Raw genomic sequence first — 72,089 nt, 5'->3', positions numbered from 1 at the left:
CTGTAACTCTTGTGCTTCTTAAGAGTAAAGTGTGTGGTAAGCCCCTCTCTCCTTACCTTACTAACATGTCTGAAACCAGAGCTCACATAGGTGGTCTCTGAGGGGAATGTGTCTCAGCAACTACGGGACTTGGGAGGACTGAGGCACTGGTTCCAGGGGTTAGGTGGACAGTCTGCAGGGACCTTCTGCAAGAGGGCTGTCGGACACATATTCTACGCCTGAGGAGTGTGCCTGACCCAGAGAAAAGAACAGTGTCACTCCCCAGACTAGGTTGCTTAGCAGCAGGTGGGATGCAATGATGGAATCTCATCCCAACAGAGTGGTGTCTGTTCAGAAAGTGGGTCTGGACCAGGTTGTGATAATAGCCAAGAAAGCAAGACTAATTATCTTTCAAACTTTACCCAAACCTCTACAAATGTATCCTTCAGACCCTGATGGTAGCAAAAATGTCAAAGGAATTCTTGATCCTTAAGTTTCCCCCTCAATCTTTCCTCAATTGATGCTACCAGAGAGAGTGAACAAGCATTCATTATGTGGAGTATCCCATTCTATGGGAAATGCTCACAGACATCTATCTAAATTAATGGAATAAATCTGTCAGCCTCTATAGGCTAAACTCAGAGGATTTTGACATACACAAAAGCATTGATATACGGTAGCAACAGCTGCCTTCTTTAATAAATATCTAAATTTAGTTTTCTAAAAAAAAGCTGTTTTGCACGAAACATTTTTCTATTCTGCACAGAAAGAATCCCCATTACTTTTACTTCAAAGTAGGATTGACAAGGCAATTAATTGCCCCCTCCCTATTAAATAACAGTATGTGCTATTCAAGTGCTCTTACTGTCATTTAATTACAAAAAAAGTAAAAGGGAACAAAAACCTTAACTTAAAAGATTAGGGGACTGGAACACATGAGTTATGAGGAGAGGCTGAGGGAACTGGCGATGTTTAGTCTACGGAAGAGAAGAATGAGGGGGGATTTGATAGCTGCTTTCAACTACCTGAAAGGGGGTTCCAAAGAAGATGGCTCTAGACTGTTCTCAGTGGTAGCAAATGACAGAACAAGGAGTAATGGTCTCAAGTTGCAGTGGGGGAGATTTAGGTTGGATATTAGGAAAAACTTTTTCACTAGGAGGGTGGTGAAACACTGGAATGCGTTACCTAGGGAGGTGGTAAAATCTCCTTCCTTAGAAGTTTTTAAGGTCAGGCTTGACAAAGCCCTGGCTGGGATGATTTAGTTGGGGATTGGTCCTGCTTTGAGCAGGGGTTGGACTAGATGACCTTCTGAGGTCCCTTCCAACCCTGATATTCTATGATTCTATGATACTTACAGTTCTATCCTATTTGTATTTGCAAGAATGTCACTAATATTCTCATTTAGCAGCATCCTGTCCATGATTCAGAAAAACAAAGAAAAGTCACTTTTTGTGTTTACACTACTGTCCAGAACCAACAGTATAAAATTTCTTCTTCATCACTGTTTTTTTCTCCGTTACCCTTAAGTGTTACTCTCTTCCTCAGATCACATGAGCAGTGTAATGTTGGGTTTCCATTGACAGTAGACTTTCCAGTTTAGTTACAGATGGACTAAGGAGGCAGAATTTAGATCCAAATATGGTTTCACCTAATTCTAGGTTTCAAGCTGAATCGAGGTCACCATCTGGGCTGAGATTTGATGCTGCTGAAATCTTGCAACCAGCTCTCATGAGATTTAAATGGAAAATTAAAATCATGTAAGATCCGTTCCTAAGAGTTTTCATGATCACCCCGAAAGACTTTGGGTACATCTAAGCAATTGAAATTGTCCCCTAATGATATTGGCTCTCACCTGGTACCAAACTAGCTTCAGATCTGAGGATTTGGATCCAATCCCTGTGAAATTCAAAAGGATTCAGCTTTGAGGTTCTGGTTTTTACATACCTTTAGGCTTAGCTTAGTGATTTTTTTAAGTTAAGGTTTTTGTTCACTTTTACTTTTTTTTGTAATTAAATGATAGTAAGAGCACTTGAATAGCACATACTATTATTTAATAGGGACGGGGCAATTAATTGCCTTGTCAACCCTACTTTGAAGTATATCTAAATGAACAAAATGTTTAGCTTTTCAGTACTTTGTGAATTACTTGACGGACAGTGATCATGTCAAAACTATGCAAGGGAATCAAAACCTCTTACAGATGAATTAAATTGAAGGAAAAGTTTAGTAGCTATTTAATAAACCAATGTTATGCACTCAGTTGCTTTTATCCCACAAATTATCATCCATATGGGGGACAAGGCATTACTGAAAGAACATTTGAGGTCATAAAATAGTTCACTAACCTGGGAAGAAAAATGAACATGGGGTTGACACAGGTGATCTTATCAGAGACGTTACTGATGCCAAACACAACTGAAGGAAGGAAAAGACTGGTCAGAGAAGCCATCTGATACACGCATGAGTAGTCAGCTCATGGGGCTAGATAATGGTTTCTCTCAGGAGAACCTGTTTGTAGTAGTTGGTTCTCACTTGAGTGGAAGAGGTACCAAACAATGTTCAGAACTGGAAGTGCTTTTAGGTGGTCTTTAAATGAGGCTGGAAAGGAAGAGAAGGGATAATTTCCTTTTTACTCAGGTAATCTGGCTGGCAACTCCAGTGTACAAAACAAGGCAGGAGATTGGTAAAGCTGTTCCGAGACAAGGGATGAGGAAAAAGATTAATATATTAAAATGTCTTCTACAAAGGGCAGGAGCATGTCTAATTGATATGTTAGTGAAAACCTGTGTGTGTCCTTTTGCATCCCTTTCCAGTTAAATCATAGTCTTAAATGTCTGATACATTAAATGAAACAATAAGAGTATGGAAGATTCTAAGAGTGACTTTGAAATACTAGCATCTTCTAATGCTTTCATACCACAAGTGATAGGTACCTTAGATATAAACTAGAATGCACTGATCGTTGAAATATATCTAGAAATTTGAAACTCTTTTAAACCTTGAGAGGCAGGTACATTTCTCCCACAGGCAACCTTACTTCAGGCATTTTCTAACTTCGAGTACTTGAGATGCAACTTGAATGATGCTTAACGTATTTTTTTTGTGTGTGTAGAATTCCACATTGGTTATAAAAATCTAACAAGCAGATTTCGCCCATAACTTGGATATTTCTTCACTCAGTGATATCTGGTTACATTTAAACTTTTCTCTGAAAAGAAAACTTCTCAGTGATTAGTGAGCCAGTTCTAGCTTTGAGCTTCATCTTCATTTCTTTAATGGTCATCACAGGCATTTAGTCTGTCACAGTCTGTACATCTTCTGATGCTCATTCATTATAGGGTAGATTCTCTTATTCAGGCTGAGTAATATCTTACTCAGGCCCATTGATTTCAGTGGAACTACTCAGTAAGTATGCCCCAGTGTAGTAACAGTATCAAAATCTGGCTCTGTAGAATACATTTTGATCCTAACAAACCACAACTAAATCAAATTTAGTTTCCGTCTTAGCAGTACAATTTTTTTTATGCCTGAAAAAGCATTTCATATCAAAAAGGGAAACATCTTTTCTCAGAAGCAACCATATTGGTTCTGCTAATTTGGGATGATGGGGAACACTGAGTTTAAGAATAGCTGATGTTTCAGACACATCTACCTTTTCCCCAGAACCACTCAAATCAGACCTCAGGTAATCATAGCAGCGTAGTAGGTCTGTGACAGTTGATGTTGAAAGTAATTTACAGTTTAATTTTGTAAAGCACATCACCATTGTCTCCTTTCTGATGAATTCCTCCAGCTTGGCCCTGTGCATAAAATATTTTAACCATAGTTTGCTCACTACTCCTGAAGGAAGAGGAAGGGCAGCACAGAAATATAAGTTCACTGATAAGCTACAGAATGTAGTGAGAATGTATATGGAAGTCACCATCATTTTGTTCTTTCCCTTAGAAAAGAAATTCAAATATAACTTTACAACAGAAGTCAGTTCCAATGTGATTCAATGAATTTCAGTGCCAAATTAATCTGAAAGTATATGAATGTAGCCTGTAGCAAAAAGTTTCTCCCAAGGTCCCTTTTGGGTTCATAGAATCATAGAATCTCAGGGTTGGAAGGGACCTCAGGAGGTCATCTAGCCCTGCTCAAAGCAGGACCAATCCCCAACTAAATCATCCCAGCCAGGGCTTTGTCAAGCCTGACCTTAAAAATATCTAAGGAAGGAGATTCCACCACCTCCCTAGGTAACACATTCCAGTGTTTCACCACCTTCCTAGCGAAAAAGTTTTTCCTAATATCCAACCTAAACCTCCCCCACTGCAACTTGAGACCATTACTCCTTGTTCTGTCATCCACTACCACTGAGAACAGTCTAGATCCATCCTCTTTGGAACCCCCTTTCAGGTAGTTGAAAGCAGCTATCAAATCCCCCCTCATTCTTCTTTTCCGCAGACTAAACAATCCCAGTTCCCTCAGCCTCTCCTCATAAGTCATGTGTTCCAGTCCCCTAATCATTTTTGTTGCCCTTCGCTGGACTCTTTCCAATTTTTCCACATCGTTCTTGTAGTGTGGCGCCCAAAACTGGACACAGTACTCCAGATGAGGCCTCACCAATGTCAAATAGAGGGGAACGATCACATCCCTTGATCTGCTGGCAATGCCCCAACGTATACATCCCAAAATGCCATTGGCCTTCTTGGCAACAAGGGCACACTCTTGACTCATATCCAGCTTCTCGTCCACTGTAACCCCTAGATCCTCTTCTGCAAAACTGCTGCTGAGCCATTTGGTCCCTAGTCTGTAGCAGTGCATGGGATTCTTCTGTCCTAAGTGCAGGACTCTGCACTTGTCCTTGTTGAACCTCATCAGATTTCTTTTGGCCCAATCCTTCTAATTTGTCTAGGGCCCTCTATATCCTATCCCTACCCTCCAGCGTATCTACCTCTCCTCCCAGTTTAGTGTCATCTGCAAACTTGCTGAGGGTGCAATCCACACCATCCTCCAGATCATTTATGAAGATATTGAACAAAACCGGCCCGAGGACCGACCCTTGGGGCACTCCACTTGAGTTGGGTTGATGCTTTCCACACAGACACAGTAAACTCACAGGTCCACACAGACTTTACACAGGCCTCACACACGACTTTATTAATTCAGTTCACAGAAAACTCTTCTCTAAGGGTATGTCTACACTACAATTAAACGCTCACGGCTAGCCCAAGTCAGCTCACTTGGGCTAAGGGACTGATTAATTGCTGTGTAGACTTCTGGGCTCAGGCTGGAGCCCCAGCTCTGGGACCCTCCCTCCTTGTGGGGAAGTGACTTTAAGTACAGTCCATTGATAAGAAACATTGGTAATGCATCAGTATTAGAATTTTAGAAACAATAATTTAAGCCACAAATTTCAACAGGGATTCTCAAATCTGCAATAAGTAAAGATTCAGTCCTCCATTAGGCCCTCAAAATGTACCCTTAATAGAAAAACTATACTATGAAAGATTTATATATTTAATATAAAATATAGCAGAACCTAATTCAGTTGCAAATTTTAGGAGGAAGCTGACTATGTCTGCTTACTCTGCCTCACCTGCCCTAGGTGCCACTGCTATTCTCTTAATAAGCTATCAACTCCACTAGAGCCTTCCCACGCTACATTGGCCTCTTAGCCACGTAAAAGAAGGTGACCTCCCGCAAACTATTGCATCCTATTTGCCACAGCATTGGCAACAGCCAAGGGGCTGAAAACCCACTCATGACATTGTACAGCCCAATCACTGTGCCAGGGACTCCGGTGTGTCAGCATCACACTAACGAGCTGTGCATAAAACTTACCTAGACAGAATTGTCTGTTTTCATCTTTATAGTCTGTCTCACAGTGTTGTGTGCCATGTTACAGTCTCAGAAGAAAGATGCCAATCACAGAGAAATTAAGATTTATTAGAAACTAAACCCAAACAAATATCAAACTCCTTAGGTGTTTTCTTTAACTCAATATTTCTTCTCTTTGGGATTTTTATTATATATCAACATTTGGTAAGCATTGTATAAGTAATACCTTTTCCCAATAGGTAAGCAAGCTTTGTTCCATCAAACAAAAATAAATATTTTAACGCTCTGGTCTTGTTAGTTGTCCTGCATTATTATTTCATTGGATTGTCTATTTCAATAAGAAAAACATCTCTGCATACTTATCTTAGGAGCAGCTTAAGATCTTAATGTGATGCTATAATGGAAAATGGCATCAATAATGAAGTGTAGTATTTGCTATTCTTTCAGCTGTACAGAAAAACAGTGTGTCACAGGATGGATTTGCAAAGAGAACCCTGAGTGACAAGTTTCCTGCAACTCTTCAATCTATATGTAGAAGCCCATTAAAACGAAGATGTTGTCACTCTGTTTGAATAACTCTCTAACATGACTCTCTAAGTCTAATGACTACTTGTATCTGTTGTATTTTTTTCCTCTGAGTTATTTTGAATGTCAAAAGGAATTAAAGAAAACACCATTTATGTTCAGAAGACAGTCAATAAAACTAAGGCAACCTATTTCTTCTTTACTTCTTATATATGGTAAGGAAGTAAAAGGCCAGACTGTGCACAGGTAAATAAGGCAGAGAGATGGCATAAAGTTTCTTGTCTCCCCTTGCATCTCCTACACGAATTATGGGCACAACAGGGTGTTAGTACTCAGGACATGCAAGGACTCCATGGGGGTAGTGGTAATGTTAGCCACTGGAAAGGGAGCCAAGAGTTGGAGGTGGCAGTAGCTATGGCAACCTCTGCACCTGCCATTGTTGTTGCCAACTCGTGTGATTGGTATCATGGGTTTTGTGACATTCCATATTTTTCTAAAAGTTTCAGCTCTTGGAATCATATAATGTGAGAATCGCAGCTTTCATATTAAAATAGGGCTCTAACCCTCATGGTAGCAGAGAGCTGGAAAATGTTCACACTATTTGCCTTCTGGGTTTTTGAGCCTCTAAAAAGAATCTTTTAAAAAGTTCATTTTTTTTAAGCTAATCCCATGATTTTTGGAGCCCGACGTATTTTTGAATGTTTGGTGTTAGCAGTACTCCATTAGACACATGTCCTTCTCCTCCTCCAATAGCAGCACAGCAATTGTACTCTCCCTGCATGTCCCAGAGCTCCATGAGCCAGTCTGGCTACCACAGGCACAATGCCTCTCAGAGCTCCCCTGAGGGGAGCATACTGCACACGTCACTCAATTCTGAGTTGTGGAGTAATGCCACAGTCCAGTCACAATGGTGCAGGAGGGGGCTGGGTTGAAGACCCTGCACTGTTGGATTCCAATGATGTTAAATAATGGGTGCCTTGCTGTTATTGCCACCGTACTCAATAGAAAGCATGGCAATCTGGTCCTTTAGAGGCATGAAAAAGGAAACAGTACAATAAGAACTGTGTTGGGCGGAAGCAGAATATGATCCTTCCATCAGGTCTGACCCATATGTCACAACTTCCCTCATTTGTGCATTTAAAAATATTTGTGCTGATTTCAGTGATGTTTATGGGCAGTTGGGTTCAGTGTTACAGATAATAGTCCACAATAGCTACATGACGTTTAGTTGGAAGTAGACTCAAATTTGTATGGAAACTCATTCTTTTCAAACCTCATGCAAAATGCCCATTAAACATCAAAAATACGTCTCAACCCAGCAACATTTTACAAGTATAATTAAAATGCAGAAATTTACAGCAATAATATCCGTGTGCTGCCAGCAAGGACCTGCAATATTTAAAGATACAAGCAATCTCATACATTTTATGGTTCTTCAGCATACAGCAGATGACCATATAAATGAAACAGACTTCAGAATAAATACTGTGAGGAGTTACTTGGTGTTTATTGCCATTATTTCTGCTTTTACTATCTATCTATGTGGGCTAGTGATATAAAATTCAGTACATGGCCTTGACCTCTTCTCCTAAGCTTTTGCTAGCAGAGAAATGACACCTTTACTCAACACAGATTTTTGAAATGACCTACATCTCCAGAGGACTTTGAATAGAAGACCTCCAGCTTGAGTGCACAAGTTGGAAACAATAATAAGCTCCCTACAAGGCTGATGGCAGAAATGTATCTGTCAATCTGACATGCTGGAAGAAATCTACTGGAAATGTTGGTGGCAAAAACAAGAAATGGACTTGTTGAAACTTAAGCTATCCAAAAGCAGATAAACAAAAAGATTGATTAATGGGCTATCTGACAACAGGGAAATCCAAACAGAGGGAAAAGACAGATGTCTAGCTAGACCATGGCTCATTAGTATTTTTTTTTCCATACACATTCTGCTGCTCGAGTGTTTCCTGAGTGTGAATGCAGCCAATTTCCCATAACTATTTTAAGGACTGGCTGTTATATTATGGTAGCTTATTTTTACAATGTAAATATTTCTTCTAGTGAATCTTACCCTCAGAGCTTCATGTCATCTTTGGTGCAGGGCTACACACAGCAAGACATGGGATTCAAGTAATGGGAAAGAAGAGGGCTTTTACATACAGAACAAGGTTACTCACCTCATTCCACTTAATCAGACAGAGCCAGCTGTTGGGGGGGCTTATTCCTTCACCCACTTCCTTCCCTGGTCCTTCTTGCATGAAGAAGGAGCAACAATACCCGAAGTCCAAAGGTGCAAACAATTCGATGTTTATTGGGGTGGACTTCCAGCAAGCATGATTCCAGTTTCCTTCCTTAGTGTCCCCCTTCCCAGCTCTGACACCACAGAGCCTTACACCCGTGTCCCTGTTCCCATTCCTGCCCTTAGCAAAACATGATTCCAATTTCCTTACCTCCATTCCCTGTTCCCATTTCCCCCTTTAGCAAAACATGATTCCAATTTCTCCACCCCCATTCCCTGTTCCCATCTCTCCCACCCACACACCCACCCCCTCACTTCCTGATTGACTGCAGACTATATAGTAAAACTTGAGTTCGCCTTAGCTATACCTTAACCAATCATTTTCCTGAAATTTAACTAACCAATCCTAACATATTGTAACATGATTATGTAACCAATTATATCCCACCACCTTAATAGTTTACACCCAGCAAAATTAATTATACAGAAGACAGGAACAGTCACAGAACCGGACAGAGATTATACAGACAAACAATAGCAAAGTGAAAAGGAATACTTGTGGCACCTTAGAGACTAACCAATTTATTTGAGCATAAGCTTTCGTGAGCTACAGCTCACTTCATCGGATGCATACTGTGGAAACTGCAGAAGGCATTATATACACAGAGACCATGAAACAATACCTCCTCCCACCCCACTCTCCTGCTGGTAATAGCTTATCTAAAGTGATCACTCTCCTTACAATGTGTATGATAATCAAGTTGGGCCATTTCCAGCACAAATCCAGGTTTTCTCACCCTCCGCCCCCCCCCCCCCAAACTCACTCTCCTGCTGGTAATAGCCCATCCAAAGTGACCACTCTCTTTACAATGTGTATGATAATCAACGTGGGCCATTTCCAGCACAAATCCAGGTTTTCTCACCCCCCCCCCTTTTTTTCCCCAAAAACCACACATACAAACTCACTCTCCTGCTGGTAATAGAAAGAAGGGGGGGGGTGAGAAAACCTGGATTTGTGGTGGAAATGGCCCACCTTGATTATCATGCACATTGTAGGGAGAGTGGTCACTTTGGATGAACTATTACCAGCAGGAGAGTGAGTTTGTGTGTGTGTGGTTTTTTGTGTTTTTTTTTTGGGGGGGGGGGGTGAGAAAACCTGGATTTGTGCTGGAAATGGCCCACCTTGATTTTCATACACATTGTAAGGAGAGTGGTCACTTTGGATAAGCTATTACCAGCAGGAGAGTAAGTTTGTGTGTGTGGTTTTTGGAAGGGGGGGGTGAGAAAACCTGGATTTGTGCTGGAAATGGCCCACCTTGCTTATCATACACATTGTAAGGAGAGTGATCATTTTAGATAAGCTAGTACCAGCAGGAGAGTGGGGTGGGAGGAGGTATTGTTTCATGGTCTCTGTGTATATAATGTCTTCTGCAGTTTCCACAGTATGCATCCGATGAAGTGAGCTGTAGCTCACGAAAGCTTATGCTCAAATAAATTGGTTAGTCTCTAAGGTGCCACAAGTACTCCTTTTCTTTTTGCGAATACAGAGTAACACGACTGTTACTCTGAAACCTGTCAATAGCAAAGTGGGAACTATAATGGCAAAACAATACAGAAGTGAGGCTTTCACATCCCAGTATTGATAAGTGAATTCTTGCCAGACAGGATGCTATCAAACTAAGTTTCCTTTTACATTTTCTAGGCACTTCCCTTTCTCTGGAGGTGATAGGCACTATCAGGACAGGACTGTACTCCTAACAGCCCAATAGCACCTTATTTCAATGGGACTAGTTTGGGATGTGAGGAGGTGACCGGTCGCTTCCTAGCTTATGCGTGCCTCTGCTGCTTAGCCAAAGGCCTTAGCCTAAGAACAGGGCCTCAAACTGTCACAGTAAGAGAAGGCCCTTACGCCAGCAGACAGTGGTTTTGATTCTTTCTTTTATACCTCTATAACTAGCCAAGTGATAAGAATACACCTAAATTCTTAAAGTACAGGCCTTTGCAGACAAGCCTGAATATCTATATCCTAACACCAGCTATTGAGTGCTCATTGTCCCAAGATCCCAGATTTAGCACAAAAGCCACACAGTGATGTATTGGTAATTGACAGTTTCTTTGGACTGGTAGATGAAAGGTCTTGGACAGATAGCTGGTTGATCTTCCACCGTACCTTTGTCATGTTCACCAAACCCTACTACATCTCCTGTTTTTAGTACATCTCCTCACAATACTATGGCTCACTTTCCAGCTGATCTATGGCACCTGGCATGTCCCTAGGCAAACCATCTGTGTGGAGTCTGAACTCTGGAGCTATCTCCTGTGTCAGTGTGCTGTTTCACTCCCCAGTGTTAATTGCTCATGCCTTCCATTACCCACAATCCACCAGCAACTGCTCATTCCAATACTCATCAGAACATCTATTGCTCTATAAATTTCAACCAGGACCCTGTGTCCAATAACATAGTCCTGACTGGTCTGATTCTCCTTTGTCCCATGTTAAATGATTATGAATATATTAGAACATGCTTCATCCTGAAGGCTGGCATTAATCTAATCATTTTCTTGTGAGCATCTTCCCAATTCTTTCTCCAAGACTAGTAGGGGAGCAGACACAACAGGATGGTGCCAGGCATCACATGCTTTGGATTTTCCATGTCTGTTCCCATGGCCTTGATGATTTCCAAGCTGAGGCCATTCCTTTTAAATTGAATGAGGCACTGTACTGTTCTGGGTGACCCCTGTGTTCACCTGCTGTGCCATCACATTCCACTTTTGATGAATCAGGAGAGCATGATTAACGCCTCTCAGAGCCCCAGCTGTTGCCCTCATAGGTTGGCTGTCACTTGTTGGCTTACTCACTTTGTGGTGGTGGTTTTGCAGATTCACATTGTGTACTCTCTTCCACTTAATAATGAACCACAATAAAGGGTCACAAATTTGTATGTATAAACTTTATAAATTCATGGATTCCAAGTCCAGAAGGGACTCCCTCCAGAATACCACAGGCCATAGAACTTCCCCAAAATAATTCCTAGAGTTTTGTCTTTTTGAAAAACATCCACTCTTGATTTAAAAATTGTCTGTGACGGAGAATCTACCACAATCCTTGTAAATCGTTCCAGTGATAAATTGCTCTCATTGTTCAAAATGTTTGCCTTATTTCTAGCCTGAATTTGTCTAGCTCAACTTCTAGCCATTGAGATTGTTATACCTGTCTCTTCCAGATTGAAGAGCCTATTATTAAGTATTTGTTCCCCACATAGATACTTACAGACTGTAATCAAGTCACCTCTTAACTTTCTCTTTGTTAATTTGAACAACTAGAGTCTAGTTAGTATATCAGTATAAGTATTTTCTAATCCTTTAATCATTCTTGTGGCGCTTCTTTGAACCCTCTCCAATTTATCAACATTCTTCTTGAATTGTGAGTGCCAGAACTGGACACAATATTCTTATACGCCTGTGGATGAATGTAACATTTGCCATTCTTCTTCTTTTTAAAATTTTTCACTTAAGGAGGCCTCCCATTGCTGCTGTAGTGACTTTGCTAACGACTGCCTGAAAACCAAGAGGTTTACCTCAACCTGATGTTTATTTCCTTCCTTAAAATGATCCCATTCTGATCATTCATAAACAGAGAGAGTGAGGTCTCTTTGAACAAATGCCCTCTTTCTACTTCAGTAGAGTTGGGGAAAGATTCATGATTAATTTATTTGAATTTTATCTTTCTGTTTGCAAACTTATCTAAGCCATATTGTGACATTTTTAATGTCTTCATTATTCAAGATTAGTCATGAATTTCTTGATTAAAAAATCCTGAGTCTTCTGATAATTTACAAATAGTTTTTTTCAGATGGTCATAATTAACACTTCTAGTTGTGTAAGTTATCTAATATATCTTGTTCTTTGATTTGATGACTTGTGCTTATAATCAACAAAGCACAAATTGCCAGTTTTAGACCTGAATACACACTTTGCAGCTCACTTTTGGCAAAAATTCAAACACTTAGTCTTAAACCTCATTTTACTTAAGTATCCATGCTAGTAAAGATTGAGCACTCAAGCATTCTTAAAAAGGCAGACATGACAGGATTGTGAATATGGTTGGCTCAAGCTTCACTTTTTAATTTGAATCAATATTTGCTGACAATTTTTTTTCAGTTATTCACTCAGCTATTGTCAACATTGTCTGCATTTGGTATGCTCCGTGAGTTTAATTCTGAGGGCAGCAGCCCTATAAAATGTAATCCTTCTTTTGTTTGTACTGTTTCAGTTGTATTGTGAACCTTGGTCTGATTGTGAATGCAGCCAAAGTCCTGATGGTTCCTTTTTTATTGGACTGTTTCTATTTGCCGTAACTTCCTATTTAATACAAAATCCTGAAGTAAATCTATTTTTGTGTGTGCATGTGTGTGTGTGTGAGAGAGAGATGACTACTTTTGAAATCTCCACATAGATTCACAAGGAACATTGGGAGTTTTGCAAAAATTGTGAAAAGTGCTGTGATTCTTTTAGCTGCCTTGAAGAACTATTGAGTCTCACTACCCAAAATGACTCTAAATTAGTGAAAATTTATTTTTTTCTATTTCTAAAATGGACTCACTTTGGCCATTTCAAATGCAGATTTTAATACTCTTTTAGTACAAGTTGATTAGAGATGAGGGTACTTAATGGAGAAAAGAAAGACGAGAAGGAAAATCCATTAAATTCCTCTGTTGCTCCTCATACATGTCTTGTATTGTCTGTGTCTGTCTTTTAGAATGTAAGCTTTTTGGACCATGGCCTGCCTTTATTATTTTATTTATATTTAGAACAGTGCCTGTGATGAACAAATAATAATAGGTGAATGTATCATTAAGATCCTTTATTCCTTGCTCTTTCCATGTGAGGGGGCACACCCACACCCTATTAAGGAGGCAGCTAACAAGGTCTTCTGGGGTCAGTCAGCACTAACCAGACACAGCTGGAAGACTTGCTCTTCCTGGGAGGAAGAAACTTAAAAAGGGAAGGACTGCCACAGGAAAGGGTGGTTACTAGGGAAGAATTGCTGTGCTTCAGAGGTAGCTGGTTATAAGATCAGTGAAGAGGTAAACAGTTGTGAACCCTCCTGCCCTTGAGACTGCCTGGACCAGGTATAGGACAGATGTTACCCCGCCCCCCAAAAGGCAGGGAGTGTCTAAGGATGGACTTGATCAGGACATTAAAAATCCTGCAGACAAATTGGGCCCAAAGAGTGATTAAGAGACTGCCCAAAAGACTGAGCACTATTTTTTTCCATTCTTTATATTAATCCTTTGTGTCCTTGGGGAGTAGGAAAAAGAACCTATTTTTGTTTGGAGAGATTCTTGTATACCCTGAGCAGAGGAAGGACTCTGAAAGCCAGAGAAAGGGAAGCAACCCAAAGTGTGATCTGATGGAACTCAAGAGGCCCCCACACCCACCACCCCATTTAGCCATCCAGGTGCCTGCAGTAGGTTTGATTGTAGCCCTGGAGCTAGACTTGCAATTCTGCCAATGTATTACTTCCAATTGTGTAGCACATTAGGCTACATTCTTTACCTGGTACAAATCAGAGCAGGCTGGGTCTGCTCATAACTGTCTTTGTTCCTCAAGCGGCTGTGCACCAGTTGATGATTACAGGAATGCACTATGCTCCAACCATTCCTCCTACCTGTCCTCTGTACCAGGGCCTGCAAGGAGGGAGGCACCAGAGCTGGCTCTATGACTGCTGGAGATTCCTGCTGGGGATCCAATCACATGGATAAGTTACAGGTGGACTCAGCTCCCTTGTGCTGTCTGAATGGGACATAGGGAGTAGAGTGGAGCTATGAAGTTGGCCCATTGCTTTCAAATTTTACAGTTCATGAATAGAGGCCTCAAATGGCACTGTTGATGGAGTGCAACTCTTCAGGGGCAGAACTGGAACTAAGACAGAAGATGAGAGACAGTGGGGGTCTGCAGGGGCAAAGAGTAGAGACTACATTTCAGCATTTATAACTATCTATGCGAATACAAAGATTAAAAATCTGGGAAATTTTCCCCATGAAAACACCTTTAAATTGAGGTAAAGGTTGCTAGAAACCAACCAGAAAAATGCAAGGGATCTGCAGTTAAGTCACTCATGAATGAAGTGAAGATGGGTTGATCACTTCCCCTTCTCAGTCTCGGCTGTCTCCCTTCCACTATTCCAAGCCCACATAGTTCCACCTTCATTCTGAGTCACTGGCAGACAGCCTAAATACTGGTTACATGTATAACCAACCACCCTGTATATCAATGCTGTGGCTCTAAAATAAAAATTAATACTTTAAAACAGTTGCTAACAACACAGATCACCTTTTCATACAACTTTCCCAACATGGTAATGGAAAAACAGATTTTACAGCAGCCATTCACTATTGGACCCTGTACCTTACACACAAGTAAACCAACTTCAGAACTAGCTACACACAACTTATGAAAGTCAACTCTATCTTATGCATGAAAACACTTGTACGTGTTACCAGTGAATCTGGAAAGAATCCAAGGGTGCTTGTTGGTGGCTTCGGATAAGGATGTAGAGTAAAGCCAGCCAGAAAATGGAATTTCTCTTCTCTGGAAAAAATTTGGAGGGGGAGAGTTGGAATTTCTTCCTGAATGGGGATGATTTTTTTTTATTTTTTATTTTTTAAATCAACACTTTTCCTGGGAGGAAAAATTCTGAAAAACTCAGGTTTGGAAGGACTCAAATGGAATTTTTCAGCTTCTTCCCTGTTGCCCCGCTCCCCAGGCAACTGCCTCCTGGAATTGCCTCAATTTCCAGGCAGGCAGATCCTGGGGAGTTGGTTAGTGAGAGGAGGCAGCTGCTTATGGAGTTGTTCCCTCAGCTCCCCAGGCAGCTGTTTCCCAGAGGTGCCCACTCTACAGGAAGCAAGAGATTTTAATGGAGATGTGAGGAAAAACCCTTTCTTCATTCAATCAATGAGAGTTTTACCTTTGAATTGGGTGGAGCCAGGATTTCATCTGTGGGCTGTAGGCAGTGGAAGTGAGGTGGCAGAAGGGGAATGGGAATGTACTTGAATTACATATCTCCTTCAGCCCTTCCTTTTTTGGAATATGTGTTGGTAGGCTATGCATTCCAACTCCCTTAACTCAAAGATAACAAAGTATTCTCTGGGAATTCTATACAAAGTCACACTGAATATCAATAAATAGCACTATGGGAGCCTGCAAATATAGTACACCCTGTCTTTGTACCATGTAGATAGCTTTTCACTTTATGTATCTTTTGTTATTTTTACATAGTAATGATCTGTGGTTCATAATTTGTTAATATGCTTCATTTCTTTAGTAAGCAGTATACCAAAAGGACACTTCTGCAAAGCAGAATTGTTTGCATTCATGTCAGTGTTGCACCCTCACACAGGCTTGTTGTGGTTGGGGTAACTTCACAATGAGCTTTGCCTCATTTTGACAGCAGTGTGTACAAACATGGCTGTTTGGTCCCTGGTAGGATTAACTAGTAGCATAAAAAAATGGCTGAGGAAGGACAGCATTGAGCCTTATGTGTTGAAGGTTTCATGCAGCTGCAGTCAGCTCATTAATATAATGTGCTTTCTACTGCTGGTTGGCTCACTGGTTTGGATGTAGGACCAAAGTCAAGGAAGGACATAAATCTTTAGTGGTCAGAAGGTTACAAAGCATGTAAATGTAAAATGGAATAAGAACCAGAGTCAGTGCACCTGCTTTTTTATCCATTAACCTACTGCGGATGCAAATTAATTCTACTTCAATATTATGGTTTCTTTTACCTCTAAAAAGAGCTTCTTGAATGCAAACACTTTGTAAGTGGAATGAAATGTTATTTAGTCTCACTATCACATCTATAAATATCTCTCTGTGCTTTGCTGAAATGCTGCATGACTCCTAAAAAGGAAAATACCTTACCCATTCATCCGGCGCGCGCGCACACACACACACACACACACACACACACACACACACACACACACACACACACACACACACACACACACACACACACTTTCCATGGGCACAGAGCACCCTGAACACAGTTGGACTAGTGCAGTTTTACTGCATGGAAGGAAGGCAGAATTTGGGGGAGATCTACAATCCTGCACCTCATAGAGTAGTGCTCATTGGAGCTTTCTTGTGCCTCAATTCAAAGGAGGGATTTGGGGCAGACAAGGGAAGAGGCATTGAATAGGTCTGATTAGTTGTGACTACTCCCCTTCACAGGAGGTGGGACATAACATCTGTGAGGGCTGCTGCAACTCTGAGGCTACAGTACCAGTCATGGCGTAGCTCTGCAGCCAGCTTGGGGGTTGAGGAGTAAAGGCATCCTTCTCCTCTTCTGTGCTCCAGCAGAACTCACTGCACAGCCTGGTTACCTGGGCTTGAAGCAATACTTCTGGGCAAATCCTGTCTGGAGCAAGGTTACATTTCCATGAATCTTTTCCACTTTCTGCATCAGCAGAAAATGACAAGTAGTATAAAGCTTTGTTCCATTGAGGTAGTGTCTCTTTCTGCATGAAGCCCTGAACTTACAATGCAGACCTCAAAAATGGGGAACACAACGTATCAGCTCTGGTCATCTGCTATTTTAAACCTAGAAACAGGCTCTTTCACTTTGTTCTTCCACAATTCTTGATTTTTACAAAAACGTCAGGGAACTAACCCTAGGGCTCACAAATATTTGCTCAAAAGTATGCTCCAATGAGGGAAAACTTTGTTTTTGACATATATGACCATACTTGCACTACCAATCCATAAAATAATAATAATCAGTAATAATCAATAATAATCAGTAATCAGTAATAATAATCAGTAATTAAAATTAAGCTACATTTATCATAATGAATGGCATAGGGAACAAAGTATGGTTTGTAATGTGTGGCCACTCTGCTAATTCAAACCTACTACTTTGCAGTGCCAAACACCTGCAGCTCCCTTCAAAGGTGTTAGAAATTTCAGGGGCCCAATGCCTCTTGGGATCAGGCCATCACTGCTATTAAAATCAGTGAGAATTTTATTGCCAGCATCAGTGGGAACAAGAACAACCTGAAATTTTCTAATTCATAATGGATCCTCTGATCTTTAGTGTGACCTAAGATGCTTCTTCAGTCTTGTACCTTGTACCTTCAGTCTTGTATCTTTCATTTTAATCCATGTGAATTACTTCAAAAATGTTGTTGATACTGAACATATCAAGCAAACATGCTATTTACATTCTCTATTACTTTTTAATGTCAAATATCAGTGACTATTGTGCACTGATCAGCTAGAGATAATCATTTTGCAGTTGGTGGCTGTTAATCTCATCTTCTGGCTGAGCTGTGAGAATTTCGATTAATGAAAGAAAGCTTAATACTTCTAATTTCTGACCCCCTGGAGTGAAGGGTGACTTATGGATTAAAATGTTAGAAAGGAATGTGAGCTAAGAGTCATGGGAATTTTGACACATAGGTTAGGCAGCAAAGAAAAACAAAAGCATAATTTTCCATGGATGCAGAATTCATCCTTTCATATAAAATGTGAAGTATTTCCGAATGTAATCTGCTGCAAAAACATTGGATAGTCAGTAGAGATGTGCCAAAGGTTTCTCTGTTAATTCAAATATCAGTGAACAGCACATTTGCTGGTTCATGAGCTTTATTGCAAACACTTAGTCTTCATCCCACTTTTATAAAAGACAAAAAAAAAGATGAACTTCATCTGTTCATCAGTAGAACTTCTATTACTAGCGTGGAATAAAAAGAACAAAAAGACATCAAAGGACAAATACTATGGCCCATATCATCTCATCCGGTGGAGCTGTGTTCAATGCCAGACTCAAGAGGACCAAATGTGGCTTCAATCCCTGATTCAGGGCATACATTTGGGCCACTCTAATTTATATCTCACTGCTCATGCTCTCAAGAAACCATTATGACAGCCGGGAATCCGCTGACATAGGGTATCCTTACTATGTGTCCTCTTTCTCAGCCACATCTCTATGCGGGGGAGGGAGGGATATAGGGGTGTAATGCAGGAATCACCACCCAGGGGGAATTCTCTATAGATAAAACAGCGTTACATCTTCATTGTGTTGCCAGAGAGGTGCAAAATAACCAAAATGAGCTGATAATCAGTCCATCAGGCACATTCACACATACTTGCCATGCCAAAAGTTTGACTTCTCTTGAGGCCCAGATTTAGTGAGACGTGAAGCTACAAAATAATGATGATCCAGCATAATTCACCAAAAATGTACTTCGTTCATTTATCTTGGCAGGTATAATATAGCTAGGGAAACTAGCTACATACATTTTGTATTATATGCACTTCATTGTATATAATATTTTGATACCGCCTGCAGCTAATTTATGAAGATGTTTAACCTCTTTATAGGTAACATTGTTTTTCTGCAAAAAGAAAAGGAGGACTTGTGGCACCTTAGAGACTAACCAATTTATTAGAGCATAAGCTTTCGTGAGCTACAGCTCACTTCCTCAGATGCATATCGTGGAAACTGCAGCAGGCTTTATATATACACAGAGAATATGAAACAATACCTATTCCCACCCCACTGTCCTGCTGGTAATAGCTTATCTAAAGTGATTTCCAGCACAAATCCAGGTTTTCTCACCCTCCACCCCCCCACACAAATTCACTCTCCTGCTGGTGATAGCCCATCCAAAGTGACAACTCTTTACACAATGTGCATGACAATCAAGCTGGGCTATTTCCTGCATAAATCCAGGTTCTCACATCCCCCCCACCCCCATACACACACAAACTCACTCTCCTGCTGGTAATAGCTCATCCAAACTGACCACTCTTCACGTTAAAATCCAAGTTAAACCAGAACATCTGGGGGGGGGGGGGGGTAGGAAAAAACAAGAGGAAACAGGCTACCTTGCATAATGACTTAGCCACTCCAAGTCTCTATTTAAGCCTAAATTAATAGTATCCAATTTGCAAATGAATTCCAATTCAGCAGTTTCTCGCTGGAGTCTGGATTTGAAGTTTTTTTGTTTTAAGATAGCGACCTTCATGTCTGTGATCGCGTGACCAGAGAGATTGAAGTGTTCTCCGACTGGTTTATGAATGTTACAATTCTTGACATCTGATTTGTGTCCATTTATTCTTTTACGTAGAGACTGTCCAGTTTGACCAATGTACATGGCAGAGGGGCATTGCTGGCACATGATGGCATATATCACATTGGTGGATGTGCAGGTGAATGAGCCTCTGATAGTGTGGCTGATGTTATTAGGCCCTGTGATGGTGTCCCCTGAATAGATATGTGGGCACAGTTGGCAACGGGCTTTGTTGCAAGGATAAGTTCCTGGGTTAGTGGTTCTGTTGTGTGGTATGTGGTTGTTGGTGAGTATTTGCTTCAGGTTGCGGGGCTGTCTGTAGGCAAGGACTGGCCTGTCTCCCAAGATTTGTGAGAGTGTTGGGTCATCCTTTAGGATAGGTTGTAGATCCTTAATAATGCGTTGGAGGGGTTTTAGTTGGGGGCTGAAGGTGACGGCTAGTGGCGTTCTGTTATTTTCTTTGTTAGGCCTGTCCTGTAGTAGGTAACTTCTGGGAACTCTTCTGGCTCTATCAATCTGTTTCTTTACTTCTGCAGGTGGGTATTGTAGTTGTAAGAAAGCTTGACAGAGATCTTGTAGGTGTTCGTCTCTGTCTGAGGGGACTCCAGACTCCAGCGAGAAACTGCTGAATTAGAATTCATTTGCAAATTGGATACTATTAATTTAGGCTTAAATAGAGACTTGGAGTGGCTAAGTCATTATGCAAGGTAGCCTGTTTCCTCTTGTTTTTTCCTACCCCCCCCCCCCCCAGATGTTCTGGTTTAACTTGGATTTTAACGTGAAGAGTGGTCAGTTTGGATGAGCTATTACCAGCAGGAGAGTGAGTTTGTGTGTGTATGGGGGTGGGGGGGATGTGAGAACCTGGATTTATGCAGGAAATAGCCCAGCTTGATTGTCATGCACATTGTGTAAAGAGTTGTCACTTTGGATGGGCTATCACCAGCAGGAGAGTGAATTTGTGTGGGGGGGTGGAGGGTGAGAAAACCTGGATTTGTGCTGGAAATCACTTTAGATAAGCTATTACCAGCAGGACAGTGGGGTGGGAATAGGTATTGTTTCATATTCTCTGTGTATATATAAAGCCTGCTGCAGTTTCCACGATATGCATCTGAGGAAGTGAGCTGTAGCTCACGAAAGCTTATGCTCTAATAAATTGGTTAGTCTCTAAGGTGCCACAAGTCCTCCTTTTCTTTTTGCGAATACAGACTAACACGGCTGCTACTCTGAAACCTGTCATTGTTTTTCTGCTAAGGTATATTTTTGAATCTGTGCTGTTTGCTTGTTGTGCTCTTTGCAAAGTCTCAAGTTGATTGACACAATTTAGTCTAATGAAATTAAACAAAAAGCAATGTTTGTCCCTTGCAGAGAAAATAGCAAACAGTAATCCAGTAACATAGTAGACAAAATGATACATATGTTAAAAATGCTCACTTTCAACATTTAAAATAAATTGATGGAAAAAGACTATACCCATTTATGAATCTTACTCTTATCATTTCTGTCTAACATGGAAAAGTATAACTTGAATAAAACCAAAATTCTGCTTCCCACTTGCTTTTCAGAGCTTATATATTTTGTCTGCAAAATTATGGAAGCTGGGTGCTGAATTTTAAATTCTCGTGTCTCTTTCATTAAGTGCGACTTCTCTCATTCTATATCCAAATTTACTGCAGTCCTTTACAAATCTGATATTTCCTACTTATTTTTTATCCTATAAACTAGATCAAGCTGAATCATGATGATACAGAGGTTGTAGAAAATGTTGATGCTGGGGGTAAGGGGGATGAGGGAGAAGAAATCAATAGCTTATAATGTGCAGTTATCTCCTTGTCATCTTTTCAGTGCCCTCAATTTTGGATCCTTGTCTGTATTTCCAGCACTGATGGTTTTAAGAGCTAGATGCATTCAAGACTTTTCAATGAGACTGTAGTCATAATTATGGCACATGTGCATGTAAGCACTGTTCTTTCAAATCAAGAGAGTGTCTTAACTGGATCTAATTTTGTCTGTTCCCCTCAGCTTCCCTTTTACTCATCCCCTGTACAGACAGACATATCAAGCACAATGCCACTGTCATCCTTGCTGCCTTTATAGCAGACAATCTGTTTATTTGTATTTGAATAGTTTTATCCGCCTTCTAGTGCAGCAGCTGAGCTAATGCAGTTTATTTCAAAACTGTTGAGCAGCTAATTATGACATCTTGGGTTCAGTCAAAACTTCTGACTCTGGCAGATGTGTGTGTGTGCAAATATTTGTCTGTAGGTGGCAGTGGGCATACGCTATGCAACAATATTCCCAACTTGGGGTCATGATGAGAAACTACTTGCAGATTCATATTTTCAATGCCTTTTCCTTTTCATGGTGTTTTTATTTTTTTTTAAATGAAATTCCATAGAGCTTTAAAGATTGAATCTCTTTGCAAGCTTTGTTGACCTTTTTAGCAACAAAACCTCTACTGGTTTCTTCTCATTCCAAATGCTGATGCTTTATATCCATTTTTAAACTAGTATTCACTCAGCTAAGACTGGGATATATTTTAAAGCCTTTTTTGGAAAATGATTATGAAAGTAACTTTCATATTAAAACAGACGGAATATGCTAATTTTTCAGTCTTCTCCCTTCTTGAAGTATTTCTTTTCCTGCCATTCAGAGACACTTTGAAATAAAATACTGTGTAGATGGTTGTTTTAAAGATATCTTTTAATACCATAAGACTTTCCACTGCATCTCTGCGATCTGAAGCCTTTGGAAAAGAAAGTGTGGAAAGACAGCAGGATTGCTGATCTTTGGATGCCCAAATTTAGGGGTAACATCTGTGTGTGAGGTGGGAAAGACATAGATGTCTGTGATGGAGGATAACTCTGGAATTCAGGGAACATGAGGCCTATAGGTTGGCAGGAAGGGAAGAAGATTGGTGGAATTATCTTAAAGGATGAAGGGAGAGAGCTGGAAGCATGCAGATGTGGGGAAGAGCAGAGAAGATGGTGAGAGGGAAGAAGCTATGGATCTGAAGAGTATTTGAATAAGCTGTTCCAAGTCCTAACATTTTGTTATGAACTACTGAGACTCTGTGATCATGGTACACCAAACATTTCTTTTGAGATCACTTGGAGGTCTAGCACTGACCCTTTGATTTTCACTTTGTATCAGCTTCCTATGAATAAAAATAATGGGTCAAAGCCAAATAATAACAAACATTAGAAAGAGTGACATACAATACAAAAAAAGGGAGCAGAAGGGTGGTCCAATGGTTAGGTCACTAGCCTATGCCATGGGACATCTTGATTCAGTTCCTGCTCTGCCACAGACATCTTGTGAGAGACCTTGGGCATGTCAATTAGTCTCCCTCTGCCTCAGTTCCCATCTGTAAAATAGTGATAAGAGCACTTCCCACCTTAAAGGGGTGGTCTGAGGACAAAGACTGTGAGGTGCTCAATGCTACGGTGATGGAGGCCATGCAAACAACAAAGATAGATTGAATTCCTGACACTCTGCATCATATCCCATCTGAGTTTCTATTGAGATTTTAAACACTGAGTAATTAAAACTAATAGGGAAAAATCAGCCCAAATTTTAAGAAGCATATGTGGAAGAGAAGTGTCTATAAACATATCACATTTCAGACTTCAGCTTGCAACAGTTCCGAGATACTACAAGTCAATGAGCATGAAAGGAAATGTCTTTAAATTTAAGCCTAACAAATAAAAAGCAGCAGAGTCCAAAACCCCAAACTTGGAAAAGCAACTTTACTGCGTATACTCCCAGTGAAAATCTGGCTCCATTGTGGTAATTGGAACCAGGATTTCATCATCTACTTTTGATTTTTATTATGTATTACTGTAGATATCCATTCTTTATCCAAAAAATATTACTTTGATACATATGTACATTTAATTTTAAATAAATTGGATCAAAACAATACAAAACAACTCTCTTGAATGAGAACTATAAAGTCATTACTTAAACTTTCAGCTAAACAGGAACACGGTGAGTACTCCATACTTACAATCTCTTACCTTTACTATTTACGTTATTTAAGGCTCTGGATCTGTATTATACCATATGAACTTTAAGCCTACCCTGTTGAAGTCCATTCTTGCTGAATAAAGGCCTTATACTTGAAATCCAGTACATAACTGAGCCAGTTTTAGCAGAGATGTTTGATATTAGGTCAAATGAGCGAATTTCTAGTTATGTTCTTCAGCCATTTTAGACCATGCTAACATTTCAGGTGTACTAACAGTAGACCTGGTCAGAAATGTCATTGATTCATCAAACCTGAAATGGTTCAAGAAAACTGAGTTTGATGAATTTTTGTTGCATAGCCAGCAGGGTTCTGTGAGGGATGGTGGGCCTCACGCCCCAGGGCCCCAGGCACTGCTCAGGCCACAACCACCACCCAGAAGCTCACCTGAGTAACCAGCAAAGGGAACCAATGAAGGCTTAGCTCACAGAGGGCACCACACCCTGACGGGGGGAAACATCCAGGACCTCAGTTGGCTGAGGTGCTCTATATAAACCAGGAAGTAGCAAAGAAAGTTGTCTGAGCAACTAGAGGATTCTCTGGTTGGCTGCCACTAAGGACTCCTCCTGCTTGCCTGACCTATGGTTCCTGTTCCTCCTATCCTAGAACTGCATCTATTCCCAGTTCCTGCTTTCCTGCCTTACTTCATGTTGCTGCTTCTATGCCTTACCACTGGCTCTGGCTCTGACCTTCATCTTGGTACCTGGCACTGTCTTTGGCTCCAACCGCTATACATGACTGCCAGTGCCCTGGTCATTACAATGACCAGGGCATAAGCTATCACGTTGAGTGACCTGCTTCTCTGCAAGTTCATGTAGCGGAGTGCTGAGGCTTCCAAGGTCCATGAGTCTGGGGTAGACCTGCCATGTGGACTGGCCATAGGCTGGGGACCCCAGGGCTTCCAGGTTTTCTGCTATGAAGCTGGGAGCCTGGAAAACCTTGGGTGTCTCAGTATTTCCAGGCTTCTTGCCACAGAGCTAGGAGCCTGGAAGCCTCCTTGCCAGCTGGCTCTTCAGGCTGCCCAACTCTTGGGGCAATTGGCTCCTCAGGCTGCAGGAGTTGGGCAGCTTGAGGAGTCAACTGGTCCAAGGGTTTGGTAGCTCTGGAGTCCCAGCCTGGGGGAGTCTGCAAAGCAGGGCTGACCCAGAGCAACAGGCTCCAAGATCACCAGCAGCTGCTGAATGAAATTGACATGAATCTTGTCAGTTGCTCTGGGCCCACCACCCAATAAGAGCATAGATGTATTTTTTGGAGACATCATGTTTCAGCATTTCTGAAATTAATTTTTTTTGAATCTTCAGTTTATTGGAAATCTCAATGTTGAAATTTCCTTTTGAACCAGAAATTCTGAGTTTTAGCCAGCTTTTATGAACAGTGACTGGACTAAAAGTTAATATATATTAACTTTTATATAGTTTTTTATATATATTGAAAATTATGTTGAAAATATATATATAAAATTTAATTTTCAACATTTTTGTTTAGTCATCTAAACCAGAAAATACTTTTGCTTATTCCTTAGTCAAAGTTGGCTGGAAGTCTTGATTTATTATGTTTTACTTTTAAGAATAAACTCTCTTCTTTCCTTGTCTGCCAAACTAGAGGGATTTAAAAAAATGTTACAAGTTTCTGGAAGTAGAAAAGACCAAATGACCACAAGGTATGGTGTACTGAACTTGGATCTAGGATACATAGTACATATTTATGGGAGAGAGGGTGGTCAAGATATGCAGAAAACAGTAGAATGAACTATTAACTATGGTTTGTAACCTGTCCTTTAAATCAGCTACTGTAACCAATAACTGCAAGATAGCTAATGTAATGCCAATATTTAAGAAGGGCTCTAGAGGTGATCCTGGCAATTACAGACTGGTAAGTCTAACGTCAGTACCGGGAAAATTAGTTGAAACAATAGTAAAGAATAAAATTGTCAGACACATAAAAGAACATAAATACTGTGCAAAAGTCAATATGGTTTCTGTAAAGGTTTCTGACTGTTTGTTAGAGGGTGGAGATGGATGGCAGGAGAGAGATCACTCGATCATCACCTGTTAGGTTCACTCCCTCTGGGGCACCTGGCATTGGCCACCATCGATAGGATACTGGGCTGGATGGACCTTTGGTCTGATCCAGTATGGCCATTCTTATGTTCTTATCAGGGTTGGAAGGGACCTCAGGAGGTCATCTAGTCCAACCCCTTGCTCAAAGCAGAACCAATCTGCAACTAAATCATCCATGCTCCCTGTGTAATGACTTTACTGAAGAAATAAAGGAATGGTTTTGATTTATCTAAAGGTTAATTAACAGATCACTTATGATTTAATTTTTGGTCTCTTGAGAGAAATATCAAATAAAGGCCAAATTCTGCACTTCTTGCATGTGCATGCACATGCAATCTATTGGAATCAATTGGAATTTCTGGTTCAAAGGATTGAACTGTGTGTGTTTGTCAGCAGAGAGCTGGTTTTTCCAAGAGCCATAAAGAATAATTCAGAATCATAAAACTTTTGATAATTCTGCTATAAGTGATAACATAGTGGTTCCATGATATGACTACATGGGTCAAGTAAACTAAGAAAACAAAGACAAATGGCAATATGTCCAAATTGTCATGTGTTGACTCAGGTGGAGAGCAACTGGAAGTGTTTGAAGGCATTCCAATAGGCTGTGAAAGATAGATAAGAGGTTATATAGTTATTGGATTCTTAACTTTAACTTCCTTTGATTTTTGGGTGGTATTCCTCTTTAAATGAAACACTGTTTCTAGTATTCTCCCACCCCTCTACCTTGAGGAATAAGGAAAAAGCTGAGCAAGTTAATTGCAATGCTATGAGTGGTACATTGTATTCATTTTTGTAAGTATGAGACATTCAGTTCATTGAATTAAAAGCTTATGGCCCAATTCACAAACCTTGGGAACATAAAATTGATTGTTCTATAATGTACTAAGGAGCTTGTGATTTGGACCTCAGGGATTAGCATCTGATATCTTAAAAATCTTACATACTGAATGTTTTCATAGTTAATGCACTTTAGTCATGCCTCATAACCCATTATATATGGGCTGATATATCCCTGATTTGCTTAATGTAAAATTCCAATAGATATTAGTGTTGCAAAATGGCATTTCACTGGAGTCTGTTATACTTACTGCACACTGGCAGATTTACTGTGTGTATGTACTTAAAAAAACCAACTAGAATGATAAAAAAATGATCATGGTACACATAAAATGAATTAAAAACTGGCTAAATGATTTAAAAAAAAGGCTAAATGTAGTTTTAAACAGGAAATTGGTGAGCGGGTGTGTTTAAAGGAGTCCTGCAGGAATCAATTCTTGGCTCTCAGCTGTTTCACACTTTTTAAAATTACCTGGGAGAGCATACAATTATCACTGATAAAATTTGCAGATGATACAAAGACTGGGCGAGTGGTAAAGTGGACAGAGTACTGATACAGAGCAACCTGGATTGCTTAGTAAACTGAGCACAAGCAAACAGTATGTTTTTTAATACTGCTAAACATAAATGTATGCATCTAGGAATTCAGAACATAGGCCATACTTACAATATGGGTGACCATTCTGGGAAGCTGTGACTCTAAAAAAAAGATTTGGCGTGACATGATGAACATGCATTTCCACTGTGATGCTGTGACTAATGTGATCCTTGAAAGCATAAACAGGGGAATCTCAAGTAGGAGTAGAGAAGTTATTTTACTTGGCAGTGGTTAGACCACTGCTGGAATACTCTGTCCAGTTCTGGTGTCAACAGGTCAAGAAGGATGTTGAAAAATTGGAGAGGGTTCAGAGAGGAGCCCTGAGAAAGGTTAAAGGTTTGGGAAAATATGTCTTATAGTGATAGACTCAAGGAGCTCAATCTACTTAGCTTAACAAAGAGAAGGTTAAGGGGTGACTTCATCAGAATCTACATGGGAAACAAATATTTGATAATCTTCTATCTACCAGAGAAAGGTATAACATGATCTGGCTGGAAGTTGAAGCTAGACAAATTTTAACAATGAGGGTAATTAACCTTTGGAACAATTTACGAAGTGTTGTGGTGGATTCTTCCTTACTGGCCATGTCATAAATATAAAGGGAAGGGTAACCACCTTTCTGTATACAGTGCTATAAAATCCCTTCTGCCAGAGGCAACATCCTGTTACCTGTAAAGGGTTAAGAAGCTCAGCTAACCTGACTGGCACCTGACCCAAAGGACCAATAAGGGAACAAGATACTTTCAAATCTTGGGGGGGGGGGGTAGGCTTTTGTTTGTGCTCTTTGTTTACGTGTTTGTTCTCTCTTGGGACTGAGAGAGGCCAGACAGAAATCCATTTTCTCCAACCCATCCTAATCCAAGTCTCCAATATTGCAACCAGTATAGGTAAGCCAGGCAAGGCGGATTAGTTTATCTTTTGTTTTATGTGAATTTTCCCTGTGTTAAGAGGGAGGTTTATTCCTGTTTTCTGTAACTTTAAGGTTTTGCCCAGAGGGGGATCCTCTGTGTTTTGAATCTGAATACCCTGTAAAGTATTTTCCATCCTGATTTTACAGAGGTGATTCTTTTACCTTTTCTTTAATTAAAATTCTTCTTTTAAGAACTTGATTGATTTTTCATCGTTCTTAAGATCCAAGGGTTTGGGTGTGTGTTCATCTGTACAAATTGGTGAGGATTATTATCAAGCCTTCCCCAGGAAAGGGGGTGTAGGCTTGGGGGGATATTTTTGGGAAAGACATCTCCAAGTGGTCTCTTTCCCTGTTCCTTGTTTAAAATGCTTGATGGTGGCAGCATACTGTTCAAGGCCAAGGCAAAGTTTGTACCTTGGGGAAGTTTTTAACCTCAGCTGGTAAGAATAAGCTTAGGGGGTCTTTCATGCGGGTCCTCACATCTGTACCCTAGAGCCCAGAGTGGGGAAGGAACCCTCACAGGCCATTTTTAAATCAAGATTGGATTTAATTTAAAATAGATGCTTGAAGTCAAAAGGAACTATTTTGGGGAAGTTCTGTGGCCTGTGTTATTTATACAGGGAATCAGACTAGATGATCCCAATGGTTCCTTCTGTCCTTGGAATCTCTGAGTCTATGAATCCCCACCCTCAAAGCTGCCTTACATCCAGACACACAGAGAAAAAGAGTTTTTGGTTTGTCAGTGGCTACAGAATGAAAAACACCATCAAACCAAGCATCATAAATAAATTGTACTGAATTCATGTTTGCATTTGGGCTGTTGATTAATTGCAGTTAACTCATGTGATTAACTAAAAAAATTAATCATGATTAATTGCAGTTTTAATCAAACTGTTAAACAATAGAATACCAATTGAAATGTATTAAATATTTTTGGATGTTTTTCTACATTTTTAAATATATTGATTTCAATTACAACACAGTACAGTATACAAAGCTGACAGTGCTCACTTTATATTTTTTATTACAAATATTTGCACTGTAAGAATGGCAAACAACAGAAATAGTATTTTTCTATTGGTGTTTTTTTAATCACGTGATTGGTGTTTTTTAAATTGTGCGATAGCCCTAGTTTGCATGATTAACAGTTTGGGCAATTTTGAATATGATGGCAGGAAATGAAATTAGTCTATTGTATAGCAGGCCTCAGATTCTAGGGTTCCCTTCTGCTTCCACAGGAGACAATAGCAATTAACTATGGTATTGAATAGCCTTTTGGCAGATATTGCTATAAGATGTATTTCCGAAACAATTTAAAGTAAAATTTTCAAAGTGATTTAAGAGACTAGGTCACATTTGCAAAAGTGACTTAAGCACTTAGACGCCTAGGTCCCATTGACTTTCAATAAGATTAAAGGTATCCACACAGCAGGTGGTAGGTGTAATTTGCTGCACGTGTAGACACACACATGGCAGCTCTGATTGACCTAATGCCAAAGCTGCCGCCTGTACCATGATGGCTACGCTGCTATTTTTAGGCACTAGCTTGGGAGGAGCTAGCATATGCGTGTCTACCCACACTGGGAATTACAGTTCTCTGGGTAGCTCTTGGGCCTTTGTCACTTTTGAAAATGAGAGTTCGGCATTTGTGAAATGTTACCCATACTTGCTTTCTTGCTAGTCAAATTTATTCTCTTCTAAGTAATTGCTTAAATTCATTCTGTTTACTGGTGAATCGTTTTCCCCAAATAAGTGTCATTTATCAATACATTTTAACTTGGCACAAAGGAATCTAAAAATGGCTAAATTCTTGTCTTGTCTTTAACTTTATCTAAAATATAATTGTGTACAGTCAACATAAGTTGTCACAATATCGATGGTGTCACTTAGTCCAATGGCAGTCTTTTGTCTAATTGTTAAGCAATGATTGGTTGTGTCCCTAGAACAAAGCCCATATCAAGGGGTGACACATAGCTGCACCACCTCGAGAGTGCATGGTTGGGGCAAGTTACAGCTCAGGTAGTCAAACCTTCCTTCCTATCACCCCTTGCTTCCAAAGGTAGTAATTTACTACTAGCTGATGCCCCTGACATGCTAGTTCAGTGGAGCTGGCCAGCACAATGCAGGAGTGGAACTCATTTTCCATCACTCTTTGACCACTTCCTGCCCAGCTACTTTGGAGTGAGAATAAGTGAGTTGACAGTCTGCTTTACTCTTGTGTATCTGAGCTGGGTAGCCTATGTAGGTTAGGGTACATTGGGGAAAGAGGATTAGTATTAGTTCCCTTCCTCTTTTTGGGAGGGTGCACCTTCAGGGTGAAAATCTTGCCCATTACAAGAGTACATATGTTAAGTACTGTGTATCTTCAAAACTGTTTTAAGTAGTAAGAAATGGCCTTCTAGAAGGATATCATACATAGTGTTGGTGACAATAAAATTATTACTGAAAGAAAAATTTTCTGTGTCCCAAATCTTTAGAAGTGTTGGTACAAAAATACATGTGTACTTTGCACTCACCCAGCTTAGGTGCACCAATACCATGCAGATCAGGATTTGCACGTGTGTGTAACTAGATGTGATGGGGCATTTGCCTAACACTGGCCACTAAGGGGTTAATAGAGAGGCTGTATAAAAAGTATCCAATGTGAGAGGGGCTGTGAAGAGTGGCCAGTCAGGGCCCAGCAGGCTCATATTAAAAAAAAAAAAGTCTATGGGCAGAGCAAGGTCGGTAGCTGCCTGGAGCTTGAGGAGGGAGGACTGTGTCTCTAGCAGGCTGAGAGACCTTTGGCACCTTGGACAGAGCTCCTGCTGGCAGGGACAAGGGGAGGAAGAAGAGCTCCTGGCTGGCTGTTGAGACTGGGTAGTTGCAGGCCTTGAGGAAGGGGAAAGAAGGTGAATGTGGTCAAAGGAGACATAACAGCAGGGAAAGGAATTTTGGGGCACAGGAGGAGATTGCAATCCACAGGGTCTCTGGGCTGGGACCTGGAGTAGTGTGCAGACCTAGGTCCCCCCCACTCACCACTGGGAAAGTGGCAGGACAATTTATACAGTCACCACTGGGGAAGTGGTTGGACTACTGAGGGGCTAAACTTTCCCCAGAAGGGGGGAACGTGGAAAGTGATGCAGCCAGAAGGCCGAACCATGAAGAGGATGCTGCGATTCCTGAGGCTGCGAGAGGGGCTGCAGGCAGCCAGCAGAGATGCAGTGATGGTGTGCAAGCCACGAACAGCGGGTACCGGCCTCCAGCTAATCCCCTAAGATGACCAGCAGTAGGCGCCAGTGTGGCAGTGAGTGACGTACTCCATTACAGTAGGCACAAATGCACTGGAGTTTCTGTGATGCAAGCTGGAGATGGAGAGGTAGTTTAACATGCACTTTTGAAGATTTTGGTTCTCTTGCAAAGAAGGGTGACTTAGTGTTCAGTACATAAAGTGATCCAACACAGATATTTTGCGTAATATCTGATATCTGAGAAAGTTAAGCATGTTAAAACTAAGGCTGGGTAAACCTTGCAAAGTTTTATTTATGAAGGGGTTTAGGGGCATGGATATTAGATTCCCTCTGTTTTTCAGTTCAGTGCAATTTGGAACATTCAGGATAAACAGGATTGACACTGGAAGTTCTGCTTGGCCCTTACATTCCATGACTGTAAGCTAGGATAATTTTAATCCATGTGTTGAAAATGGATAGAAATTCCCCAGACCAGCTCCTGTATTTTGTATAGCAGTGCTAACATTAGGCATAACTCTAGTAGTGTGTCAAGTAGCAACACCTGCAATGTTTTTTTTTCTGTGAAAGAGCAAATGGGCAGATAAATGTCCCGAGAATCAGTAAAACTCCTCCTTGATTGTGACCTCAGCATGTACATATTTGCAAGTCACTGACAGTTAAAATAAACCTGGGTAGTTCAACATTTGACTGTAGAAAAACACATCCCACTCTTCCTAGAAAATGTTATTGAAGACAAAGTGATTAGGGCTGCATCATTACCTTTGAGCCCAGTTCTGAATGTCCCTGAACACTAGGGGGTAAATTTTCAAACTGTCCTACAGAAGAGCTGCATAGAGAATACCAGTTTTGCTTAATACAAAGTGCTTGGGGAAATTTATCCCTGAGTATTCAAATTAGTCATTAATCAAAAAAGCAATTTGTTGGGCATTTGAAAATCGTTACTAGTTTGAAGGACTTAGAATTTCTATTTTAAGAAGTCCAGTGGGCATACAGAACTTCAGCTATCACTGGGGAATATCCAGTCTACCAGGCAGTTTAAATACTGTATCTCCTACAAGCATATGTGGCTTAATTTTCACAGTTCTATTGTAACTGTCTTACTGTACAGTATTTATTCATAATGGGGAAAAATAACCTTCAGTAAAACAAGTAATATGAGCTTCTTGTAACCAAGAATGTTAACTGGTTTGCAGAGCCCTTGTTGGCTCATCTTGTAGCAGATGTGCTACTGTGTGAAAGCATACATACAACATGTTCAAGTCTAACCTAACTACACGTGTACGCTGACTTTAGAAAAGGAATGGTTGAGTAAATAAAGGGATAAAGGTTATATTACCCTGCAGCACTCACCTTCTTTTGCTGCAGGTTGTGTCCCAAACACTAGTGTCTAGTATGGTTGCTGCAGTGTTTTTAGACCATTGTTTCTATTACACTGTAGAAAGTTTTTTCTTCCATGGATTTCAAACTGTTTAAAAAAATGTCTGATTATAGCTCAGCCCGTGTGGTTGGGGTGGGCATTTGGGGTAGGTGCCTAGGCATGTCTTCCCGGTACATTAGGTCCACGTGCAGAGGGGGAAGCAGGTACTGCACACTTATTACTACCCTCACCACATAGGTGGGTGCAGAATGGGCTGAACCTTGGCTGAGCCTCCAGCACAAGGTGGGGTGTAGTAATCTGCTACTATTGGGCTTTCTGTGGCACAATTCTTTCCAAGAGGTGCTCCTGGGGAAGTATCCAGCACGCTTGCCTTTACACAGGGGCAGATTGTATGCATAGTGAGTAATCAAGCTGTTAATAAGGGTGAACCATCTTGAGTAGAGATGGGAAGTCCTGGTGTCCTTATGCAGTTTCAGGAAAATGTCTCATTCAGAAACTCCAGGAAGTGGAATGGTATGAATGATGCTCAGTGGAATGTAGCTGCTGTTGCTAGGAGAGATGGATGGGGCCATAAATGATTAATAAAGACACCATTGGATCAAGAGTTGGTCTACATATTATCCGTATAAGGCTTTCATAAGTTGCCTCTGATGTGTTCTTCACTAACTCATATAGATTTGGCTAGATAAGGGCATTTTATTAAAATAGATCCTTTGCACTTAGTGTTTATAAAATGTGGGCATGTTTCAAAATGGAATGGAAGGCATTAGTAGCATAGAAGTCTTTATTTTCTCTGGTCTGTACCTAAACCTCTCACTTCTGGGAGGCCATTTCTTCTCCTTGACAGAAGGCAATAAAAGATATTCCATGTGAAGCAAGAACAAAATATTGCCTACTCATTACCTGTGGGATTCATGTGAAGGTAATTTACTATTTCACACATGATGATACGTCTCCATTGGCTTTTTAATATGTATTTGTTTTAGATCGTTGGATTCTGTTCAGTGGAGTCACTATTGCTAAGACTGATAAGGTAAGCAGAAGGAATATTTTTGCTCTATTGGGGAAAAAATGCCATTGGCTTGCTCACATAATTAAGGTCCATACGTTTGGAAAGCAGCTGCTCAGGTCAATGTATAAAACAATGCATTCTCAAAAAATGCACCCACATTTTCACAAGTGTTTCTCACAATGTGCAAATTAGGTAATTACATGTGCAAATGAGTAAGTAGGAGCTATGCAATTTGCATGTGAAGTCACAGTAAATGTATATGCAAATGCTTCATAACTTTTTCCCAACTAATTTTAAACTGAGTCTATGTTCAAGTGGATATTAGGTTCAGTGGGCCGAAATCAGTTTGGAGTAACTCCATTGACTGCAGTGGAATTGTAACTGCTTACACCAGGGCTACATTTTATACCAATGTTAATTTTACCGCTTTAGCCAGGAACTCTGTTTTGTTCCTGTACGAAAGAAAACACCTTCAGCAAAATAATGTCCCTAACACCATTCTAGGGCATTGATGTTGTGTGGTTTCAAGGAGATGAATCACCTGTTTCTGCAGTGCGTAAGATACTGGAGGTCTCCCATGCAACTACTCAGCCTCAACTAACTTGCAAGAGCTCAGGGGTGGGCATGGCTCCAAGACATGATGGAGCAGTTGGCTGTAAACCCCTTCATGCTATCTGGAAATCTATGTGTGTGTGTGTGTGCACTCTCTTTCAGTCAGTGCCACAGTGAGCTGCTTGACTCTTGTACACTAATAGAGAGTTTATCAAAGTTGTTAAAACTAACTGCTACAAAGTCCCATGTTTGACCATGGATCTATTTTTGTGGTTTCACACACAGACCTGTGTCATCCACTGTCAGAAAAATGTGGCAAAACTTGGAAATTTAAGTATCTCACTGGAAGAACGTGCTGCTGAAATCTTTGCTAGGGGGCTTTTAAAGTTCCATAAAAGCAGTGGGTTTTCTGGACTTTTCACAGATTTGCTGAAAAGTTCTCAGCCTTTGTCAGCATTGGTGACAAATGAGTTCTGCTATAAAGGAATTTTCATACCATTGAAATAATGTAGGACAATGACTGCATGGTTTGTAAAATGTGAACTTTCACAGTAATGACAAAATATCTTAAATAGGCAGAGGACTATTGACAGAACTGGAAAGTTGTTAAAACTTTGTCTTGCTGCAAAAAATAGTAGCCAGCTTTGATTTCCCCTCTCCTCACCAATGTGAAAGCTTTTTCCTCTGTGAATTTTTCACTTATTAGAATATTATACCTAGTAGAAACGGCAAAGAATGCCCAAACATTTAGGGACCAATCCAAAGCCCACTGAAGTAAATACAAAAATTCGTATTGATTTCAGTGGGCTTAGGATCAGTGCCCTAGCAAGAAATATTGTGATTGCATGGTACAAACCCTGAGTTCCACTATTTGTCTTTTAAAAGATCTTAGTACAAGCAACATAGCATAATGAAATCATAGGGGCACAACAAAAACAGTGCAGCTATAGTAACTCTTAACTGGAGACCCTAGTGGCACATAAAATACAATATCACCCAGCTACTCATCAAATAAAGTACTACTGTATGAATACTGTCTTCAATCATCCTTGTTGTTTTGTGAAGGAAGGGAGAGAAAATCCTGTGACTAAGGAAATACAGATTAAAGCAACTGTGCCATAAGGCACAAAAATAATATCCTGGTTCAAGAGGATGTCAAACTCTAGAATGGAGTAATCACAGAAGACACCGAAAGAGCTCTATCAAATTTTCCCCGTCACTTATAGGTTTCCAAAGCTTGCTTCCAAATTATGAGCAATGGAGGAAAAACATAAATATATCCAAATAAGAAGAAGCTGATGGATCTTAATATTTTAGAAACATGGAAGTTATTCTGGAGCATATTAAACAGTCAAGTACCTATGAACCCTATTATTTTTTTGAATATATAAAAAAGTTTTTTACTGTTTAAAATTCATTTATTGATTGTAAAGTGTTGTAGTAAATTCTAGCCATACAGTAGTACACAGAATCTGTAAAATACAGGCAAAGAGAGTGTGTTTTAATGGTGGCCCTGTTACATGAAGTCTTCCAATTTTTTTCTTAATGTGCAAGCAAATGTTCAGCCTTGGGAAGACATACAGTGGTGTTAATGCTTATTTATGCAGATTGCTGATAGATGCAGTTTCTGGAAAGGGAGCTGTGCCATCAGAAGGATAAGGGAGGGAGAAGAGTTATTTAAGCTCCAGTGTGGACACACAAACAAATCAATATAAACTGGCCATCAACAAGTTTAGGCTCAAATTAGGTGAAGTTTCTAAACATCAGAGAAGTGAAGTTCTGGAACAGCCTTTCAAGGGGGGCAGTGGGGGCAAAAAACCTAATTGGCTTCAATACTGAGCTTGATAATTTTATGGAGGGGATGGTATGATGGGACTGCCTATAATGGCATGTGGCCAATCAGTGACTGCCAGTAGTAAAAATCCCCCAAGGTTGGTGATGGGACACTAGATGGGGCGGGCTCTGTGTTACTACAGAGAATTCTTTCCTAGGAATCAGCCTGGTGGGTCTTTCCCACATGCTCAGGGTATAACTGATTACCATATTTGGGGTCAGGAAGGAATATTCCCCCAGGTCAGATAGGCAGAGACCCTGGGCATTTTTTGCCTTCCTCTGCAGCATGGGGCATAGGTCATTTGCAGGTTTAAACTAGTGTAAATGGTGAATTCTCTGTAACTTGAAGGCTTTAAACTATGTTTTGAGAACTTCAGTAACTCAGCCAGAGGTTATGGGTCTATTACTGGAGTGGGTGGGTGAGGTTCTATGGCCTGCAATATGCAGGAGGTCAGACTAGATCATCTCTGACACAAAAGTGCTTGAACAACACTAATACAATGGAACACACAGACTATGCCGGAAGAGGGCAAAGAGACAGCACAAGGTAAATATAAATGTATTTAATCACATTAGAAACAAGAATGTGATGGTAGTCCCTTTATTGTAACAAGGGAAAAAAGGAGATCTAAAGAGGATGCTGAACAAGCAGAGATGTTAATTCAATTTTTGTGCTTCAGTCTTCCTGTAGAAAATAATAAGGAAATTCCTGTTTGAAAGGTAGCCATCCATACTGCAACTGGGTCTACATAGGTAAATGTTTTTGCCTCTGTGGTCCCCTTTGACTTCAGTATGTGGGTGCAAGGGTCTACCCACATGGATCCAATTGCAGGATCAAGCTGAGCTGCAATTTTTATGGGAAATCTTTTGTTGATCAAGCTCAGAGTTTAAAAAAACAGTCTACCGTGAGGCGGTATGATGGGAGATTGCAGAAGGAATGATTATGTAGCTTAGTAAGGCAGGGAGTTACAGCAGATTTGATTGAGGTATTTGAAATTTCATCCTGTCTCATGTAAAGTAACAACGGGCCACAGATGGTGAAATTAAAGGCCAGGACATCTAGATCAACTAAGTTGATATGACTTTTGTTGTTATAAGATTTTTTTTTTTAAAGTCCAGTCTCAGCTGTTTTAGTAACTCTGTGAAGCTGATGAGTCAAATTCATCCTTGGTGAATTCATTATAATTTTTATCAGGAATAAATGTGTTCTAATAACTCAAATCCACAGCTAAAACAATCTCTTTCATTGTTGGCTGCTCTTTCTTTTGATTATTTCATTATTATTTTCCCTGAAACTTTCCTCAGCAGGAGCTAGGTGCTATACCTCTGTGGTCTGCTCTGTCGACATTTAAGAAAACCTGAGCAGGCACAACTATAGCTCAACATGCATCCATAGTCTCTGGGCCACAGCTGTAAGTGTTCTTCACGGTGAGAGATGTGTAAGAAGGAATTACTTTTACCTTGATTTTCTTACATGTTTCTGTGCTCAAGTGAAGATATTCCTAAAATCACACATAGATAACATTGAAACTCTGCTTCGGAATTATCCTAGTTAACTGGGCACAGTAATTTACTTTTAAAAAAACTACCTATATTTTTCTCGGCAGTGTCTATCAGTTAAACAGACATTTCATAACTTTCCTGAAATTTTATTTCCTTTTTCCATCAGTTGTGATCAAGTCACAATGGAAAATTTATTTAGAAACTCTGATGTAGGATACCTTCCTCCGTTAGTAGATTTAAAAGGATGTAATATGGTCTAAAATAGTTATTATTATTATTTTTAAAGGTTTTTAACAACTGTCACTTCAGCCATAGACGTGTACATTTCTGAAGATTTCAGAAGGAACCAACACAAGTAAATTAACAGTTTTTAAGTCAGCCACTTTTTGTGGCAAGAAGAAAAGTCTAAATTACTATTAAAACTTGTTAACTTGATGTTGCTTTCCTTAACTAAATGATCAGAAGTAACTGGCCAGAAGTTATTCAGATTTTAGGAAGAAAATTATCTTTCAGCCCAAAGGATTTACTTGCTCTTTATCACTTCCAGTAGCTTCAGTATCAGTGTATATATGTAAGCGGGGGAATAGTCCCGCTATTGTGGGGAACTTTCCTGGCTTCCGCACTACCCCGGTGAAGTGGGCTAGCGAAAGGATCTGAGTCCTCGCTCCCACTTCCTTTACCCAGTGGCCTCGCTGCCCTTGAGGACTCCCTTTCCACTCTCCTGTCTGGCAGAGTCCTCGTAACCCCAACAAGGCTGGGCCCAGGATTCCTGGGGGGCTCGACCCCCAACCCTGCTGTGGTCACCTAGGACAGGGGCTAGGGTGTCCCCACTCCGGGGTACTCTCTCTGCACTGGGCACTTCTCTGATCCACAGACCATTACATACAAGTTAAAGCAAATGCAAGTTATTTAATCAACAATTAATTTTAAAAAGAATAAGGAAAAATGGGAAAGGTTAAAGGAAACACATCAACCCGCTCTGTGGCAGGGAACATCACAAACTGTGTCTCTGGAACGTCAGGGCAGTTCACAGTCTGTTCCTTGTAAGTCCCAGGCCACCTGCTCAGGCCCTGGCTGTGCTGCAGGGATGCTGTGGGTTGGACACTTGCTCTGGTGGTGGCCTCACGCTCTCAGGGTCTAAGTGGTAGGACCCTTCTTCTCAGTGTCGCCCCCGCCCTGTCGGGGTTACGATCCAAGCCTGGCCTGCAGAGCCTCTTGGCGCAGGCGTCTCCCTGTGCTGGGCCCGCTGCCCGGGGTCCCCCTCGCTCTCCCCAGCTGCTCACCGCATCCAGCTCCGGACTGTTCCAGCTCCAGCTCCAGCGCTCTGTCCCAGCATGGCTGCTGCTGCTGCTGCTCTGCCTCCAGCTCCCTGGGCTGCTTCCTTGGCCCCCCTGCCTCTGGTTGCTACAGCTCCACTCCCAGGACAGGTCTGCTCTGCAGGCTGCTTCTGTGACTCTGCTCCCAGCACTGACCTGCTTCGTGGGCTGCTTTTCTGGTCCCTCTGCCTCTGGTTGCTGCAGCTCTGCTCTCAGGGCAAGTCTGCTCTCTCTGGGCTGTGCCTCTGGCTTTGGGGCTGCAGCTCTGCTCCCAGGACAGGGTCGGCTCTCTTTGGATCTGGCACAGCTCTGCTCCCCAGCTCAGCTTGGGCCCCTGCTTTCTCCTTAGCTCAGCCCCACTCTGTCTGACCCAGGCAGATCCAGCTCACACAGAGGATGGGATAACCCGGCCTCCTGACTCTCTGATTAGCCTGCCCACCCTGTCATTCAGGCTGACCTGGAGCATTGACCTCTCCCCATTGTTCCTGGGGACTGGCAGTCTCAGGGTCCTGATACCCCATAGACCCTTCCCCCTTTTTAGTACTGGGAGCTAGCAACTAAAACACCCCTACTGAATGTTAGTAACGGGTCAACAGTTCCCTTACATATATATGCCCTGAGGAGAAAGGAAGGGGAATGTGTGCCAAGTTTTTGACTGGATAGAATTTTGGTGTGAAGTTCTAACCTTGTGAAACAGAGACTTATGATGGCATTGCCAAGCTGCACAAAATACACAATAGAGTGTATCTTACCTAACTTATATGTTATTGGTCCTAAAGGTGCCATGCACTCCTGGAAAGTACGGACTTCCCTCACCTCCTACGGAAATCAGTGGGAGTTAAGATGCTTACCACCTTGCAGGATTGAGCCCATAGTACAATGAACATTGGACCAGGCTTTCAAAACCTGAAACTTGTAAATGCAAAAATATTGCCAGCACAATTTAAACAATTTTTGGACTAGTATGGGCCAATTTCCCTTATTCTCTTGAGCAATCTCACTGACTATATTGGGTACACTGAAATGAGTAAGTGGTTAAGGATCAGACCCAAGTACCTGATTGTGCTGGCCTTAAATCAGTGCCTTAGACATCGAGATGTCTAAAATAGTGGCTACAATTATTTATGCTCCCACCAGTTACAGTTATAACTTCCTCCTTTAAGTAATGAAAAGAATTTTAAAACTACAGTGAAGTTTTTTAAAAAAAAAATACCATAGGTATATGGCCACCAGCTATCCGAGTTTCCTTTTGTCAGATATCTCCACTAGCCGGATATAACAAGCTATAGTTATATAATGTAAACCTTCACTTGACTACATGCTTCTCCATTGTGCCAGAGTCACGTATGATACAGTTGCAGTGTCACATACAATACAGTTCTGCCTCAGGCTGCTGAGTGCCCTCTTGTGGTTTTCTCTTTCTAATGAGGGAGCTTACTATGCAAACTCCATTGCCTGCCATAGGAAAAATGCTAATGCCTGTTGCCTTAAGGATGAGTTCTGTGCACTTCAGACAATTGTCCTCATTTTACTACTGTGCTTATGTGGATCCTGATGAATGAATTTCCTTTGCCACAGTAACTTGGCAGTGAGGAAAACATCCCTGTGCTCTGTCTGTTGTGGCCAGGGGCACGTTGTGTTAAGCTGAGGAGTTTGGCTCACACCAGAAGTGTTTGTGTTCCTGTTAGAGCATCCCCTCACAAGGAGCTCCTGGTTCTCCCAAGGTCCTGGGGAACAGACTGGCTATGTGTACAAATCACATGCAGACTTTTTCACCATCTGGCCAGAGGGAGGGCAGAGCATTGCACATGCTGTCTCCTTTCAAGAGCCAAATCCCTCTGGCTGGGCTAATTGTTTGATGGTTCTAAAATAAATGTTTTTACCTTTCAGTGTACTTAACTTCCCTTACTAAGGGAGCAGGACTGCAGTGGCCTAGTTTTTGAATAGTTATTAAATCTGTGTATCATGCACCTGAACTCAACCCTTTAAATTAGCTGAAGACAGTAATAAAGTCTAGAACGTTGAAAAAAAAAAGATGCACTTGGAAACGGGTGGCTGTTGCTGCAGTTCTGAGCACCGTCACAGCTACTCTGAGGAGAGGTGAACTCATTGCCCTTTAGGAGTAGTATTTAAAGTTACAGAGCCAGCTGAGAAATTGAGATGGCTGGCACAGGTAAAGTTACATCAGGACGTTCAGTTCCTGGAGAGTCACAAATAAGTTATAGAAGCAAGTTCCAAATGTGTTGTTGCAGAAAAATAGGGTGGTGAAGACATTAAAATCTTGAAAAAATAAGTCACAAATTAAAGCTATAATTATGGACCAGTTTATGCATATTTGCACAAATACATGCATAATTATACCATACATTTCCTGAAAGCATACCTGAGGGACTAGGAAGATTGCAGTCTCCAGTTGTTTTTGTTGTGCATAAATAAATGTCTACGTTCAAACTCTTTCTCCCTCCCTGAGATTTTCTTTTAGAAGGGTGGAGTGGATTTCGAGCAAGAGAGACAGAATAATTTTTATTGTCTCTTCTGTAGCCTCTTTAAATGTTGACATTCAACTAATCTAGCAAATGGGAGTGAGTTTATCTCATTGCTAAAAGCACTTAATGACTGCTGGCAGGTAAGCAGAAATAAACTACAGTACTAGGTATACGCTAGATCCAACTTTTTATTATTCTTGACTCCTGAGATGATTTACAACATATATTTGAGCAGTGAAGAGACTACCTATCCTTCCTATAAAATGACCCTCTGCTGCTCACTTCTCCAATTACAATAAAGCATTTTTAGTAGTCATTGGAGCAAAGGAATGAAAGATAGGAGACATCCTGAGTTCTGTATAACAGCTTTGGGAGCCTCATATGCAATGGGTGATATAAGTGCAAAGTATTACATAATATACACATTACTATTATTATTGGGCTAGATTCTGAAGTCTTTACTCAATTTTTATTCAGTCCTTATTCAGGAGAAACATCCACTGTCATTAAATGTGAGTTTTCTCTAAATAGGACTGTGAAAAAAATCAGAACAAAGACTTCATGGTTTGGCCTATTAATAAATATGTATTATTAAAGTTTAATACTAAATCATTGTGTGGCTTTAGACAAATCACTTTACCTCCTTGTGCTTTTGATAAACCAGATGGAAAACTGTCCTAAGGCTGGTAAGGCATAGCTGAGAATATGTATTCTCTGGCTTTAAAACATTAGCAGAAAGCCTGGGAAAAGGGAGGCTAGGGAAGTTCTAGGTAGAGCTGAGCAGAGAAGGGTTAGGGTTTTGTGCAGAATTTTCAGATTTTGAAATCTGTTTTCATTATGATTTGGAATGAAAACCAAAGATTTCAAAATTCTGTGTGAAACAAATCTGGGTGGGGGAAAACACATTACACAAACTTCGAAATGTTTTGGTTTTTGGGTAATTTTGAAATGTTTTGTGTTGGAATGTCCAAATGAAATGTTCGTTCCTTTTTGACCTGGAATGGGAAGTCCATTAGTGGCTATTTTGTATGCATTTTTTAGTGTCATTTATTCAGGGCAGGGAAGGGGGAGAAAGGGTAGAAGTGGAAGTGTGACTGACAGGAAAAATAAGTCCCTAGAATGGGTTATGAAAGGGACCAGGGTGAGGTGGAAGTGGGGGTGGGGAGGAAGAGGAAAGACACCCTCCCGGCCCCAGGTCCACTGCCACTCCAGCATTTGGGAGCACTTCTCAATAGTAACTGGGTAGCTGAATGTCAGCTTGTTACCCCTCTGAAGGGGGATGCAAACATGTTCATAGGGGGAAGGAGTGTCCCACCTGAGGTGGCAGCACCCAGAGGTTGTGGCCTAGGGTATGGTTACAGTGTAGGTGAACCAAAATCTCTACAGTACTCCCTTAGAAACCAGACATACACCCCAGTCATACACTACATTGAGACTCCTACACTGAAACGAGTGCCAGATGAAAGGTAAGAGAAATTCTGAAAAAAATTTCTGTGTAGAATTGTTTTGTGAGAAGTACACACAGAAAAGTAAACCATGGCTCTGGCAACAGGACACCCCTGCTTTTATTTTTTTTTTCCAGATTTGGGACCAAGTTAAAGGGAGGAGGCTAGGGGAAGGTTTTCCACACAGCTCCTTCCGCCAACCTTAGCTTAGGCACATTAATAATATCTGTTCTGTGAGGAGGAGCCACTCAAAAAAGTTAACAAGCCTTAGTATATGAGTCTGTTAGCAAAAGCAGTTGCTCTTTCCACATTAGTTGAAAGAGACCAAGGTAAGGAAGGGGAGAAGTGTGTTGCTTCCAATTTACCTTCTGTTTCCCCAGCACACAAGCAAACTATTAACCACAGCACACCTGCAATTCTGTTCTGTGAAAAATAAATAACGGACATTACAGTAAACAAAGCTAATAAAGAGCAAAGCGAGTTGCCATTTCCACATTGTTGGGAACTAAACAAAGTTAAAGTGTAAGAGTGTGCAGGGGGGAAGGTGAGTTTCCTCACACAACTCCTTCAAACTACTTTTCCACCCCCAAGTAGGGTTGCCAACCCTCCAGGATTGGCTTGGAGTCTCCAGGAATTAAAGATTAATCTTTAATTAAAGAATGTCATGTGATGAAATCTCCAGGAATATATCCAACCAAAATTGTCAATGCTAATTCCAATTCCTAGGGAACTGAATACATGAAAATCACCTAGGTAGTGTCCGCCCACTCTCCAATCATGTCCTCTAGGTCTCCCGTGAGGCCGCTTCTGGTGTCCTCTGTCACACTCAGCGTGTGTTCTTGGGGAAGCCAGTGTCTATTCACTTGGATGAATGAGACTTGTGGAGATTATACAGCACTTGCTGTATTAAAGAGGCACTCTGAGTGCATGCTTGTGGATGACAGCCAGCTGATGCAATGCTGGCAGCACATCCTTCCTCAGCTGCCAATAATGAAGAGGGTCAGAGTCAGTGGGCATCAGCATCATATCTTGTAAAAATCCCTCTCTGCTGCTACAGCAGCACACGTCTCTTCAAGGTGGGAAGAAGCAACACGGACCAATCTAAAGTCCTCCAAGATGTGCCAAAAGGAGGACTTTGCTCTCTGCTTAACACCATTGGTGGTACTTCCCTCATGCTGCAGCATCTGCAGTAGTGTTCTCTCCTGGTGGTGATGGTGAATTGAACGATCACAGGCAGTCATGTCTCTTAGCCTGTTTGGGCTCCTCCAGTTGAAAAACAATCTCCTGTTGAGAGGAAGGAAGTTAGGATAGTTTTGAATCAGGGGATCTAGATATGTTGCCAACAAGCAGTGTTCCTCTCCCTCATGTCTCTGACGTGGTTATTTCCAAGAGAAGCAGACATCACGATTCCCAGCAGGGATTCCTCAGTGCTGTTCCTGGAAGAATCAGTTCTCTCTCCAGCAGGGACATCAAGGGAATCACTTTGCTGATCCCTCACATCCTCCCCCTAACCAGCTTTGTGGTTGCATAGTATGTTGATTAGCTTCTTCATGAACAGCCACTGGGTGGGTAAAATTTGGAGGTTGGTGTCTGTCTGTGCTTGCCTAAGCCCATGGCCATAGAATGCTACCACTGCTTCTCTCTGCTTATATAGACATTCCAGGCGGGGGATCACCATCACCCTGCTTCATCTGGTGGCATGACAGTTTGAGTGACTCTTGCAAATCTCTAAATTTGCATGTTGCACAGGACTGACTGAAGTGGCCTCAGATCTTCCTGGCTACTGACAGTATTGCCTGTACCTCTGCATCCTCCTCCAGGAATTCACTTGCAACCAGATTGAGGCAGTGAAAGAGGCAAGGGACATGCTGGAAGCAACCATCATGTATTGCCATTGTGATATGTACTCCAGTACCACAAATCCAGCAAAGTGGCTGAAAAGCCTTAGGTACTCCTTCCTGGCAGCTCTCAGTTTCTCTAAGATATTTGCAGACAATATGGCATGCTGTTCACTGAGGGCTATACTGCAGCCAGTGCTGCTGCTCACCCAATGGGCTAGAACAAATATGTAGTTGTCTGTCCACAGGGCCACATATCAGTGGTCAGGAGCACCCGTCCACATTTGCAGTTACCCAAGCCATGGTGTAATGCAATTTTCACAGCAGCACACAGATTTAGCACTGATACAGGCGTGGCTGTGGCTAGTGATTTGCCTGATTTAGCTGAGGGATTTGAATCCACATCTCCTGCCTCCCAGGTGAGTTCCTTAATCATTAGACTATAGAGCCATTCTTTCTCTTTGGCCCAATGGATATTTATGTATTTATACAAAGTGGAACAGCTTCAGCAGGAGAGATGAAGAATGGCTCCCCACAGTGGTTCTCAGGACAAATTTTTTTGATGGCCTCAGAGTGCGGCCACCAACTCTTGGTAGTGGCCATTCACACTTTTTTCCTAAAATAGGGAAAACCAAATAAATACGCCCATATACATGTCCAGATCATTTTAACTTATTTATTGCTAGCTAGTAAGTCTGTTATGAAAAGTGATATTAACAAACATACAAGTATCACTTTTCACAGCAGACTTAATCAGCCCTGGCAAGCCTGGGGACAAATTAAGCCCTGGATGGAGGTTGAGGGAGACAATGAGGGAGATGGGGCTGAGGGAGGCAGTGTGGGGCTGGAGCCTGAAGCCCTGTGGCCAGAGCCCGAAGCTCCTTGACTGGAAGATGGGGTCTAGGGATGGAGCCTGAAGCTGTGTGGCTGGAGCCTGGGGCTTGCCACTGCTCAGCCAGAGCCCAGAGCTGGAGCCCAAAGCTCCACAGCCAGAGCTTGCTATCCTGCTACCCCAGGGCTGAAATGTGAAGTGCCCGAGGTGACTCCAGAGGGGGGCAGGGCCCAACCCCTGTTGGCAGCCCCAGCAACCAACACCAGGGTGGTTTATCCAGGAGCAACAGGGAGGGAGGGAGGGCTCTACTTTGCCCTCACCACATCACACTCGGGTGCCTGTGGCCACAAGAAAAGCCCCAGTGGCCTCATTTGAGAAATGCTGCCTTAGAATATCCTGTAACCTGGAGGTTAGGCTACACACTTGCGAAGAAGAAGATCTGAGTGCAGGTCCTTTCTCCACAGTGGAGATTAAAATCAGGGTCTTCCATGTTCCAGACAAGTGCCCGACCACACAGAAACATAGAGTTTGCCAGCCAAAAACTGACTTTTCCATTTCCCTGATAAGGGATGGGTGTGAGGCGGCAGACTGCATGAGGTGAAACAAATCAATTAATAACTACCGACTCAGCCAGCAGCAAAGCTATGGGGCTGAGACAGACAAAATATTCACTATCTATGCAGAAGAAATCCTGTCTTGACAGTGTTCAGCCTGCTATGTTTCTTTCACAAAAGAATAAGATGCATAAGTCTGCACCTTTAAGAAAAGAAGCAAAGTAAATAGTCACACTGCAGCAGGTCACACGATGACTTCCTGTGGGTAAACTGAACCAATATGTATTCATCCAATGAAAGAACACATAGAGCAACATGTGACAAGAATCCACACTGAAATGGAATTTTTCAACATGAAAAATGAAGTTAAAACAAAATGGGAAATTCTGAAGTGAGAAAAACGCAAAACAGTAAAGGCAAAATAAAATCGTCTACATTCCAAATTCATTTCTGATGGAAACCTGCCTGTGATTTGACAAAAGTTAGCTGAACCTGAGATGTTCCTTCGAAACATTTTGGGTTAGATGAATCAGCATTTTCTTTCATCTCTAGCAATTAGTGTATATTTCTATTCAAAACATACAATATTAGAAAACTACACAAATAAAACTAAAATAAGTTTGTGTAGGTGTATCAATTTTCTTATACAGGCTAATTTTGCAGCATGTTAATTGAAATTTTGGCAAAAAACACTTTTTGAAGAGTAAATTATTTCATTACTGTAAATGTTCATATTATGTTAATAAAAAAATCTTTAGCAGACCTCCCTGAGTAAACCCATCACAGAATTTTGAAACAGTAGGCATTGTGCGTATTGTAAGAGCAAGCCGGATGTGTTTATCTGAACATCAAAGAAAGGAGTCCCAGCTGTATACCACAGAGAAAAACATCCAAAGCCAATGTGAATGCCATTCACCCCATAAATATTTACTAAAACAGATGCTAAATTGAGATGTTAATTTTTTGGTGGGGGCAGGAGGACAGTTAATGCCTTTCACGGAACCTGAAAGTTTCTCTTCCTTGTGGATTTCTGTTTTGTTATTGAGTTAGGTTATGTTTACACTACGCACCTTTTAGTGATACAGCCGCACAATGAGCTTTGTGGCAGGAGCAAAGCGTTGTTCACACTGGTGCTTTTCTTCAGCAAAACTTGTGTTGTTCAGGGGTCTGAAAAAAACACCTCCTCAAAAGACAGAAGTTTCTTTTTTAGTTTTGTCATTCAGGTTCCAGTGTACACAAAGCCTTAGTAGAGCAATGAGGACTGACTACTAATGACAGTGCTCTACGATGGCAAAAGCACGAAGGATCATATTCACCAATATACTCTTGGTGCTTTGTGCAACCCTGATACCACAAAGAGCCTTTAGTCGATTTTTAACTGGCTGATTAAGATGGGTTTATGACTGAAGCTGGAGTGTACCTGAATCTGGCCATAGGGGTGAAATTCACTCCTGGGCGTAGTGCCAGTAATAGGTGGTGAATTTCAAGTAAAAAAGAAACAGAGAAATGTTGTTTCCTAAAATCTCTGTTTATCTGTTCTTAGATTGTGAGTTCCTCAAGGCAAGAATGATTTCCTTCTGTTTCTCTGGAAAGTGCCTATCACATAATAGAAACTACCATAAACAAATATTAAATAATATTAGGCACTAGGCTAGCACACCTGGTGTCTTGCATAGTTAAGTTGTTCATAGGCCTTGTGATGATCCTTTGCCCAGAGTTGAATTTCACATTGTGTACTTTGCAACTATGCTGACCTCGAAAAGTAAAATAAAAATATCATGTTTTTTTTCTTATTATATGCTTACATGTGATTTATCTCTATGTACTATGGTATCTGGATTACTGGATTTCTTTTTAATATCTGAGTTTTCTTGTGGAAGAGTAGGAACCAGTGGGAAAGATGGAAAGCCAAGTCCTCAGCTGTTGTAGCTTCATAGTTCCATTGAATTTGCCCTAAATACAAGCCAAATAGGAGTTAAAAAGGCAGATTGTCCTTGACATCCTGTCCATATTCACTAAAAACCTGCACTATGAGGTAATTGGTTTCATAGACCTTCTGCATGGACTCAAGAATGGGAAAAGGACATCTATACTACCATGTTTTTGATCTTGTATCCTAAAGGGCAATAAACATCTTATTCATGGAATGTGCTGGTGGCTTTCTAGGATCAGAAAAGTATTTTTTATTAAAGGTCCAGTTCTGCACAACTACTTAGGTGCCTTGTAGAAGTTTTTGGCCTTGTTTTGTGGCATCGGGTGCTAGCCAGTGTCAGAAACAGGATCCTGAGCTACATAGACAAATGTTCTGATCTGTTATGGCTATTTGTTTATTTTCCGAATGGTAGCCTGGAATGTATGACCCTTTTATTCCTTCCCTGCTCCGCTCTCCCCCGCCCCAAAGTATCTCAGGAATTAACTAACATTTCAACATCTACATCCCTAATCCTGATGCCTTCTAAGACATTGTCAAAATTCAGCATTGATTTGGTTTTTAACTACAATAAATGTAAGCTACTGAACTCCTTGCATTTCAGCAATGGAATCAGTGCTATCTAAGTTCCTTCTCTCTGTAATCTTCATAAATTGTATAGTGGCAGCTTCACTTTTTTCCCCCAGGAAGTCATTTCTTTGTCTCATCTTGGTTTTATTTTTTCCTTTCCAAAATCTTTCTTAATGAGCTTGCCATGCTTGACTAGTTCTGAACCAGTTAGAAATTTTATTCGGTGAAAAGAAACTCATGCCACTCAACCTTTCATTAGGCTAATGTGGAAATGTGGTGCTTCAAATGTGTAAAGCATCTATGGATAATTGGAAATTTATCAGGCTATGGAAAATAAAGCCTTTGAATCTCAAAACAAGTGCTGCTGCAGATGAAACCCCATAGTTCATTACCTAAATTTTTATTTCAAATTTCAGTGTTTATTCTGGGTATGTGGTACACTCCCAACGATAAACTATGGGAAACTACTATATGAAGGATAGGGATAAACAAACAGTGCACCCAAAGACCAAAAAGATTTTGGCTTTCAGCTGTAAATGGAAACATGTCATCATACATTTTTGATTTGGAAATGCTGCTGTTGTGCTTCCTGTCCCCAGTCTCCTCTTTGGGTGTGGTTTCCCCATCTGAACTACATCTCCCAGGATGCACAGCAGCATCTTGCCCAAGGGCAGAGGTGAGACTGGGTACATCATGGGAAATACAGTCTAGCGAGGGAGACCAATCAATAGTGGAGAATAGTGGCAGGAAGCATCTGAACTTTAACTCCCATGAGTCACTGTGGCAGCACACCCAAATACAAAAATTTCAGCTAAAATTTTTTAGATTTTCATTTTTAACCAATACATTAATTCAAACCAGGTCTACTAAAGGGAACTTGAAAGGATATAATTGTAATTTATGTCCCTTTACGTTGCCTAGGCCCCAGTGTAAATGAGACTTGGGACCTTGAAATTAATTTTCTATTCATTAATGAACAGCTACACACTCCTTTATTTTGAAGCCTGGGTTTTAAATTGAGAGTGTAGCATTATTACAGGTAGGCATGTTGTTGTTAGAAGTGGTTTATTTCAAGTTTTTTTTTTTTTACAACATTTCTGACACAGCCTTACTTCTCTTGTATCTAACAGACATTTATTTTCCTAAACTGCATTTTTTCATTCTTCTTATTCAGAACCTTTAATTTTTCAGGCTGAATTCTTATTGGATAGACAAAAAATAATAAAATTTGACCACATTTACTGTTTTAATTTGTTATTCACGCTTTACATCTTGCTCTAAACTGATAAAATTGTTGCTTTCCACATGGGAAAAAGGATTTTGTTCAGCAGAAATATACACTTTGATTGTAGAGGGTTTTTATGTACTAGGATTTCCAGTCAGATTATTAGTTGCCTCTGGGTGAGGAAAAGTGTGTTAATTTGAATGGCTGCTCCTGTTAATCCAAGTAATCTTGGTCTCTAAAGAGTTTAGCATAAAGCCCATACATACTTGCTTCATTCTGTTCATGCTTCAGTTGCGTGGTTAGTTATGTTATATTCTGTCTGTGCCTTCAAACAAACAAAACCATTTGGAAAATTAAAATAATAACTATTGATTGAGAAAAGACACACAGAACTGGATTTGAAATGGATTACGGTTTACCTAAAAGGAACAACTCAGCTCTCTAATTGCAAAACTATGAAAACTGTCACATAGAAGTTCTTCCACAGCTCCAGGAAGTCCCAGGCTGACATAGAGGAACAAGTTATAGGAGGAACAAAAATTCATGATCAGCTAGTATTAAAACTATTTGACTGGTGCTAAATAATATTCCAACTAATTTGAAGAAGCTGTAGGAGGCTGGAATAAATAGAACCCCCAAGACTATCTTCTTGGCTATTTTATTAGTGTCAGAATAATACACATGAAAGTTCTTAAAGGGGCATTTTCAGTATATGAGGAATTTTTCCTTATTTGGGCTGGAGCCAGACCACCTGATCCCAGGACAAAAACTCATCCAATTGAGCTAATTTTCAGGAATACACTGATACTACTTTCCCAGCTCTTGATTTGCTAAAGACCACCATATTTTGTTACTTAGTAACATGTTACTATTATAGGTTGGTGGACATACCGAAATTATTTGCTAGGGCATACAAAAAGAAAGTAGATCCTGAAATAAGAGATTTGCATATTACCATCCCAGAACATGAATGTGTGAACATTTAGGAATATATGCATACTTCTGTGGTTTCAAATGAAGTTAACTAAACAGTTAAATAGACCCAAGACCCACATGAGTGGTACCATGGGCTTCGGGGGGATACTAACATGCTTAGTTATGCATATGCTTAAATATTTTGCTGTATTGAGGCCTAACTTACTACACCACACCCAGCCCCTATATTTTAAAATTACTGTCAGTGAATATTGTGTGCTACGGTGATATCAAGTCTTCAGATCTCCATATTTGTTTCAAAGATGACAAAGCTTATTGCTATGTGAAGTAGCCTTACTTATTCCTTGCAATTTCTGCTATTTCATGAACTCCAGTTTTCCACTGGAAAACAATGGAGTATTTATTGCTGACTTCTATTCAAATTCCATATGTCAAACTAATAGCATTTTGAATAGATTTTATTTTAAATTGCTATTTTAACTGGCAGAGGAACAGAAAACTATTCAATTCATAGACCATAGAGACACAGTTGCCATGAGATGTTCCATTTCAAAACCTATTGAGGTTGTCACAATTATGATGGTTCACCCCCTGAATCCTTTCATTGTGAACTGTTGTAATTAATAAGGGTTTTGAAATTCTTTACTGAAGTATAAGGAGTTGAGAGGGATGGGTTCTGAATACTGCTCTTTGAGAAGCAAGTAGTCTTTATCTGAGATATAGCAACAGATATCTTCATGTAACTGATTGCTTAGGCACCTAAAGCATAAAACTTGTGTCTTCCGTTACATGGGCTCAGGAAAATAAAGCAGTTAAATATTGATGTGGGGGAATTTCCTTCATTGATAATAGTGGACCCTGTGTTTAAGTACTATATAATTTATTTACATGCTTCACTTGATTTCATGTGCTCAATTTCTTAATTAGGTCTCTGTTAGACAATGAAACTTTTTTCCTCCTGCACACACAATTGGTCTCAGTGCTACCATAGCTCAAATAATGACATATATTTTGCATTTATTTATTTGTTTGTTTATTTATTTATATATTTTTGTGAGAGGCTAATTTGTTCCCTAAAGTGTCATGAAGGAAGTTTCAACATTTATATAAAATTAATTCTTAAATTGTAGCGACACCAATGTGAATATATAATGCCACATCTCTGAATGTGTAACACTCCCACCTCCACCCCTGCCACATTGGGCCACATTCTGCCACCTTTACTCACCTGGAATAATATGTAGCTGTGGTGCTACTGAACATCAGTAAGGATGGCAAAATCTAGCCCAGTAAAGGGTAGGTTTAGATTAGAGTTCATGGTCCTGTTTTAGCTCAACTTGATTGCCAGACATTGGGGATTAACCCTAAGGTTCAATTTAGCATAAGCTACAAACAGTTGTGAAACAGTTAAATTAACATTTTAAAAGGTGTTAGTTAACTGACATTCAATTAACTGCAGTTAAAACAGCACCACAAACTTTAGCGTTGACATATCCTCAGAGGAATTGTAGGTTAAGTCAGAAGACACCACTTTAACATTATCTGCTGTACCTAGAAGGAGAAAACTTTCTGTGCATGCTGATATATACCAGGAATGATTTTCGAGACCCCCTACAATGGTTTAGCTGAATTGACTAACAAGTTTAGATGTGGAGCCAAGCATCCACCCAATCCCCACCCAACTTCTACAGAGGTGGAGTTAGTCAGGTCACCAGGAAGCCATATAATATGATGGTGTATAGGAACGCAGACCTGTGCTTTCAGGAAGTGCCTGATGAAGGAGGATAGCATATGTGGAGGAAGGAATAACGTAAATGTTGCAATACCTTGGATCTCTCCTTTTTATGCTTGAACATCGAACACATGCAGTGGCATAAGGGTAGATTTTACTCGCTTGTGCAGGCACATAGCCCAAGTCATGTTCTAGCCCTTTGAAATTAAATGTAAACATCTACATTAATTCAAAGTTGATTGTGCAGTCAAGTAGTCAAAGAACAGGAAATGCACAAGTTATATTTGTTCAGGTGTCCTCTTATCTATATTCAGTGATAAGTGACTACTTTAGATTCTGAAATGATTTATAGCAGAAGCAAAGGGGATTGACAGTCTGTTAAATCAACTTTGTGTTAGGAATTAGGATACTTGTAATTTTCCTCTGAAACCAATTTAATTATTTCTTAAAGCTAATGGATGAAATAGAAAGGGATATTGCAGGTTATTAATAAACTATGGAGGCTGACAATTGTGGAGGTTGCTTAAAGAGTCCCTGACCTACTACCCTTTGAAGGCAATGTGAGATTTGGGTCAGGGCCGAAGTATATAACTGCATTATGACATCTTAAATTTACTTTTATGCTTACTAAATGCCACCCCATATGTACATTTTTTTAAACTAATCCCAGTGGTGCATCCAAAAGAAACATCTCTCTGAACAATTCAATCTTACCAACCCCAATAGCAGCTTATAAAGTGTTCAAGCAAACTAGGTGCTTTGCTAAATCTGTACATATTTTAATCAGCTCTTCAAACAAAGAAACAAATGAAACAAAACCCAAACGGAGTAGGATCAGTAACAAAATCAATCCTAGAAGAGACTGAATATTTTACTGAAGAAAATGTACTATAACTAAGTCTGAGACACCTGTCATATGGTATGTTTTCATTTATTTAAAACAACTAGAAAAATCCATTCCACCAAATGGAATGCTCTGGTGCTTTATCACGATTACTCTTGGATAGTTACACTTCCAGGTATCTTGGGTTTCAAATTAAATGTCAAAAATCATTTTGCTTTGAAAACACGATGTCTGTGACAGCCCATTTCAGAAAGCAAATAGCTCTATATGCCATGCTTTCCGTGGCTAGTCTTGAAAAAGAGCCAAGAATGGTAATACCTCACTACTGTATTTCACAGTCTGGCAAAAATCAAGCCAACTGAAATAAAAATGCATTCCTAGATTTATTATAATACTTGCCTCATATATATATATATATATATATATATATATATATATATATGAGGCAAGTGTTATTAGAAATCTAGGAATATATATATATATATATATGAGAGAGCACTTTGTTAATTTGGTTTGGAAATGTAAAAATAAAAATGCAGAGATCTCTGAATAATTACTAGAATACCTTGAATTTCAGAACAAATCTACTTGTCAGCAGGGTGCTGACAAGATTAATGGATTTTTAAGGCCAAAAGGGAGTACTATGATCATCTAGTCCAGGGGTAGGCAACCTATGGCACATGTGCCAAAGGCCGCACGCAAGCTGATTTTCAGTGGCACTCACGCTGCCCGGGTCCTGGCCACCAGTCTGGGGGGCTCTGCATTTTAATTTAATTTTAAATGAAGCTTCTTAAACATTTTTAAAACCTTATTTACTTTATATACAACAATAGTTTAGTTATATATTAAAGAATTGTACACAGAGACCTTCTAAAAATGTTAAAATGTATTACTGGCAGGCAAAACTTTAAATTAGAGTGAATAAATGAAGACTCGGCACACCACTTCTGAAAGGTTGCCGACCCCTGATCTAATCTAACCTCCTACATAACACAGCCCTTGGAATCCCTAGTGCACACCTCCATGGCAATGAAGGATCAGAGGATCCCAACAATGGCAGATCCTGTGAAATACCACTACCCCACTGTTGTACGCTGACCCTAACTCACCCTTTAGTTTTGGTATAGGGTTTTCCTTATTTTTATACTGAGGGCCAGAAGTGTAAATCAAGTTTTTATATGAGATCTGCAGGAGAAGAGACCTTTTCAGAAGCCAGTCACAGTGTGGCTTTCCTCCTGCAAACTATAGCAAGCCCATGAGGTAGGGGAGGAGACTTCCATGTGGAAAACTTCATAAAGTTAAAGTTTTTAGATCTACACTTTTTGGACTCAGCAGCAGATATAGGGGAATGCAATAGGGAAGGCGGAAATCTCCCCCAACTATTCTAGAAAAAGTGCACCGCCATTAGCATTATTATTTCCAGTCTGAATTTTTCTAGTTTCAAGTTCCAGCCGTTGGATCTTGAAAAGCCTGTATCTGTTAGACTAAATAGCCCTTCTGTATCAGGTATCTTCTCCCTACTTAGGTACTTAGAGCATGATCAAGTCCCTATTCATCTCTTCAATAAACTAAATAAATTAAGCTGCTTTAGTCTTTCTCACTGTAAATTATGTTTTCCAGACCTTCAATAATTCTTGAACCTTTTTTTTTTCTGAATCTCCTTTAATTTTTCAACATCCATTTAAAAGTGTGGATATCAGAACTGGTCACAGGACTCCAGTAGCAGCTTCTGAGTCATATCAATAATCCCCTATATACATATATATCCAAAGATTGGATTAGTCCTTTTAACCACAGCCTCACAATGGGAGCTCATGTGAATAAGGCTTGGAATAGGGAGAATTGAAGCTCAATGTGCAGCGGGAGTCAAACATTAGCTTTTAATGAAGCCCAGTCATGCTTCCATTCAAGGACTTTTTCTGTTAACTTCTATAAGAACAGGATCTAGTCCCAAAAGCTTTACTAAACAAAAGTCATTTTCTAGCCTTGATCGTCATGCAACGTTCCTGTTGATGACAGTGGGACGTCTGTGCTGGATCAAGGGTAGTATGTGACCCTAGGTAACTTGTGCTAGTCCACGAGCCCTAATTTTTTTTAAAAATGATTTGGATCTCTCAAGAGTAAGTTTAACTGCTTTGCTTTAAATAATGATGTGTGTAGTGTTATCATGACATTGATCACATCTTGCTATGCTGCCAGACATTTTGTTCAACGTGACAAGCTGGAAAGTAACCAATATGGCCAAAATCTAACAACCTTGATATATGTCAGAAAGCACTGTATTTATGCCCCAGATGCTTTCTACCTGCCTACCTGAATGCATCCGATGAAGTGAACTGTAGCTCACGAAAGCTTATGCTCAAATAAATTTGTTGGTCTCCAAGGTGCCACAAGTACTCCTTTTCTACCTACCTAGTATAATTCGAGGTTGCGCACACTAGAGGGACAACAAAATCTGTCTATAGATATGGGCACTGGGAATGGAATTCATGACCTCCTATTTAAAACAAACAAAACAGGAGTCTATTGCTTTTGGCAAAGGAGAATCTTCATTAGGTAAAGGAGAATTAGGAACAGTAGTGTTTATAGTGTATCTTCTTTTTAGGCTACTAGAGGCTGAGACTATTATATTGAGGGCCTTCTCCAGCAATTAATTGGAATTTTGCCTGAGAAATACTAGAGGATGGTGCCCAAAACACTCAGATTTATTTCAAAGTAGTATTTTTAATTCAGGAGTTTAACATGGCATGTACATTTACAGTAACTTCTGCAGTACTTCAAATGCTGTTATAGGAGGGAGATAATCCAACTAACACTCTCACGTTACTTTTAATATAACTTCACTAGTGTCCAGATCCTGAGGTCCTTATTCAGTTTTTACTCCATCCTTTTCTGGACAATCTGATTGAAGTTGCTGAGGTCCATGGGAGTTTTTCTCTGTAATAAGTAAGTCTGAGTTAAAATGGAAAAATGTATGTTTGTTGTGAATTATTGGACTCAGCTCTAATATTCAAATACTAGTTTCCCTGATCTATGTCAAATTACTTTTCTTTGCTCTTTTAGCTTGGATAGTTCAGGGTCCTAAGGACACCAATGGGTGATTGTCATCATACAAGACTCGAGCTGTCAGGAAGCCAAAGAAATATTATCTGTTAAGGAGCTGGAGTGTTGGGTTTGTGTTTTTTCTTACTTATTGGACATTTTTATGTCTAAATTAAATAGCCCAAATACATGTCTTTCCAATCTGTCAGGCCATTTTTATAGACATAAAAACGTTTAATATATCTTGGATGACTACTAGATTTTGTATCTTGGTGGAAAGATGACTTTGCATACTAGCCTCTGGCAGAAAATGATTTCACATGAAGAAGGCAAGGAAATAGAGGTTATAAAAATCCATGGAGACATGGACGGAATTGTGCACTGATAACCATTTGACATTGGGAGTTCATGCTGTCAAACTTTGAAATTTCAAGGGCTCAGAGGTTTCCTAAAAAACGATAAGGCCCACTCCAGGGTTAGTGATCGAGAAAGTGAGTAATGGTGGTCTCTGTGGCTTGTTGGATTGGAGACCAGCAGTGGGAGGATAGAATTACTCATAACAAAGGTGACAGATTGCCTTGTAAACTCACAATGATACTACTTCACACAGGGCAGAGCGTGAATGCTCACTGTTCTGTCATTAGTGAGAGAAGAGAAAGAGGAGTGGGAAGAACAGAAGCAAGGGGAATTTCTCTGTGGCACAGCAGGAAAATTCTCTGGAGCATGGAGACAGTGTTTGCAAGAATGCATTGGGGGCAATCAAACAGTAAACAGAAACAGCAGCAGGTATAGGAAAACATGGGCATTTTATATGCAGAAACCACTGGTTTTCAGACCCTATGAGGATAAAAAATAAAGTGAAAATATTTTTACCTGGTGCTGTTTCAGTTTCAAGATCCAATGATAATCCCACTGAAAAATGCATTAGAGTATGTGACACCTTTTCTTCCATGGCTCACTTGGGCAACAGTTTCCAGGCATTGGCTCAGACAGTTTTACCAGTCAAGATTACAACATGAGCTGATCATTCAGTGAAAAATCACAACACTGAAACTTCTGCAGTTTTTAGCATGGGAATTTTGCCACTGACTTGAGTGGGGCCAGAATTTCACCTTGAATATTTATGGCCAGTATAGAGTCAACTGCTCAGAAAACTGAGAAAGATAGTGATAGGTATGTTAGTGACTGAAGAGTCAGACCTAAATCAAAATTGATTGCACTGCAACTTTACTTGCTGAACATTTATCCTTAGTTTTTCTTGGGGTAATCATTGTGATGAACTTTTCCGTTAGAGTTGTGCTTTTTATTTTTTATTTTGGAGGGGGCCGAGGAGGGTATTGGTTGCCTAAGATACCCTTTTCCAGAGAACAGTCAGAAAATGTGGGTATGTCGACTGGAGGTGGGTGGAGTGGGAAGGTTGAACCTAAAGTTTTTCAAAGGATAGGAAACTTATACTTACTAGGTCTACACCAAGGAACAAATGGACACCCATTCCTACTTTTGATTGTAATGGACATGTTGATGCATCAGATTAGGGGAGAGGCTCTATAGGGAAGTCTTTTCTGATGATAACACTGATGATGTTATATTGGGATGTGTAGATAAATACAAATTGGAAAGGGACCTAGAATTACAGAGGGTTGCATTTGAGGAAACTGGATTACAAATCAGCCAACAAAATATGGAAGACATGCGATACTTCATTAAGAGGGATGAGAAGCCAGCAAAACTGGATGGTATAGAGTTAGTCTATGTAACAATTTAAATACCTCCATTTTTGTGTTGAGCCAGGATGGGAATGTGGATGTGAGTAGCAGAAGCTGCATGAAGAGCACTTGGTGCAAATGGAGGGAGATGACAGGAATTTTCTGTGATAGGAATATGCCAAGTAAACTAAGAGCAATTAGGCCAGCAATGACATAAGCATCATAATGTTGGCCAACAAGGAAGAAAAATGAATAAATGCTACACACTGCCAAAATGAGAATACTCAGGCGGATGCTGAGTAAGATGAGAGCTGATCTGTTACACAATGAAATGGTATGAGCCATAATGCAGGTAGCCCCTTTCATGGAAAAGTACAGAGTATCAACTGAGATGACTGGGTCATGTGAGATGATGATGATATGTTGGCAATTGAATACAAGAACCTATAGTCACAGGACAAACCATGAGGAAGATCTAGAAAAAAGTGGTTCAAGATGTTGAAGAGTACATGAAGAAGGTTGGTATCAGATTAGTAGATACACTTGTCATGGACACTTGGAGATGAAGAACAAGAGCCACTGATCCCAACTGATGGGACAAGGTAGAGAAGGAGAAAGAAACTTATGTCCGTTGCTGTGAAGTAGTTTCATTACATAACTCAGAAATGTTTTGTGAGGTTCATTTTATGGATCCTATTACCTAAATGGCTCTCTACAGTATATCAATAAAGGAAATTTGAGTTTTTGCAAAGGTATTTTGTGTAGTCTCTTTTTATGCTGCTGACACTCAGCAGGACTGCCTCCTGCTCTGAGGAAAGGATTTAAACTTACAAGTCAGAAGAATTCAGATGCATTTGCTTCATTCTCTATCCTATTATACCCTGGGTTTCTCTAGTATTTCCCCACAGAATTTTTCAGAATTATCAATTTTACAGAATTGATTGGGTATGATTAGGCAGATAGGTTGTTGCATTCAGAACTTGGTATCAATTAAGCCAAGGAAAATCCAAATAAACTTTGCAAACATTGATGGTTTCATTCAGTTTTTATTCCTTCCTCACTCAGGCAAACTCCAAGAGAAGTAAATAATTTTTCCTAAGTAAAGATTGAATAAAAACTAAGTAAATGCTTCAGGATTTGGCACAGAGCAAGGAAATTACTATTGGATAAATGATCAGCCGAGCTCTTAAAGAGAAAACAAATATTAATATTTCCATTTATTAAAAAGTTAACACATGTAATTCAAAGTGAATGGAAACATCAATCTCTGATCCATTACTGCTCACAGGAAAAAAGAGGATGGTTATTTTTTAATACTGCACGCTTCAATAGTGCTTTCCACCCAAGGATTTCAAAGCACTTTTAAAAAATGAACTCATTAATTATCACAGCACCCAGGTCTGAGAGGTATTACTATCTCTGTTTTACTGATTGGGAATTGATGCACAGAGGAGTTAAAAGCCAACTTTTCAAGAGCAGAGTGTGCATGATTTGTGTGAGGATAAACCTTTATTTTCCAGCATATTGCTGGTTATTTGTACATATAAAATAATGTGCATATTATTTTTATTCTAGATCACAGAGTGCATAAATGCCATGGACGGGATTATAGTCATTTGGGTTCCCTCATATAATCATTGGACAGTAGTGGTTCCTATAGACTTGGTAAAAAATTTTGAACAAAAAGTGACTGCCTTTAGAGCTATGGCTAATTCCCTGCTCCCCACCCTTCCCGCGGTGATGGGTGTTTTTATTGGTGCATATCTGAATATTTGGCAAGAAAAATGAGATCTATTTTTTTCCTAGCTTTGCTTCTGAAGTCTGAAAATGCTCTACTGATAACATATGGAGAGTGGATGTGGGAACAACAGATAGGAGGTGCTTAGAATCCTTTGCCTTATCCATTGCACTTACTTCTGCTACTCCTGTTGGGACCTCAATCAGATTCATTGCTTTGTACATCTGGGTAAGCCACCTGTTCATGACAGCAAGGGACCTGAATTGAAATGATACATATTTTATATGTTAAATTAAAGAACACAGGAAAACACACACAGAACAGGGCAGACTACACACTCTCTGCTTTGCACCAAAACAGATGTGTGGTGCGTGCTCATTAGAAGAGGAGGACTTAACCATACTGATGGTTTCTAATTTTAAGAGCATCAGGGCTAAGGCTTAAAAACAAAGCCTGGTTATTGATTTCAGTTAAAAATGTTGTATTGGTTTGTAAAACAGAGGCAAGGGCACTAATAATAACGAGACACAGGAATGGGTGAATACATGTACTACATAAATGTATATATTTGTAGTTACTGTACAATACACAAATTACAAAAAATATTCAGTGACTTCTTGTTTACTTTTATTATTCACTGGCCACCAGATGCTAAGAAAAGCTCCATCTTGTTATATTTGGAAGCCTTAGTCCCCTGAAATTTATACATCCCAACAATGAAATGTATAAAAGAAGGAGACTATACATTAACAAACTAGGGAGATACAACCTAGATGGAGTTACTATAAGGTGGGTGTATAACTGGTTGGAAACCATTCCCAAAGAGTAGTTATCAGTGGTTGATTCAAGCTGGAAGGGCATATTGAGTGGGTTTCTGCATGGATCAGTTCTGGGTCCTGTTTTTCATAAATGATTTAGATAATAGTATCGAGAGTGCACTTATAAAGTTTCAGAGTAGCAGCCGTGTTAGTCTGTATCCGCAAAAAGAAAAGGAGTACTTGTGGCACCTTAGAGACTAACAAATTTATTTGAGCATAAGCTTTCGTGAGCTACTGCTCACTTCATCGGATGCATGCAGTGGGAAATATAGTGGGGAGATTTTATATACTGTTCCTCACACGTTCTTGTCAACTGCTGGAAATGGCCCACCTTGATTATCATCCAACAAAGAAAATAACAGAACACCACTAGCCATCACCTTCAGCCCCCAACTAAAACCTCTCCAACGCATCATCAAGGATCTACAACCTATCCTGAAGGACGGACCCATCACTCTTACAGATATTGGGAGACAGGCCAGTCCTTGCTTACAGACAGCCCCCCAACCTGAAGCAAATACTCACCAGCAACCACACACCACATAACAAAAACACCAACCCAGGAACCTATCTTGCAACAAAGCTCGTTGCCAACTGTGTCCACATATCTATTCAGGGGACACCATCATAGGGCCTAATCACATCAGCCACACTGTCAGAGGCTCGTTCACCTGGGCATCTACCAATGTGATATGTGCCATCATGTGCCAGTAATGTCCCACTGCCATCTACATTGGTCAAAATGGACAGAATAAATGGACACAAATCAGACATCAAGAATTATACCATTCAAAAACCAGTCGGAGAATACTTCGATCTCTTTGGTCACTCGATTACAGACCTAAAAGTGGCAATTCTTCAACAAAAAAACTTCAAAAACAGACTCCAAGGAGAGACTGCTCAATTGGAATTAATTTGCAAACTGGATACAGTTAACTTAGGCTTGAATAAAGACTGGGAGTGGATGTGTCATTACACAAAGTAAAACTATTTCCACATGTTTATTTCCCCCCCCCACTGTTCCTCACCCATTCTTGCCAACTGCTGGAAATGGCCCACCTTGATTATCACTACAAAGGTGCCCCCCCCCCGCTGGTAATAGCTCACCTTACCTGATCACTCTTCTTACAGTGTATGGTAACACTGATTGTTTCATGTTCTCTGTGTATATAAAATCTCTCTACTGTATTTTCCACTGCATGCATCCGATGAAGTGAGCTGTAGCTCACGAAAGTTTATGCTCAAATAAATTTGTTAGTCTCTAAGGTGCCACAAGTACTCCTTTTCTTCTTATAAAGTATGTGGATGATACCAGGCTGGGAGGGGTTGCAAGTGCTTTGGAGGGTAGGATTAAAATTCAAAATGATCTGGAGAAACTGGAGAAATGGTCAAAAGTAAATAGGATGACAAATGCAATAGGGACAAATGCAAAGTACTCCACTCAGGAAGGAACAATCAGTTGCACACATACAAAATGGGAAATGACTGTCTAGGAAGGAGTACTGCAGAAAGGGATCTGGGAGTCAGAGTGGATCACAAGCTAAATATGAGTCAACAGTGTAACGTTGTTGCAACAAAAGTGAACATCCTTCTGGGATGTATTAGCAGGAGTGTTGTAAGCAAGACACAAGAAGTAATTCTTCCGCTATCCTCCACATTCATTAGGTTCAACTGGAGTATTGTGTCCAGTTCTGGGTGCCACATTTCAGGAAAGATGTGGACAAAGTGGAGAAAGTCCAGAGAAAAACCACAACAATGATTAAAGGTCCAGAAAACATGACCTATGGGGGAAGAATGAAAAAATTGCATTTGTTTAGTCTGCAGAAGAGAAGGCTGTGGCTAGACATAATAGTTTTCAAGTACATAAAAGGTTGTTACAAGGAGGAGGAGGAAATTATTCTCCTTAACCTCTGAGGACAGGACAAGAAGCAAGGGGCTTAAATTGTAGCAAGGGCAGTTTAGGTTGGACATTTGGAAAAATGTCCTAACTGACAGGGTGGTTAAGCACTGGAATAAATTGCCCAGGGAGGTTGTGGAATCTCCATCATTGGAGATTTTTAAGAGCAGGTTAGACAAACACCTGTCATGGATGATCTCGATAATATTTAGTCCAGCCATGAGTGCAGGGGACTGGACTAGATGACCTCTCGAGGTCCTTTCCAGTCCTATGATTCTATGATTAATTATAAACAGTTCATCAAGTTTAGTGAAATAATTTTAGCAGCTCTTATTATATTTATCCATTTCTAATGGTCCTTTCAATTTGTTTCTCTAATGTAATTGTTTAGAATTTTAATAGACATTCATTGTTGACTAGTTGTGATTTAGATTTTGATGAACATGTACTGTAACTTTACCGGGAACTTTAATATTTTAACTCTGTTAAATTTTAATGGCCTTGTAACATCAAAGCTGAAGGACTCTCAGCTATCACAAAATTTCAAGGCAATTTTTTCCTCCTTTCTCTTTAATCCATTGTCTAGCAAATGAAACACACAATTTAGGCTATAAACTCCTGTAAGCAATCCATAACCAGTACTCCTACTGAAGTCAATCGGAGTTCCATGCACAAACCATTGCAGGATCTCACCTTTTATTTAAAATATCATTAATTGTCAAAGTAACAAACAGGAAACTTTATTTCTTATCTGCCCTCATGTAACATGGGCACGCCCAGTACTAGGTTATTATGTATATAGCCCAATAGCTTATCACCAAACATGAGGGGATTAAGGCTGGAAACGTGCAGCAGTGCCATGCATGAGTAATGCTATGGATGTAATTTTAAAAATCACTTAAAGTGAGATCATATTAGTCATTTGGGTTCAGTGCAGTTCTTCAGGATATTGCTCATAGACTGAGAACTTTTTATGGTTCACTCACCTGTAATAATGAGTTTGGGTGACATAAAACAAGCTGATGCAATGCAACTGGTTATACAATTCACAAAACTTGTGAAGCACTGATTCTCTTCCCTCCCTCTATTGTGAACAGAATCTGTTATATTTCAAAGTCTTTGCCTCTGAAATTCCACGTCTGAGAGATGTGAGAGATCCAGATTTTTTCCTTATCAGAGCTGGACAGGTGTCTTTCTTTCTTTCTTTCTTTCTTTCTTTCTTTCTTTCTTTCTTTCTTTCTTTCTTTCTTTCTTTCTTTGGTGGGAAAGAGAGAATGATAGGTCTGAAATCTGTCAGAACTGTACATTTGACAGTTATTCACACATCCTTCCTCTTTAGTTGAAGTACTACAATTTTAGCAAACAGTTTTCCCTCAGGCAAATCTTTGCAGTTGAAATTTCCCAACCTGACTGAGGACTTTACTTGAAATGAAACTTATGACTATATTTATGCTTACATTTCAGGTTTAATTTCTCAACTGTTTTATTTCAAATCTAAGAATCAATATCAGGACTTCAGCTTTCTTGCTTTAAGTTTCAGGGACTTACCTGCAAACCTTTACCTCTGTGAGTCATCTTTAATATTGATTTGAATGGGTCTATTCACACAATGAAACATAATTCAAATGGGGAAGTGTTTGCGGGGTGATGTCCTGGGGCATTACCCAGAAGTATCAGTTGTGGCTAAAATTGCAATTATTTTGCTCTGGTCCTGCAAATTTTAAGAGCAGTAATTGAAAATTTTTTTTACATCCACTGGAGAGTCAAAGCTTGAGACTTAAGCATGAGACCCCAAGCTGTGCTATTGCCTTGAACATTGACACAGGGTTACATTTAAAACCATGGTTAGGTCCCATATGCATGACAAAACAGACCCTTGTTATAACTTGTCAGGGTTCCCCTCCTCTAGGGTACAGATGTGGGGACCCACATGAAAAACCCCCTAAGCTTATTTTTACCAGCTTAGGTTAAAAACTTTTCCAAGACACAAATTTTGCCTTGTCTTTGAACAGTATGCTGCCACCACCAAGTGATTGAGACAAAGAACAGGGAAAATATCCCCTCAAGCCCTTACACCCCCTTTCCTGGGGAGGCTTGAGAATAAACAAGATGAGCACAAACCAGCCTTGGATTTTTAAGATCCAAAAAACCTAATCAGATTCTTTAAAAAAACAGAACTTTATTAGAACAACAAAAAAAGATAAGAGAACAACTCTGTAAGAGCAGAATGGAAGATAATCTTACAGGCAGTCAGATTCAAAACATAGAGAATCCCTTTAGGCAAAACCTTAAGTTACAAAAAGACACAAAAATAGGAATACACATTTCCTCCAGCACAGCGAATTTCACAAACCAAAACAAAGAAAATCGAACACTATTTTCTAGCTAGATTACTTATTAACTTTACAGGAGTTGGAGGGCTTGCATCCTTGATCTGTTCCTGGCAAAGGTGTTACACAGACAGAGAAAAGCTTTCCCCCCCCCCTCCAGATTTGAAAGTATCTTGTCCCCTCATTGGTCATTTTGGGCCAGGTGCCAGCCAGGTTACCTGCACTTCTTAACCCTTTACATTTGGACTTTGCCTCTGGCCAGGAGGGATTTTATACCACTATATACAGAAAGGTGGTTACCCTTCCCATTATATTTATGTATTGTACTTTACATATGCTAAAATTGCCCTTTACTATTTTTCACCCATCTTAAAAGAAAAAAAAATAACAGCAGTTTGGATGACCCTTTAGAGTAATTGGAATGAAATTCAAAGTTGCAATTAATGGTTTAGGATTTCTCAGTCTTTTCACTTGCTCTTTTGACAAAGTCACAGATTAGTCTGTATTGTAAACAATGCTTGTGGCCTATTTATAACTACAACTGCCTCAAGAAAGAGCCTACAAGAGATGTGATCAAACCAGACTTTACAACAGAGCACATTAGGCAAACATGCAATTTGTGCTGAGGAATAATTTGAAACTTAAGGAGAAAATGTCAAATAAGATGACTGAAAACCAACTCTCTTTGAAAATCAAAGCATTATGTATATGTAGCATTTGGCAATTTTCCATTCATCTTCAGCTGGGAGGCAGATATCAGTCATATCTGCACTTCAGCTTTGCTAAATTTTTGCAGTGGATTTCCCCCTCTGAGGTGGAGCAATGTACACTATGTTATAAATAGAATAAATCTGCTCATAGTAATATTTCATTCTGACCATTTCTATAAACAGATCAAAAATAATTTAGCCTCAAATAGATTTGACTATGTTTCAAAAGATACACATCACTAAGGATACTGGTGCACTCTTACTAAAAGGTTAGTTTAAAAGAAGAAAAGCTGTTCCTACTTACTGTTGTCTTATAACTATTATTCCAGTGATTAGGCATTGAAGAGAGATATATTTGTCGTGTACATTTAATAGAGCTGGTTGAAATTTTTTTGTGATGGAACAATTTTCCATAGGAAAATGCAGTTCTGTCTAAATTGAAACACTTAGAAAGGAGAATGTTGATTTTTTAACTAAATTGTTAATGTGAAAGTCAATGGCTTTTGATTTTGACTATCATTTAATTTCAATAACATTGAAATATTTTGTTTAGACTGTTGTTTTTATTTTTGACTTATATTACAAATTAATTTTAATACTGTTATATTTGCATATTCTGTATATTCAATAGTATGGTTCAACATTATTGAAATGGAAAAAAAAAGATTGGCTCCGAATTGAATTTTTTTTGCATTTTCATTCAGCAGGAAATTTTGATGTTTTAATTGGAATGAAAACAAATTTCAAAATGTTGAAATTTCTCCTAAAACTAAAATTCCATTTTCTGACCAGGTCTAATATTTAACTTGTACATGTAAGAATAATCGAGCCACATCCTCAGCTCGTGTTAATCAGCCTGGCTGTATTAAAGCTAACAGAATTTAGTCGATTTATATTTGCTAAGGATATAGCTCTATCTCACTATCCTTAATTTGATTATCGAGGATCAAAGTCTTGTTTCACAGGGTATAAGTCCTAAGCAACCTCGCTGATATCTGAGTGGGACCTCCAGATTTACTTTCATGTAACTGAGATCAGATTTTGGCATCTTTTGGGGTTGGTTTTTATTTTTATTTTTTAAGTATTTTAATAATTAACATTGCCAGCTCAGTTAGTTTTGTATTTTATCCTGTGGCATATTTAGTTAGTATAGTATTTAGAAGAGGTCTACTTGAAACCATATCATATTGTGCTAAAATATTTGTTCTCATTTACACTAGCATCTGTAAATATATGGTGATCTATGTAAGTCCCAGGTACGATGAGGCACCAAAGATTTACAAAAATCAGCTAGCCACATGCACAGATGTGACATTACATCCATACCTTACACAAGAGTAAATTCAGAGCCTTCAGTGCAGATTGCTCTGGCAGTGAGGAAAATGTTGTCAAAGCAGAAGGAAAAGCAAATTGGTTAGCCCAAATTTATTGGCATCTCACTAAATAACCCAGAAGTCCGGATTGTGACTATGCTGGTGAGTGCATTTCCCTTCCTGATAGTTTTCTATCATTTCCACTGTTCTTATTTCAAGGCCCAAAATGTCATTTAGGTTATTTGTGCCATTTAGGCTCAGCCCTGTTTTGGGGAAGATGAGTCATCCCCATGCCTACAGAATAAGTGTGATCACTGATACACCTATTGGGAGCACACTTTATTCCCTTCAATGTGCTGCTAATGCTCTGTGTGCCTGTGTGAGGAAAAGGCAAAGCCAGGGCCCTGCCTCCTACTGACCATTTCAGGTGCTGTTCACTCCCCTGTGCCCAGGACCAGCAATTATGGCTGTCCCAACACAGACCATGACAGGCGAGAAGGAGACAACCCTTTCCTTGCAACTTCCCCTCTGTGCATCATCAAGGGCCAGCTTCAATTTCAGATGAGCAGTCCCGACAGGCTAAATTTTCAGAGGTGCTGAGCACCTAAAAATCCCACCAACTTGAAGATTTTGCCCAAAGTTTGGAATTCAAGTTCATTTTAGATTAAAAAAAATGAATCTTTACCTATAACTTGTCCAGACCTTTAGAATGTACTAAGGTGGGCTAGAAATTTCATGGTTATAGGCTTCCTCATAAAAAATGAGGAGTCCTAGTGGCACCTTAGAGACTAACAAATTTATTTGGGCATAAGCTTTCTTGGCTAAAACCCACTTCATCGTATGCATGGAGTGAAAAATATATAAGCAGTATACATATTATAGCACATGAAAAGATGGGAGCTGCCTTACCAAGTGGGGGGTCAGCGCTAACTATATCAAGAATATATCAAGAGAGGTAAAATTACTTTTGTAGTACTAACGAGGCCAATGCAATCAAAGTGGACGTCGCCCATTTCCAACAGTTGACAAGAAGGTGTGAGTATCAGCAGAGGGAAAATTACTTTTTGTAGAAACAACAAGGAGTCTGGTGGCACCTTAAAGACTAACAGATTTATTTGAGCATAAGCTTTTGTGGGTAAAAACCCCACTTCTTCAGATGCACTTCAGCAGTGGGATTTTTACCCATGAAAGCTTATACTCAAATAATCTGTTAGTTACTCCTACCTTTACTTTTTGTAGTGACCCATCCACTCCCAGTCTTTTATTCAGGCCAAATTTGATGGTGTCCAGTTTGCAAATTAATTCCAGTTCTGCAGTTTCTCATTGAAGTCTGTTTTTGAAGGGTTTTTTTGTTGAAGAATTGCCACTTTTAAGTCTGTTATTGAGTATCCAGGGAGGTTGAAGTGCTCTCCTACTGGTTTTTGAATGTTACAATTCTTGACGTCTGATTTGTGTCCATTTATTCTTTTGTGTAGAGACTGTCCAGTTTGGCCAATGTACATGGCAGAGGGGCATTGCTAGCACATGATGGCATATATCACTTTGGTAGATGTGCAGGTGAATGAGCCCCTGATGGTGTGGCTGATATGGTTAGGACCTATGATGGTGTCCCTTGAATAGATATGCAGACAGAGTTGGCAACGGGGTTTGTTGCAGGGATTGGTTCCTGGGTTGGTGTTTCTGTTGCGTGGTGTGTAGTTGCTGGTGAGTATTTGCTTCAGGTTGGGGGGCTGTCTGTAAGCGAGGACTGGCCTGTCTCCCAGGGTCTGTGAGTGACACATTTCTAGCATAACTAGTTTTATGTTCCCAGTAGGGAATTGCCACAAGGACATTTTTGCTTGTACTTGTTTTTCAGAACTCGTCATTTAGGGTCCTGGAAATAAATGATTTGTGTGCAAATATCAACTACCAGGGCAAAAAATATTGCATCCATAATTATAAATAGTGCTTTTGAGAATGTATGCATGGATACTAATGTCATAAGCATTACTGGTATAATAAAGAAGTGTTTTCTGCAGAGTTTATAAATGTCACTGTCAGGTGTTCAATTAAAGTTTATCTATGGGTCTTGTTTCAGTAGTTCATCACAGTTTCCTTATGACAAGGTAGTCTGACACAGACCAACCAAAGGCAGTATGAAATTGACAATCGGCATATGAAGTAACAATCATTTTGTTTTTAATGCTAGATACCAGACACCATAGTGAAGGGGGAAACTGTTTATCTGTACTCACTTATTTGTGCTATAAACTAGTCCAGCAGACTTTTCCTCCATACAAAAGATGTGGCTACTGTTTGGAGTTAGGGCTGTTGTGATGAGAGGCAGAAGTGATATCCATGGTTTGTGGCCATCTGATCCAGATGCTGCTGTTTGGGGTCAGGGCCTCAGCTGTCAGTCCTTACCTCTGTGTAGACTTGGAAGTGGTATTGTGATAGTTAATTCCTGCTTTTCGAGCCTTCCACTGACACTGATGCTAGGAATGAAAGTATCTGCTAACCCTCTACTTTCTGAGGACTTCCAGAGGTGACATTATGTGAATGGTGTTGGGCAGGTGAGCTTTTCAATTTCCCCTGTTTTTGCCATTGGTGCCTTTTATGTCCATCCTGCGCCCCTGTCAGAGATTTGGCTTCCAAGGAAACCCTCACAAAGCATGTCACAAGGAACAGGAGGATTAATCCTCTTTTCTGGCTCCCCTGCTTGTCATTTCTGTAATTCTATGATGTTATCCTTGAATTGTTTATTTATAATTAAATATCTGTGTTTTTTTTGGTCTGGAGAGGTGATTGCTCTGCACAAACTAATGTAGGCTCTGAGCTTACAAATACTTCTCCTTGTGTTTAATCTGACTCATATGAGTAGTCTCATTGGAGTCTATGGAATTACTCACCTGCCAGAAGTCAAGGAGCCATAGGTTGTGAATCATTGGGTTATTTTCTCTTGCTCCTTAGCATAGTTATTGGGACAGATTTTTGAAGGCAGAAAACAGGAGTTGGCTGCCCAGATTTTACAAGGCATTTGAAAAATCTCCCATTCTTTCTGAGCTTGGGCTAACATGCCTTATGGTGGCCTCGTATACCTGCCCGCAGTCTTGATTTAAAACAAAGTAGTAGGGTAAGTATGGCAATTTGATTGACAAATCCATATCTGTTGGCTGTTCTGTGACACCAAATGGGACTGACAGAATAAAGAACAGGTTGTCTTTGTCCTCTCACACTCATTTATGGTCACTGCCTGCTGTTGCTGCATTGGCTGATGTCCAGTTAGCTAACTGGAATCCTGGCTCTAAAAATAAAGCCCAGCAATAGGAGGTACTTACAAAGGTACACTGGAAGTTATTTTGGTGGCTACCCAAAGCCTACAGTCCAAATTTAATTCATTTGCACCATCTTTGGATCAAATCTAGTCAAAAATGGTTGACTCAGAATGGAGAACTGAGTGTGTGGAAATACAAATATGAAAGATTTTTATGTTGAAATTAATGACTCACAAATGCAAATTGAGAATATGGAATCTTTGGCAGGCATCTTACTTAAGAGTAGTGTGCTTGCTCGTTGAAAACTTGAGGTGATGGAAAATTTTGTAAAATCTGGTAATATGAACATCTGAGCCACCCCACAGTGCTAAGAGAGAGGGTCTTTGTGAAAATAACTTTCTCCTCCCTTGCTAATTCAACCTCCCTCTTTCTTTAGAAGAAATTTTGGAATATTCTTACCTATTTATTGGTTCTTACTACTTCAGCTTCACTTCCCTTGACTAGAAACTTTGGCATCTTTGTGGAAGAGTGAATATACTATGACTGATATCTGGAAGATGAAAGGAAATATACAATTTCTATACAAAAATATTTCCTGATATTAATAAAGCAACACAAAATTGGAGAAGAAAGCTTTACTTTTTCTTGCTGGGTACACATCATTGCTGAGTTTACATCATTAAGTGTTTTTATGCATCTTTATTGTTTTCTGCAAAACGTACATTAATTAAAGATCAAAGTGTGTGTGTGTGTATGTTTGACTATGACAATGCCAAAGATGTTTATTGGTTGTGATAGACCCAGGCCAGTTGGGTACAGCAGAGTAGTAGAAGGCAGATATACTGGCCACTGGACAAGCAGTTTTCTGTCCCCTCAGTGACTAGAGCAGGGGCTGCGCTAGAGCAATCATGAACTTGCTTGAACCAATTAAGGCAGGCAAGCTAATTAAGACACCTGGAGCCAATTAACAACATACTAGAATATATTATGGCAGGCAGACTAATCAGGGCACCTGGTTTTAAAAGGACCTCCCATCTGTTAGAGGAGGGTGTGCAAGGCTCAGGGAGTGAGAATGTGTGCTGCTGGAGGACTGAGGAGTACAAGCGTGATCAGGCTTCAGGAGGAAGATCATGTGGTGAGGCTAAAGAAGGTGCTGGGGGGAGGCCATGGGGAAGTAGCCCAGGGAGTTGTAGCTGTCATGCAGCTGATACAGGAGACATTGTAGACAGCTGGTATCCACAGGACCTTGGCCTGGAACCTGGTGTAGAGGGTGGGCCTGGGATACCCCCTTTTCCCCCAATTTCTGATCGGGCACAGGAGGAGTTGACCTGGTCTGTGACCAACTCTAATTTGGAAAGGGATCTGGCCTGTTCCCAACTCACTAGGTGGGACAACAGAGACTGAGGAGATTGTTCTCCGATCCCACCATGCTGGCCAGTGATGAAGTTAGCAGAATGAATGGCAGGTTTGAGCCTCGAGGAGAAGCAGCCAAACTGAGGGCTGCTGTGAACCTCCGAAGGGAGCAAATCCACCAAAAAGCACAGGACCCACCAAGGCAGAGGAGGAACTTTGTCACAGAGTGCAATTTGATAAAATGGAAGATAAGGTAGGTTCTGAAGAGGAAGTATTGGATCATTATATTCTGAGTATGAATATTGTCCATTTTTCTTCCCTTTTTCTTTATATGCATGCTATGGTCCACTTTTGTGGCTACTGCCTAAAGTGCTGGTATGGAAGATTGTTCTCTTTGATATATTCTCTAAATATTGCTACGCTTGCTTTATGGGCCAGCTTCACAAAAAGATCTAGGTGCCTAACTGACACTTTAGGAACCTAAACCCCAGAATCACTCCCTACTGGGAGTCACAAAATTCCCACGCAGTTGCTGCTGAACCCTGTAGGCACCTAAACTTGCTTGGCACCTAAATTTTTGTAGGAACCCTCCCTGCCCCAGGTGCCTATGTTTCTGCTTCTGCGCATGTGTGC

At 40.2% G+C, this 72,089-nt stretch overlaps 1 long non-coding RNA gene across 1 annotated transcript; it reads right to left on the bottom strand.

Moving 5' to 3' along the window:
• Positions 1-56,144: 56,144 nt before the first annotated feature.
• On the bottom strand, positions 56,145-63,680 carry LOC140909961 (uncharacterized). The gene is made up of 3 exons (XR_012158390.1): positions 63,483-63,680; positions 59,958-60,039; positions 56,145-56,232 (listed from the first exon to the last, which is right to left on the bottom strand). It is a non-coding gene; the product is annotated as an uncharacterized lncRNA (long non-coding RNA).
• Positions 63,681-72,089: the final 8,409 nt, after the last annotated feature.

This window comes from Lepidochelys kempii, chromosome 4, assembly GCF_965140265.1.
Source record: "Lepidochelys kempii isolate rLepKem1 chromosome 4, rLepKem1.hap2, whole genome shotgun sequence".
Classification (NCBI taxonomy): domain Eukaryota; kingdom Metazoa; phylum Chordata; order Testudines; family Cheloniidae; genus Lepidochelys; species Lepidochelys kempii.
The sequence above is the reverse complement of the archived record's forward strand: the minus strand, read 5'-3'. Positions and strand labels throughout refer to the sequence as shown.